Raw genomic sequence first — 72,089 nt, 5'->3', positions numbered from 1 at the left:
TATTGGAGGGGGCGGTTGCTAGAAAAAAAATTGCATGCGCGTGCTGAGGACCCCTAGGACCGGCTCTATGTATATTAGGTTGTCAAATATCTCCCTTCCGCTTGTTTGCTTTTTACAATAATCGATTACCAAACAATTGTGCATCACTAAAGCATATAAAATAATATTTGGAATCATGGGTCGATTGTTTACTGTATAATCAGTAAAGGATGGCATTTAAACAGAGAGCTGAAAGTTAATTTCATTAATGTGAATTTGCCATTACTTACATAATCAAAAGTTAACATATTATTTACTGGTTTTCTGGTGTTTAGTAATTGTTTCAAAAGAGAATTATATTGAAAGATTCCCGAAACTCGTTTCATAATTTGTCGTAAATGAAGTCGGATGATATAGTTAGTCGATGAATGCGGTTAAAGTCATATAAAGTCGATTAGAGTCGGCTGATACATTTAAGCATATTAAAGTCGGGTGGCTCGCATGATTTAATTCATGATTTATATTTTATATTTATGATATTTATTTTTTATATTATTATAATATTGAATTAAATTAAAACATTTTTTTATATTCATATTTATGAAAAATTTGTGTTCATACATATTTTATCACAGTAAATATTTCGCGGCTTGAACGAGTTGATTCGAATCAAGTAAAATCTGATTCGAATCAAGTCATTAAAGGCTTGATTCGAATGATTCAAATCACTTGATTCGACTTGGCACATCACTAATATATATATATATATATATATATATATATATATATATATATATATATATATATATATATATATATATATATCGTAAACGCGCGGACCGATGGGTATGGGGTCGCGCGTTCGATCCCCGCTCGGGCAGCGCGATGTTCATTTTCAATTAAAATTGTAGATCAAAATATGTTAAAACTCTCACACAACCTCTTCCCTAAATCGAGTTGGAGTTTAACTCAGCTCACATACCTGCTTCAGTGCAGTACTCCTACTACTATATATATATATATATATATATATATATATATATATACATACACAGTTGTAGTCACTGAAGAAATGTTTAATTTCATATTTATGCATAGTTAATGCTATGAAGTAACATCATGATTTTCTCAGATCTTCCAGAAATTGGAGCTACCAGCCAGCAACTACCTTCACATCATGAAAGCTCCGGTGTCAATAGCGTGTTAAGACCTACTGTGTCTATAAATGGACCTTCTATGGGAATTCAGCCATCATCTGGATTTTCAATGCCAAATGCACCATATTCTACTGTTCCTGTTTATAATTCAGCTACAATGATAAATAATGTTCCCCCAAGTGCAAATCAAATTAATTATCCTTTTAATTACCAAAGTGGTATGCCTTTAACTACTCCCATTAATTTACCTGGAATGCCTCCTATAACCGTAAGTGCTACATTGCCAATAGCCACCTTGGAATGTTTACAAGTTATAGAAGCAGAAAAAAGGAATCAACATTAAATAAAGCTATGAATGTTTTTTTTTTTTTTAGATAAAAATCACGTAAGATCTGTATAAGAGGAGTGAACTGATTGTTATAAAAACAATTAGCTTATATCTGTTAAATTTTGAACATAAGCTTTGAGTGAATTGTAGTTCATGTTTGTATATGCTGGCATATAATTGTTTTGTATATGATATTAAATTATAATGAGAAATAAATATCTCAGATTTTGCAATCTGTTTTACTTCCATAATATTGAAAATGTTTAATTTAATTAATTCAAAATATTTTTTAAATAAAAAGATATCATATTTCTTAAATATATATTTACAATAAGACATTACATAATGACTTTCATAAGAAACTGCTATTCATCGACTCAGCTGAGTAGAATTTACCTAAAGCATGTAACTTACAGCATTATATAATTATCTCTGTGTCTCCAAGTTCTTCATCAGTTGGTAGCTGTATGAGGCTAGGATCTATTAGATTTTTGTCAATTAAAGGTAATCCTAATTCTTCTCTTCTTCGTAATTCTAAGAATGCTTCACGCTGTGCCCAATCTCTCATCTGAGGGTCCGGTAGGTATGTCCATACAAAACCGCCGACAATGGTACATAAAGTTATAGCAAAAAAGAATGTGTTGTGCATAACATTGAGATCCTCTTTCTCATCTTTCCAATCAAATCCATAACTGACCCAGTTCTTTTTAATAACTTCGTTTGGTTTATCTGTGGCTGTAGTTTCATAATTTGTAGTGACAGTATCACGATTTTTCTTTGAAGTAGATATGAATCTAGCAGTATTGTGAGAGGAAAGAAAACTACGTAATGCACATCTATGAAAACGTATTAAAGCAGCCATAATGAATGAAAATTATTTTAACTAATAAATACAAATTACTGCTTTAAATAGACATTGACAGAATGCAAAATGTTAAAGATGTCAAAAATGACCAACATAAAAATACAGTGATTATCTAATCTTTTACATGCTACAGGTGCACCAACCATATAGGAAAAATGATCGAACCGCTAGATTTAATAGAGCGAATTTTGAAGAAAATTTGGAGAAATTGATTGTAAGGTATTTAAATGTTAAAAAAATCTGAAAATAAATAATTTGTTTTCTGTTATTATGAAAAATTTAGATAAATTAAAAATCAATTTTATTATTATAATTTAAGGATGGCAGTCCTCATTATAATTTATACGTTTAAAAAAAATTTTTTTTTAAATAGTGAATATAGATAATTAACTTGCTTTTGTAATTAGTTTAAGCCAATAAAAGTCAGGCTTTGCTAATAAATTTTGATAAATTGTTTAATAATTTAGAAAAATATTTCGCCGGAAATTAAGTATTCTTTATTTTAATTAAACTTCATGTCATATTTATAGTTGTTCAACGGTGTCATATTGAATAAGTCAAATCTGAAAATTAGTCTAAGGTTCAGAAAAACCTAATTGCGATTGCATTTTAAAGCACAATGTTTTCGTTAATTACTCAGAAGTGCTTAATATCTTGTGAATTAAGAAGAGAGTGGCCTGTACTTAATGAAGAAATTTGGGTTAGTTCATTTAATATTATTAATTAACATTTGACACTTGTCTATTCGTTTAAAAGTTTTTGAGTCAATTTTGAATATTTAAATAGAAAATTTCAAATCTAAATGTTATGGAAATTACATTGCCATTTTGCAAACATAAATTTTAAAATGTAACTAAGTTTAAGTATTATTTTGTGTAAATAATCGAATTGATAAATATCGATAATTTGTGATAATAATCTAATCGCTAAAAATAATCTGCACAATTTGCCACTATATCTTTCAACTTTCAAATTTTCAAAGATGGTTCAGGATTTTTACGAAAACGTAGACGAAAAATGTTGCAATATTCTACTAATTGTAAAGAATTGATTTGCTGATTCTCTCGTAAAACTAATCAAAACAATTTATATCGAGTATCATCAATGACCTAAACAAATTTTAAATTTGTTATCCAGAAATAGTTATCCTAAACGTCGATAAAAAGTAAAATTAAGGCTTATATGTATACCCATATGAGAGTGTATGGGTATACATATAATTTTTTCCAATTAAATGATTCAGAATAACTTAAAACGTCGAAAAAAGATAAAACTAGCAAATCGAATTTTCTTGAAAAAACAAATAAATTTTATTATTTTTTAAAATTCTCAAAAATCGATTTTTTCATAGCTTTTTTTTATAAAAAAAAAATAACTTTTAAAAAAATATTTTTGGTATGGCAATTTACAGAAAAATGCCTCAAGGCACGATGCCATGCACCACTAGTTAAATTAATGGAGAAACAAAAACTAATTCATTTATATGGGCGGAGTAGGTTTTTGACTTAAAATACATATTATTTTTTTTATAAATTTGTACCGTGTTTTTTCTACAAAATAAATTGCAATAATTGCCCTTCGTCTTATGTGGGTGAAAATGGACAAAATCTGATAAAAAGACTTAAACAACATGACAATAATTCTAAATACCCTAACCAAAGCCAAACGATGATTACAGACCACATCAAAAATTTTACACACACATTTAACTTTTATAATGCCCGTATTCTTTCACGCACGAAACACAATTCAGAGACGCTTTGCAGAATCTTGTTACATAACCTTGATTAAAAATAGTGTAAACAAAAGAAATGATACCTTCTTATTCTGCGAAAATTACCAAGTTATACTTAATAACGTTTCTAAATTTATTTCCATTGAGTAAAACTAAACCCGTGTAATATTGTCGCCAAATTTATTTTTTCGTTTTTTTTTATTTATTTTTTTATTTTTATTAATTGTTTAAAACTAAATCCGTTCATGTAAACCTTACCTAACCTTATACAGTCAATTCCGAGCATAAAAACCAAGCCTTACTCACCCACACATTGCTACGTTGATTGTAAAAACCTTTTAGTGTCCTCGAAAAAAAAAAAAATGCCACATGTGTTTACTTTTGCCTCGGGATTTGCAGCGATTACATAGCCTCCGGTCTGTGCAATTTTTTTTTATAATTTTATTTGAACAGCGATCAGAACTAATGGGTTCTATGAATTGTTGTGATTAAGATCTTACTAACTACGTTTGTTTTATTACAGATGGCAACCCAAACAGTTGTCACATCTCTGTATGATAAATTTTTATTACAATCTCTGTAATAGGGCAAGTATAGTGCAACAACGCCGGGTGAGGGCTATTTTCACTTGGAAACATATTGCTATCTATATTTCCAAGTGAAAATCGTTGTCAATGTTGCCTGACAACAGGCTGCTCGAAGTGGGTATCGAACCCGGGACCTCTGAAACAAGTCCCATTGCTCTTAACCGATTACCTACGGGCGAGCCTCTGTGCAAAAATACTTAAAATTTTTTTCCACAGTTTTGCAAAACAAAACTCTCATTATTTTTTTTATTAAAATAAATTATGATTATCGAATGGTTAGTTGTATCAATGTTAGTGCAAAATTCTGTGATGTGTACACATTTTTAGATATAAAATACCATGTTCAATGTAAGCTTCATTTTTAACTTCCCGAAGGAGAAGTTTATGTTTTCATAAAAAAATCCGATTCTCTAATTTTATGTTTTCTCGACGTTTCAAGCCATTCTGAATCGAATGAGACCAAATTTGGAAAAAGTATGTGTGTGTGTGTGTATGTGTGTGTGAACAGATTTTTTGCCGTAAATCGACGTTTTCTCGAAAACGGCTGGGCCGATTTCAAAAATTTAAAAGCCATTCGATGCATCTCGACGAGGACTATCGTTTGTCAGTTTTGTGGGACGATCGGCCGAGACGTTTCTTTATAAATAGCAGAAAAGTGAAAAATTTTTCGTGCACGTTTTAGCCCGCAATTCTGAACCGATTAAGAAAATTCAAAAACCGTTCGAAAGATATTGACTAATCGTGCTGATTAGTTTTTGGTAGAGATCGGCCGGGCCGTTTTCTTGTAATAAAGTTTTTAAAAAAAAAATTTCGACGATTTTCATGATTATTTTTTTGACGGTAGATACCATAGTCTTCTAGATCATACTAAAATATTACGGCCCTACGACAACTGGTTCAGCTTTAAAAATTCGTCAAAGTTTGCAAAAATCAGTATGGTCTTTTTGGCATTTGTCAAAATTAGACTTTTGATCGACGTTTTCTCAAAAACGCCTGAACCGATTTTAGAAATTTAAAAGCCATTTGATGTATTTCTGTGAGGACTATCGTTTGTCAGTTTTGTGCAACGATCTGCCAAGCCGTTTCTTTGTAATTTGAAAAAAACTTTTCGTCCACATTTAAGCTCATCCTACCGAACGATTTTAAAAAATCAAAAACTGTTCGAAAGATATTAGTTGGGAATGATACTGATTCATTTTAGGTGAAAATCTACCGAGCCGTTTTCTTGTAATTAACTGTTGAAAAAAAGTGTTAAATTTTCGTCGACATTTAAGCTCATCCTACCGAACCGATTTTAAAATATCGAAAACTGTTCGGAAGATATTAGTTGGGAATGATACTGATTAATTTTAGGTGAAAATCTACCGAGCCGTTTTCTTGTAATTAACTGTTGAAAAAAAAATTTAAGCCGATTTTCATGGAAATTTTTTTGGCGATATACATCATGGTCTTATAGAACTTACTGTAATATTACGGCCTAACGACAAGTAGTTTAATTTTAAAAATTCGTCAAAGTTTGCTAAAATTATTATCGTTTTTTTTAAAGTAGGATTAATGAAGTATATTATTTACACATTTTTTTTGATTAAGTCGATTATTTACACATTTCGGGAAGTTCATGTAACTTGCCTCAAGGCTAAATACCAAACCAACTAGTTATCTTATTTATTTATATATATATATATATATATATATATATATATATATATATATATTGAAGATTTTTTGTTCGACGTTGAAACATATTGAAATGAATAAAACAGCCAATGCGTCAAAGTTTACATTCGACGCATTGGCTGTTTTGTTCATTTCAATATATATATTAGGGTGGTCCTTAAAATGGTCATTTTCGAATTTCCTTGCTCCCAGGGGCTCAAATGGTTCCAAATTGATAAAAAACAATTTTCTGAAAGTTTTAGCTTTTAATATTAACGTTTAGATAGAGCGCAATTCCATCAAAGTTTGTATGGAAAGAGCATGGAAAAAATTTTGAAAATTAAAAAAAAATGTTTTAGGTATAACCTAGCGACAAATGAATGAGTTTTATTAATTCATTTGTTTGCTAAATTACACCTGAAAAACATTTTTAAAATTTTTGAAAATTTTCCATGCTATTTCCATACAAAACTTTGATTGAATTGCGCTCTATCTAAACGTTAATTTTAAGAGCTAAAACTTTCAGAGAATTGTTTTTTATCAATTTGGAACCATTTGAGCCCCTGGGAGCAAGGAAATTCGAAAATTATCATTTTAAGGACCACCCTAATATATATATATATATATATATATATATATATATTGTGTATATATATGTACGTATGCATGTACATGTTTGTATGTATATATATATATATATATATATATATATGTATATATGTGTATATGTATATGTATATGTATATATATATATGTGTGTATGTATATGTCTATATATATATATATATATATATGTATATATATATATATGCAGGGCCGGTCCTGCCTTGCATGCGATGCAAGCAAAAAATGCGGGCGCAAGTCTTAGGGGGCGCCAAAACGAGTTTCGGAAATTAATTTTATAATATAATATTTATATTTTTTTATATAAAATCTAGAATCATTTATTTAAAATATAGAATACTTAATAAATTATAATAATTAATTTAACTTAACTAGGGATACGGAGACACAAAAAGTATATTTATTTTGCAATGTGATATCAGTAGAAACAATTAACCGATTAACAATTCTGCAAATTAGTAAATAACAGCTCTGTTTATTGCTTAATCTACTTATTCATTTTTTTCTTTGTTTGAAGTTACCGTGGAATCGGAAAAGAAATTATCTAGTGTTCAATCCCATAAGCGCAAACCTGCGAAAGATTAAATTAATTGTTGGGCATTATTGACGAAAAATTGCGAGCTGATTTAGTTGAATCGGAACAGTTTTCATTGTTTACTGATTTTTGAACAATACTACTAAAATGCGTTAAAAATTTAACTTTAAAACAACAAGCTGATACTCTGAATATGACGGCTCTTACGATATCAATAAGGAGAAGTTTACGACGCAATTTTGGATATTGTAAATGATGAAATATAAAAATAAAATAAAATTTAAAAAATCCAACATGAAATACGACTGTTATGTTTAAAAATTAAATAAAAAATAATTGAAAATTGCAAAATACTTGATTATAATCAACCCCCGAATCGCCTCGATTTTCTAAATGAATTTAAAATCAATATATTTTTTACGCTTTTAGATTATATCTAATTTTTTGTGCACTAAATCCAGAATAATTAAAAATTACTTTATTTATTGCACTTAATATTTTTGTTAAATTAAAGTTATAGAATTTAAGAAATGCATTTCAGAAATAGTATTTATTATTTTGATATCAAGATCTTTATATCAAAATAATAAATACTATTTCTGAAATACATTTCTTAAATTGTATAACTTTAATCTAACAAAAATATTAATTCTTTTGCTACGGTAGTCGAACTTACATCCTTAACCAATTTACTACATATTGAATATTACTAAAATGTGAAATTATGACAGGGATTGTATTTATTGATATCGATAAATAAAACTAATAATACGTGTCAAAGTTGCAACAAACATGTTTGCGCAAAATGTACTCATAAAAAGATCTCAAATTATATTTGCATGAATTGTAAAAATAATGAACTTTCAGATGAACTATTTTTTATTTTTAGCACTTATAGATAATTTGTATAAATATAAATAGTACATCAAATAATAAAAATTAATTTTAAACAAATTTAAGCATTATTTATTTTTTTCACGACGCAGTCATTTTGACTGTTTTCAGACAATGTAGGTATATTCAATTCGTCCGTCTTTCTAGTGATAAAATCAATATATTTTATACCCTTCTAGATTATATCTAATTTTTGTGTACTAAATCCATAATAATTAAAAATTGATTTTTAAAAAATATGTGAATATTTATATAATTTTAATGATAAACTGTTAAAACGGTGAAAATTAATAGGGGGGCGCTAGAAAAAAAGTTGCATGGGGGCGCTAAGAACCCCAGGACCGGCCCTGTATATATGTATGTATATATATATATATGTGTATATATGTGTATATGTATATGTGTATATATATCTGTATATGTATATATGCATATGTGTATGTTGTATATATATATATATATATATATATATATATATATATATATATTAATTTGGAAATATGAACAAACAACACTCTTTTTTTATAATAAAAAAAGAGTGTTGTTTGTTCATATTTCCAAATTAATATCTATTATCCACTCAGAATACATTTGTTATATATATATTTTATATATATATATATATATATGTATATATTATATATATAATTATATATATATATATATATATATATATATATGTATATATATATATATATATATATATATTTTTGTATGATTCTGAATTTGATGTTGACATATGTATTAACAAAGTCTAATAATCGGGCATAACATCAATAAAAAACATGAATTTTTTCAAAAATTTATTTTAAATCCATACGTTTCGGCTATAATCCTAGCCTTCATTCAGTGGAAACTAAAAATAAAATTAAAAACTAAAACAATTGAATTGGAGTGAAAAGAAAAAAATAAAATAGTAATCAGTACTTACAATTAGTTGATCTAATTGAACTTAAAATAAAATAGTAATTAGTACTTACAATTAGTTGATCTAATTGAACTAATTGTAAGTACTAATTACTATTTTATTTTTTTCTTTTCACTCCAATTCAATTGTTTTAGTTTTTAATTTTATTTTTAGTTTCCACTGAATGAAGGCTAGGATTATAGCCGAAACGTATGGATTTAAAATAAATTTTTGAAAAAAATCATGTTTTTTATTGATGTTATGCCCGATTATTAGACTTTGTTATATATATATATATATATATATATATATATATATATATATATATATATATATATATATGAGTAAATTCTTCAAGGGCAATACATCAAATAAAAGGCAAAGATTAAGAAATTAATCTTTAATTTTTTTCCAAACGTTTCGACATAGGATTTTATGTCATCATCAGTGGATCTACAGAATAAACATTGAAAAATTAATATAAACTAGGAAAAAATTACAGAAATTGGAAAAAGAACTATAGATACAAATATTATAATGATAACAATAACAATTAAAACTAAACAGATAGACAAACATAAGAAATGAAAAGTAAAAAGAAAAAATATACAAACATACAAAAACGTAATATGTATATATACATAAATATTTTTTTTTTATTTTTTTATTTTTTTTTAAATTTTTATTGGCCTCGCTTACTCGAGCATTTAGCCACCTACATTATTCTATACAATCATATATCCTATACAATCTTCAATTTTATACTATCTTCTCCATATAATCCTATTCTTTTTCTATACTTCTTAACTTATCTTCATTCTTCTTTTACTATCTTCTCATTTCATCTTCTAACCACATATTTCTTCTTCTTCTATACTTCTCATTTCTTCTTCTAAATTCTTCTTACTTCAATTCATTTTTAATTTTAATTCTCTAATTTTTATAAATTTTGATTTTACATACACATATTTTTATTACAATTCATAATTCTATTATTATTCCAACTTAACTAGTTAATATTTTTTCAAATTCCTGCCGGAGATTCGAACTCGGAACCTTCAGCATGTGAATCGGGAACGCTACTCTTGAGCTAATCCCGCCACAGACATAAATATATATATAAACAGACATATATATGTACGATATACATGTACAAACACGTAATATAATAAATAATAATAATATAATAAATATGTATATATACACATATACATACGCAAATATACACACATATATATATATATATATACATAAATATACATATACATATATACATACACACACATACATACATATACACATGTACACATATATACATATACATATATACACACACAACATATATATATACATAAATATACATATACAGACGCATATACATATGTAAACAACAAAGGTAACTTACATAAATAAGGTTTTAAATCAGTAACTAGCGTATGGCACATAATTTTGCACTATCATATATACATTAACTTGTTTTTTTTGTTATTGTTGAACAGAGCATAGCAAAATATTTGTTGAATATAATATATTTTGCACGGAAAAAATAGTTTATGCGTACATTCCCGAGGCAGAAATGTCAACATGTGCTTAAAAATTATTTGGAGATATCGAAGGATAGTTGGCGAGTTTTTTTACAATCAGTGTTTCGAAGTATGGGTGAAGAAGCTAAGATTCAAAGTTCGGGATCGTGCCGCGTAAGGATAGGTTTACAGGTTCGGAATTAAGCTAGTTAAGAGGAAACAAATTTGGAAATATTATTGAGTATCACCTGATAATTTTCACAGAGTAAAGAAGCATCACACCTTTTATTAACGCAAGATTTAGAAATGCTGATTAGACAAGATTCGGCAAATCTTCTCTGAATAATGTTCCGTTCGTGATAAAGTATACTAGCGTTATAAAAGTCAAAAGAATGTTTAAAAATTTTTATATGTTCTGTTATCATGGTTTGACTTTGTCGTGGGTTTTTAGAGTTATTATCATGTTGTTTTAGTCGTTTTATTAAATTTTGTCCAGTTTCACCTATATAAATGGAATCACAATCATTGCATTTTAATTTATAGACAATATTTGATGTGCGTTCTAAACTAGTGGGTGATTTGAGGTTGGAAAAAAGAGAGCTAAGGGTTAAGTCTATGTTACAAATTAATCTTAAGTCGATCTTGTGGAACAGTTTTTTCCAAATGGGAAAGAGTTCTTTAATAAACGGGAGACAAACATTACCAAAAAAGTTATTGTCTTTGGAGATTTTGGTGGAAGAAGAAGAGGTATTATTGTTATTATTGAGAAATTTGAGTCTATTGTTCGTGACAGAGTTTATGAGATTAGAAGGATAAGAGTTATTGATAAGTGTTGTGTGGATTAACGATAAATTATCAGACCAAAATTGTTTGTCTGAGAGAAGTATGGCGTGGTCAACTAAATTAATTATAGTACCTATTTTCATGCTAGAGGTGTGATAAGAAAGGAAATTTGAATACCTGCACGACCAAGTAGGTTTTTGGTACCAATTTGTGATGATACGGTTATCTAAGGTTTTTATAATTTTGACGTCAAGAAAGCTGAAGCTAAACCCCCACGACAAAATGAAACCATGATAACAGAACATATAAAAATTTTTAAACATTCTTTTGACTTTTATAACGCTAGTATACTTTATCACGAACGGAACATTATTCAGAGAAGATTTGCCGAATCTTGTCTAATCAGCATTTCTTAGATCTTGCGTTAATAAAAGGTGTGATGCCTCTTTACTCTGTGAAAATTATCAGGTGATACTCAATAATATTTCCAAATTTGTTTCCTCTTAACTAGCTTAATTCCGAACCTGTAAACCTATCCTTACACGGCACGATCCCGAACTTTGAATCTTAGCCTCTTCACCCATACTTCGAAAACTGATTGTAAAAAAACTCGCCAACTATCCTTCGGTCTCTCCAAATAATTTTTAAGCACATGTTGACATTTCTGCCTCGGGAATGTACGCATAAACTATTTTTTCCATGCAAAATATATTATATTCAACAAATATTTTGCTATGCTCTGTTCAACAAAAACAAAAAAACAATGTGTATATGATAGTGCAAAATTATGTGCCATACGCTAGTTACTGATTTAAAACCTTATATGTGTCTGTATATGTATATATATATATATATATATATATATATATGTTGTGTGTGGGTATATATGTATATGTGTATATGTGTACATGTGTATATGTATGTATGTGTGTGTATGTATATATGTATATGTATATTTATGTATATATATATATATATATGTGTGTGTGTATTTGTGTATGTATATGTGTATATATACATATTTATTATATTATTATTATTTATTATATTACGTGTTTGTACATGTATATCGTACATATATATGTCTGTTTATATGTATATTTATGTATATATACATATTACGTTTTTGTATGTTTGTATATTTTTTCTTTTTACTTTTCATTTTCTATGTTTGTCTATCTGTTTAGTTTTAATAGTTATTATTATAATTATAATATTTGTGTCTATAGTTCTTTTTCCAATTTCTGTAATTTTTTCCTAGTTTATATAAATTTCTCAATGTTCATTCTGTAGATCCACTGATGATGACATAAAATCCTATGTCGAAACGTTTGGAAAAAAATTAAAGATTAATTTCTTAATCTTTGCCTTTTATTTGGTGTATTGCCCTTGAAGAACTTACTCATATTTCTCAACATCAAAACTAACTTCTTTAACACATGAAATCCTGGGCTAGAAACAGGACTTTTACTACTACTCTTGTATGATATAGAACAGGACTTCACTACGCTTGCATTCAAGACACATTCTTTACACATTTTTTTTTTTAAATTTGTTTTATATACATACATACATGTATTATTTTTTTTTTGTATATGTGTATGGTTGTACTTTTATGTGTTACACAATTAAGCTTTTACTTTTATTTCATTTTCAAGTTTTATGTTTATTTGTGTGTGTGTGCTTAAGGTTATATGTGTATATATATACATATAATTGTGTATATATATGGTTTTGTATATGTTTATATGCATTTGTGTATATATATTTAATTACATTTTAATATAACCTCTGTATCTCTGTACCCCCTGACATTTTTACACCATACTTGCCTTTTCTCTATTAACGTCTTTTTGGTTTATGTTTTTCTGTACGCTCTGACATATTTACACTATACTTGTCTTTTTTCCTTTTTTCCTTTAACGTCTATTTGTGTTTTGCTTTTGTTTTTCGTTCCCCTTATCCTCTCCTTTTTTCTCTCACATTATGAAACCCACAGAGTCCAAACCCAATAATCCTAAACACGGGCTTAACACCTCTAATGACCTTTGCCTTAATCCATCATTTTACTCTTTTATTAAAAAATGCTATGGATCTTACATCCTATCTGAATTTAAACAAATCGCGAAATAAAATTTAAAACTATCCACCAACATTAACAAACAAATTTTCCTGATAAGATGCAGAAAAGAGGGTATCATACCAAATTTTTACCGTCTCAATACTGCGAAATTCAACCATTTGAGCACTTCACTCAATAACAAGTTCTCTCGTTTAAGCTTACATCTCCTCTCATTAGAAATTAAAAATTGTATCCGCAACACCAATAACTTGAAACTTGCCATTAATAAAACATATTCTTGGTTGGCTTACACTGTTGAAGCAGAGATTCTTGAAAGTTTCACTGAATTTGAATCTGTTCGTAATAAACATGTATATAACAAATAAAAAAACTCTTACACTAACAAATTCAACAAACTTTTACAATCCAGAATTAATTCGTCCAAAATAACCTTAAGCGAATCACTCATCAACAAATGGTTAAAAAATCTTTCGGATGTTACGATTCCTGAGAGACTTCTTTACATCTTTGCTCTAGATCCAAATTTTGCAATCCCGAATAACTGTCTTAACCTAAATTTTATTAAAGTGCTTAGCAGTTTAGAATCAGGCCTCTACAACATAAAAGACCCTGAAATAAAAACAAACAAATACCTTTTATTTTACCGTTCAATTTTCTGCAAAAACTTTCTCTCCTTCATTAATTCTTTTAATTAAAAAAAAATCGACTGTTTAGATATTCTAAGAGATATCAAAGCCTGTAAAATTTTCTTAAAAGAAAACCCCAATATTCTAATCACTAGAGCCGACAAAGGGAACATAACAGTGATTTTAAATAAATCATCTTATTTAGAAAAAGTTTCCGCGCTAGTTGCTGACACAAAAACTTACTCCCCCGTTATCTCAGATCCTACAGAACGTATAAACCGTTCTTTCCACAAATTCATCAGCGGTTTAGTCTAAAAAAAAACAAATCTCTCCAGAAATTGTGCCTAACCTCAAAAACCTAAATCCGTACAACCCCAAACTTTACAGACTACCCAAAATACATAAACTTAACGTACCTTTCAGACCAATCGTTGCTGACTTGAATTCCCCGCTCTCAAAATTCTCTAAATTCCTCAACAACATACTTTCTTCAGTCACTGTTGAGTCCCCCTTTTTCGTAAAAAACTCTTTTGAGTTGGTTAATAAACTCCGTGATATTGTACTTCCTGATAATTCCTTACTAGTGAGTCTAGACGTGGTATCCCTATTCACTAACGTTCCGTTACAATTAATTTTAGATGCTATCACAGCTAGATGGGACGAAATTTCATACAACTATTTCATTACACTGGTTTCTTGTGTCAATAAAATTTATAATTTCTAACACCTATTTTGAATTCAACGACCATTTCTATTTCCAAATTTTTGGCACACCTATGGGTTCTTCTATATCTCCAGCACTCGCTGAGTTATCTTTGCAATATTTAGAGACCAGAGTGTTTAATTCTTGCAAATTAGATCTTCAATTTTATTACAGATACGTGGATGACATTTTTACTTGTGTGCCGGTTAAAAACTTTGAACTTTTACTCCACAATTTCAACTCTTTCAATAAACATCTCTCCTTCACCTTCGAAAAAGAACAAAACAATTCCATCAGCTTTCTTGACGTCAAAATTATAAAAACCTTAGATAACTCACCTTCGAAAAAGAACAAAACAATTCCATCAGCTTTCTTGACGTCAAAATTATAAAAACCTTAGATAACCGTATCATCACAAATTGGTACCAAAAACCTACTTGTTCGGGCAGGTATTTAAACTTCCATTCTTATCACCCCTCTAGCATAAAAATAGGTACTATAATTAATTTAGTTGACAACGCCATACTTCTCTCAGACAAACAATTTTGGTCTGATAATTTATCGTTAATTCACACAACACTTATCAATAACTCTTATCCTTCTAATCTCATAAACTCTGTCACGAACAATAGACTCAAATTTCTCAATAATAACAATAATACCTCTTCTTCTTCCACCAAAATCTCCAAAGACAATAACTTTATTGGTAATGTTTGTCTTCCGTTTATTAAAGAACTCTTTCCCATTTGGAAAAAAACTGTTTCACAAGGTCGACTTAAGATTAATTTGTAACATAGACTTAACCCTTAGCTCTCTTTTTTCCAACCTCAAATCACTCACTAGTTTAGAACGCACATCAAATATTGTCTATAAATTAAAATGCAATGATTGTGAGTCCATTTATATAGGTAAAACTGGACAAAATTTAATAAAACGACTAAAACAACATGATAATAACTCTAAAAACCCACGACAAAATCAAACCATGATAACAGAACATATTATATTTTTTAAACATTCGTTTGACTTTTATAACGCTAGTATACTTTATCACGAACGGAACATTATTCAGAGAAGATTTGCCGAATCTTGTCTAATCAGCATTTCTAAATCTTGCGTTAATAAAAGGTGTGATGCCTCTTTTCTCTGTGAAAATTATCAGGTGATACTCAATAATATTTCCAAATTAGTTTCCTCTTAACTAGCTTAGTTCCGAACCTGTAAACCTATCCTTACGCGGCACGATCCCGAACTTTGAATCTTAGCCTCTTCACCCATACTTCGAAACACTGATTGTAAAAAAACTCGCCAACTATATAATATTTTGCTATGCTCTGTTCAACAAAAACAAAAAAACAAGTTAATGTATATATGATAGTGCAAAATTATGTGCCATACGCTAGTTACTGATTTAAAACCTTATTTATGTAAGTTACCTTTGTTGTTTATATATGTATATATGTCTGTATATGTATATATATGTATATATATATATATATATATATATATATGGTTGTGTGTGTATATATATGTATATGTGTATAAGTGTACATGTGTATATGTATGTATGTGTGTGTATGTATATATGTATTCTAATTTATCACACTAAAAATGATCGTCTGCCTTTTTAATTTATGGTCATAGCATAAGATCACTTGTTGAAAATTGAATCTTTTAAAAAGTACAACAAATTCAGAAAGGGCGATATATATGCATGATAGCGGCAAACGGTGCAATATCACCTTTTATTTTTCTATCTACCCAAAATAATTGCTTCAATAATGTTGCCTATAATTTTTATAATTTCGTACCATATTTTAACTGGCTTTTAGTAATTTTAATATCTAAATTACATTTTTTTCTCCAATAAATCAATATACATTATTGCTTAAGTTTATATTTGAAGTGAATTAATTTGTCAAATTTTGTCAAAAAAATTTTTTGTATTGTGACTTAGTATAGTAAGGCAAAACGACTACAAATTGAATATTTTTGAGCGCAATCACATATGGCTCGTCTCCTTTGCACGAATTCGGACGACGAATCTGTTCTCAAAGTGCGCAAACAAAATTATTGCAAGCAAAATTACGTACGTTGAGAACATGATTCGCCGTGCGCGTCAGACGCATGCGCAGACTGTCAGACGCATGTTATATTATTTGCATTTATATTAATTTAATTTTTGGAACATCTCAGCTGCTTTTCGGCATTAATAATGTAGACATTACATTTTCCTTATTCATAATCATGAATTTATTATAATTTAATATTACCTATAAGTGAATAGAAATGTTTGGCAAATGACAGTCTTCAATTGTTTTTAATGTCAAACTAAGCTTCAAATATTTTCAAGGGCAAACAATCATAAGCGGTTTTTTGTAATTTTTTCTATTTATTTCTACAATCTAACTATATTTCTATGAATCAAAACATTCCAGAAAATTTCCCGAACAAACTTCAGGAAGATTCATGAAAATCCGAATTATAGTTTAGGAGGATTAATGAAACTTACATTGTTACAGAAGAATTTTATATATAAGATATATATAATTATATATATATATATATATATATATATATATATGTATGTATATATGTACACGTGTACGTTGAGTACATATATGGATATGTAGTTGCCTCTGTGCACATATACATGTGCATTTATATATATGCATGTATGTATATATTAGGTTGTCAAATATCTCCCTTCCGCTTTTTTGCTCTTGGTTTATAATACAAAAACTCAACGGAAGGGAGATATTTGACAACCTATATATATATATATATATATATATATATATATACATGTGTATATGTATGTACATACATATATATGTATGTATATATGTATGTATAAATATATATGTATATATATGTATGTTTGTATGTATATATGTATATTTGTACATGTGTATATATATATATGTATATATATAATTTCTGCCACGACTTCTATACTTTGCTAGTACCGAGGCATGTACCGAGGCTTTTCTTTGTTTGATGTATCGCCCTCAAGAACTCACTCACATATTTCAAAGATACATGCCTCGGTACTAGCAAAGTACAGAAGTCGTGGCAGAAATTACATAATTCTACTTACATTATTGTTCAATAAAACTATCATTTTTCTGTTTACATCATACAAAAAAAAATTATATAAAAAATGCATAGTGCTGACAAGTTAGTTGTATAAATGTTAGTGCCAATCTCTAGTGCTGTGTACACTTCTCTATATGTAACCAACCAACGTAATATCCACTGATGATGACATTAAATTGAATGTCGAAACGTTTGGAAATAAAGATTATTTTATAAATCTTTGGCTTTTCTTTGTTTGATGTATCGCTCTCAAGAACTCACTCACATATTTCAACATCAAAATTAACTACTAAATCATATGTATATATATATATATTACAAATGTATTCTGAGTGGAAAATAGATATTAATTTGGAAATATGAACAAACAACACTCTTTTTGCACTAATTTATTAAATAATAATTTTCACAAACGTTTCGAGACTAGGTTTGTCTCATCATCAGTGTGTTATAATTAAAAAATTTTTAAAATATGGAAATCAAAATTAGCATGCTGTGTTTTTCATTACAAGTCGTTCACTGCACGCTGCTCTTTTAATACCACTGTCTTCGGTATTCGTATTCTCTCCTACTTGAAAACCACTTGAAATTGTAAAGTCACTCAATCAGATAGGAAAAAAAGGATTAGGGTCCAGTTGAAAAATAGATGTCGTTAGGAGAAAAAATATTCTATGATGAGATGGTTTGTTTATAAGATTTGTTATACATTGTTATAATTAAAAGTGTATGTACATCTATATATAAGTTACAAAGTTTGAATGAGATTCAGGTATGTATCATGTAATATATTGGTATCTGTCCGTAAATTTACTGTGTTACTTGTATGGGCTATTAACCATCGATTCTGCAATACTTCTTTTAAATAAATCTTGTTCATAAATATAAAATGTGCGGATTATTGAAATCGAAACTATGGCTGTTAGAGATAGCGTGGTCTACAAGTGTACTTTTTTGTTGAATGTATTATCTTACTCTGTTTGCTTTGTAATTCGTGCTGTCTTAATCTTTTTCTCTAAATTTTGGCATGTTTGCCCATATAAGATGACTCACAGTTCAAACTTTATTTTGTATACCACATCTTTTCTTTTTTTAATAGGTGTATTGTCTTTAATGTTTGTGTACATGTCTTGCAGTTGTAGTAAGGGTGACACGGATATGTTAATATTATGTTTATTAAAAAGCCTTTTAGATAAAAGGTATAAATCTTTGTCTATATATGGAAAATTCACAAAACATTTATTTTCTGATACAGACAAGTGATTTGAGCAATGTGTGGTTATTGATTGTTTGTCTAATAAAAATTTAACTCTATTTTTAATTATTGGACTGATTATTTTGTAAGGGAAACTATTTAAGTAAGTGAGTAATGTGTTAATGTCTAATTTGATATTGTGATTATGAAATTTTGGGTTAGATAAAAGAATTGAATGGTCTACTAAACTGAGAACTGTGGATATCTTTATATTGAGAGGTGTAAAAGAATTAAAATTAATATACCTGCCTGACCAGCTATCTTTCCTGAACCAATTGGTAATGCAAATACCGCCGTCGTTAATGAGCTGAACATCAAGAAAATGTATAGAGTTATCTTTTTCTGATTCTTGTGTAAATTGTAAATAAGAATTATAATTATTAAATTTTTGAAATATGTTCTCTATATCATTTTTGTTAATTAATAGAAGCGTGTCATCGACATATCGAAAATATAGTAGTGGTTTGCAAATTGTAGAATTCAACACACTGTTCTCTAAATCTTGTAGCACTAAGTCTGCTAAAACGGGACTTGAAGGACTTCCCATAGGACATCCTCTAATCATAGTATAAAATTTATTATTGAATTGGAAATATGAGGCCTTCAGTAGTAAATCTATTCCAGAAATGAATGTTTCGAGAGGTAGTGAAGTGTATTCAACAATTTGCAACCATCTTCTCCTAATGGCGGTGATAACTAATTTATGTGGAATGTTGCTGAAAAATTAATAACATCAAAACTAACGAAGGAAAAATTATGAGGGATTTTGAAGTCCTTTACGCGATCTACTAAACTGTATGAATTGTTCAAAAATATGGCGAATTAATCGTAACATTTTTAAAATTTTGGAAAAGAATTTAGATAATTATAATAAGGTGAATCAATGTATGAAACTATAGGTCTGAAAGGGCAGTTAGGTTTATGGATTTTGGGAAGGCAATAGAATTTAGGTACTAGAGGGTGTTGGATTTTTAATTTTAGTGCAATAGAATTGTTGATGTGACCTTTTTTTCCAAAAGATTGATGTATTTAAAAGCTTGTCTATGGTGGTAATTGTTCGGATCACTCGGTAACTCTTCATACATTTTTCAACTGGACCCTAATCCTTTTTTTCCTATCTGATTGAGTGACTTTACAATTTCAAGTGGTTTTCAAGTAGGAGAGAATACGAATACCGAAGACAGTGGTATTAAAAGAGCAGCGTGCAGTGAACGACTTGTAATGAAAAACACAACATGCTAATTTAGATTTCCATATTTTAAAATTTTTTTAATTATAACACACTGATGATGAGACAAACCTAGTCTCGAAACGTTTGTGAAAATTATTATTTAATAAATTAGTGCAAAAAGAGTGTTGTTTGTTCTTATTTCCAAATTAATATATATATATATATATATATATATATATATATATTGTGACGAGAAGGGTTGATGCCCCCTTTCTTAGGGGATATGCAACGACTGCCTAATATTACATCTAGCGTTGCATCCCCAACGAAAGGGTTACACCAACTCCTAAACCCGACTTCTATAACCACCCTGTAATTACCTGTGGAAAAGCCAACTAACTACGCGAATGAAACAGAATGTACTTTCAGCTTATTTAATTATTACTAATTATTGTTACAGATCCGAGGGAATGGCTGTGCCTACGCACAGCCATGGTTCTATACTTAAACCCTAGTGTACTGAGTTATTATTATTAAGTACTATACTAGCGGGGTATAGTATTACAGATATAAAAGAGTATACTAAACGGAATACACTGATAACTAATAACGATGACGGAGGGAATAGCTTTTAAAACAATAATGCATCTGACCTTTACTGGAACGGGTTCTCCTCTCCTGGCACAACACACACACCACTATACACAAAGTGGGTCCAGCGACTAGCGCGTGGACCCGATCGAACTCCTCAGAGGAGGTTACAAATCTTAATGCTCATTTCCACCCCAGACTGGACCTTTTATTGCAGGCACTCTAGTAGACGTAGGTGGGGGAGTTTCATTTCACTGGTGGTTATGCAACCCTTTTGACGACAATACTAATTGTCGTTACACGCCCCCCTGTCACAGTAGAGCCGGCCTCGGCTCTTAAGTTCAAAGTTGAAATTATTGCCCTCTCCTGGTTTTTCCGGGTTGTTCCGGTGTTTTTCCTAGGGTCCTGTTTTGCCCTTTGGTCCTCGTCTTTGGGTTGGCTAGTTTAACTTGGTTGGCTTTGCTCCAGTGTGAGCCTTGGCTGCTAGACGATGATTGTAGTTGTGGTTGTGTGCTGGCCATCCTTTAGGCGTTGTGGTTCCGGTCAGATATTCCTAGAATCCTGGTAAGCTATTCCCCCTTTGTTTACAAACTCAAAACACGTAGCAGCTAGTAAACATAAACTAATTTATACACAGGTCTGATAAAAAAAAATACATCAACATCATTAATACAAAAAAAAAAAAAAAAACAAAAACAAAATCCTTCGGTAACACAAAAATTACCATACAGAAATAAGTCCGTTTGCTTAAAACTATCTTAACCTATTTCGTTCTCAAAGGAACCGTGTTAGGAAAAACGGTACTCAGCAAATACAAAAAAAAGACTAGACTTAGAAAAAAGTAGTTATATAACACAGACTAACAAAAGACAAAAACTTAATAAAAAAAAATATTCGAAGTACAATCGTTTTTCGTACAATTTTTTCGTAACACGTTTCCTTGAAACGCAATCTTATCCTATGTGCGTGTGCTGTCACCTATTTTCTTGGTTGTAGTATTAGTAATTAATGGAATAACCGTAGCCCGAATTATAAATTAGTTCGCCAGAAACCATGAGCCCGATGATATGGACAATCTTTTACTGCGTAACGCGCGGAAAACTTTGAGAGAAAAAAAAACGAAACTAATATGACAAAAGACAAGAAACAAAAATAACCATCAATTTATAAAATTCAATTATTTAAACAACTAGTTTACTTTTACGGACGCGACGTTTACCGTAATTCAGCCTCTACTGGTGTGATTGCCCCCCAAATACAAGACCACAGATGGGGGCTAGGATCTAGTTTTCCTTCATTGCTCCCCCCGCAGAGCCCCATACCAATAATAATATCTCTAGACCGACCGTCTATGCCCACCCAAAAACAAATGGCACTTACACTTAACACCTATGTAAGTGTGACACACCTGGGGTTCCTCAGCCCGGCACAAAAGTACCCCAAATTGCCCCCTTGACGGGAGATGGCGTGCTGCGACCTATGTCGCCATCCCGGTCTTCGCTGAAGGTACCTTCACAACCATATTCCATAATAATCCATAAATACATAATAATTCACATAATAATTCGACGGCTGCGGGGTTGATTAAGGGCGGTTTCCCCGATTGAAACCGTACGCGTCCATCGATTCGGACATCTCAATGGTCCTCGCTCGTGGACTACTGGGCCCAGCTTTCAACTCATATACATAACCATAAAACAAAAGCGTAAATCCGATATGGCGTCCCGATATAAGCCTGCAGACTTATATTTATACTATCTATATGTCGACCAACTTATTCTCCACAAACGAAAATCCCAATATAACTTCTTAAATGTCTTCTTAAACTCTAACACTTAATTTTACGACTTATCTAAGGGGGGGGGGTCTTAAAATTAAACCTATTACACTAATTATATTTAATTATTTACATATGTACATCTATATACAAGTACCTATATATATAAAAAAAACGAAAATAGAAGTGAGGGAAATATTTTTAGTGGCTTGGTTCGCGACCAAAATATTTTTTTATTCTGCTAACGTGGACCGTGTCGTATTTGTAATTATTTCTAACTTTCCGCTCAATCTTATAATTGAGGTCTGAAAACTTATAAACTATTTTATAAGGCCCGTGCCATGGATGTTGTGGTTAGTCTGATTGGCCTTATCTACGAACTTCGGTATTCCCTAACACCCACTGGCTTACTATAAAATTTGGCATTTTTGTGGAGCTCTCACGATATTTTGTAGTACTCGTTCGCGACACGAGTCCAACTATTTTACCGCGAGTGCCCTATCGCATGCCTCGGCCCTCCACGACTTAGCGCTACGTCGTTCGGCAGCCGGGCTATTCTTATAAAAAAGTAAAAATAAAGAAAAAAAATATTAAAAATAAATAATTAAAAAAGATGGTAAAGGCGACGATGCGATCCATAAATTTATAAATCTATTTATATAAGTATAATTAACCTTGATTCCAAATATCAACTTCACCCTATCTGAAAATACCCATTCTACCTTCTTTCGATTATTCCTTCATTATTCATCATTATTTTTATTTGCCATATCGGATCCCTTAATCTGGATTGGGCGGTCAAAAACACGAGCTAATAACTATTGACGAGACAGGATTAAAGTATTTTCATAAAAATAAAATCGTAATATGTCCATATAAAAGGGCGTCACGAAAATTAAACAAAACGCCAATGGTATAAACGCGGTAATACACTACAAACGTCCGTTTGGTTTGATTTACGGTAACATTATCAGTAAACAAAAAAAACATCCGACGAAAATAATACATAAACGATTTGGGCACCTTAACATATTCAACATTTCAACTAACAATTGCCCTCAATACTCTCATTGTTCAACGCCTTGTAACATAGGCCATAAACTCTATCCGTAAACCAAACCAAACCTTTCGCAAACGCACGGCAAAAAAAACACAACGACAAATATATAAATATAAAAAAAAAAACAAAATTCTAGTATATTAAAAATGGCGAACAAAGCGGATAATGCAATAGTGATAAGTAGGATAAAAACAGTAAAGTAACGAAATTACGCGTATGATATAAAACTAATTTATTATGAAATAGTAAAATATTAAAAATAGTAAAATGCAACATAAAACTTAGTATAAAAAAAAGAAATTAGTATGATCAACGAAAGAATATAGTTCTTAAAAAGCGAAAAAAAACTAGAGCGAAAAAAATGCCTTTAGCCGTTCACGTATCATTCCGAACAATACATGAACGTTCATCTAATTGCCGAACTACAAATACGTATATTGCAAATCCGGATTCTACCTTTGCAATTGTCTCTGTGTTCGTAGAAATACGACTTTTCGAAGGGAAATGTCACCTGCCCACCCGCTCTATTTAACCAAGGTTTTCTAGGCCTTTGGTTTCCAAGCCACATAATCGTCGGTCGAACTGATCGCCTTAGCTGCCATTATGAATTATGGTGAAATTTACGGTAACATTATCAGTAAACAAAAAAACATCCGACGAAAATAATACATAAACGATTTGGGCACTTAACATATTCAACATTTCAACTAACAATTGCCCTCAATACTCTCATTGTTCAAACACTCCTTGTAAACATAGGCCATAAACTCTATCCGTAAACCAAACCAAACCTTTCGCAAACGCACGGCAAAAAAAACACAACGACAAATATATAAATATAAAAAAAAAAACAAAATTCTAGTATATTAAAAATGGCGAACAAAGCGGATAATGCAATAGTGATAAGTAGGATAAAAACAGTAAAAGTAACGAAATTACGCGTATGATATAAAACTAATTTATTATGAAATAGTAAAAATTAAAAAATAGTAAAATGCAACATAAAACTTAGTATAAAAAAAAGAAATTAGTATGATCAACGAAAGAATATAGTTCTTAAAAAAGCGAAAAAAAACTAGAGCGAAAAAAATGCCTTTAGCCGTTCACGTATCATTCCGAACAATACATGAACGTTCATCTAATTGCCGAACTACAAATACGTATATGCAAATCCGGATTCTACCTTTGCAATTGTCTCTGTGTTCGTAGAAATACGACTTTCGAAGGGAATGTCACCTGCCCACCCGCTCTATTTAACCAAGGTTTTCTAGGCCTTTGGTTTCCAAGCCACATAATCGTCGGTCGAACTGATCGCCTTAGCTGCCATTATGAATTATGGTGAAAAGTCGTATCCTATTATTAATTAATAAATAAGATCAATGAGATGAAGCCACGAATTGAGCACTAAGCAATGACGTTCCGGCGGGAATGAGAACGCCATTAATACGCGTAAGAAAAAAAACGAAAGAGAAAAAAAATAGAAAAGTACAATATTAAAATCGATAAAACTAAATTCATTATTGCATCACCCTACTGAAAAAACACGAAAATACACGACATTAAAATATTAAAAAAAAACGAATAAAAAACCATACTAATACTACAAACCAATTACATAATACAAATGTATTACACAACCCTCCAGCTGGTCAGATGCAATTAGCATGTCTATGATGTAACGATTAAGAGAAAAAAAGTTACAATAAACTCGAAAATAACATTAACATCTTGGTTCGGCACTTTCTGCCTGCTAATACATTTTTTTTAAACTCTTTGCGTTCTCTACGCAATTTTTTTCCACATACGCGGCCTTTGCGCCCCTTGTTACCGCACGTTTCCTCGAAAATTCACTTCATTTTCAGATCATAGACATGCTAACTACTATTCCCTCCGTGAACAACAATAAAAACAAACATACTCCATTTTTAAAAATATTTGCTAACTCTTTGGTTAATTCTCGACGATACAAAACTCAATTAATTTCATTTTCAATGATAAAAAAAAAACAAAACTTATGCCAATGTTGCATTATAAAACCCATATTTAAATTATATAAAACAAAACTACTCCTAATTATCCTAAACCTATCAAAATCCTAACTAAAATGTTACTAACTTATTAAGAAAGTACAAATAACAAGAGAAAAAAAATCAATCTTTACTAGCCTAATAAATTATGTAATATTTTAAATAATCCTATACCTAATAAAATCTTAACTAAAAATATGAAAATCTTCCTAACTTACAAACTAAAAAACTAATAAAAAATATTAATCTTACTGGCATAATCAATTATGTATTATTCTGACTATTCTATACCTATCATGTTCTAATCTAAGTAGTTCTGTCTCATTCGCAAATCATCTCGAAAAATTATGTAATTACAGGGCTCATCAAACTTCACGAACGAGATTAACAACACACAAACAAAGCAATAAAAAAATTTAGAAAAACATAAAACGAATCAATACTATTTGCGGTTATCTGTATTCTTATTAATTACAATCATAGTGTAACACGATTATTGAAATGGAAAAAAAATGTTTCAAATTATGCGAAATTTAAGACGAATATGGAATTTTACAAGTACCGGAAGGCGCCCGACGGGCTTCGCCGGCGACCGGTGCCCGACGGACTTCGCCGGCGACCGGCGCCCTGTGGCGCGGTGTTCAAGTGTCACCAAAAAAAAAGGACCCATGGCGATATATTTAGGCTCTTTGCATAAATGTGTCATCGACCAAAATATTGGAGAAATTAGTGGAACGAAATACTTAGCTATTAATGTCTGTTTTCGAAGACGGGAAAAAAAACGATTTGTGTGTGGCATTAGGTCAAGTGTTTTACGAAACTTGAGTTTTACGAAGAAAATGCAATATATTTTGCTGGGCAATGTGTTTCAAATCTGTCGAACTAAACTATCAAAACAAAATACTTGAAACGACTTAAAAACTGTTTGACGATTTATAAGTGGCTTTACAGAAATTGAAATTGATATGTTTGACCGAGTTTTTTTTTTTTATATATATATATACCCAGGGGGAACAAAATGGAGCTAACGCAACAATTAAAATAAATCCAAATTTTAAAATAAAATTAACTACATTTTTTGTAATATTATATTCAAAGAAAAAGAAAAAAAATAGAATGCACACACACAACAATTAAATTAAATCTGATTTTAAAATAAAAATAATACTTTTAATATTTTTTGTAATATTATAGACTAAATAGGTTAAATAAATATAAGTTTAATCATTTTTAATTAAGTTACGTAACTTTAAATTCAATAATTTTATATACTTTTTTAGAACTAAACTTAACAAATATTAGGTAACAATTATAATATTGACGCAAACCGCAGCCAAAACAATAGATTTGGTTAAATAAAATTAACCTAGATTATTACATATTCCATACTCAAAACATTAAACAAATAAAAATCACTTATATTTTCAACGTAGTAAAATTCTACTAACAATAAAACTACCACGTCATCGCGAAAAGAACACAATAAAAATACACAGATAAACACAAATAGTAATACACATAAAGAATACAATTATAATTTCCACAATATTTACGCAATAATTAAATTTTAAAAATTTACTAAATTTACCGAACAACGTACTATAACAAAAAAAAACATCTATCATAAAAATTAACGTAACTTATACACGTAACTAGTGGGAGCGACTCGCTTAGCTTTTAATAAAAATAATTAATTATTACAATTATTAAAAATTTGTGAGGGGGGTTTATGGGGGATCGAATGCGTTTTCACCATTGTGACGAATTAAAGGGGGTGATGCCCCCTTTCTTAGGGGATATGCAACGACTGCCTAATATTACATCTAGCGTTGCATCCCCAACGAAAGGGTTACACCAACTCCTAAACCCGACTTCTATAACCACCCTGTAATTACCTGTGGAAAAGCCAACTAACTACGCGAATGAAACAGAATGTACTTTCAGCTTATTTAATTATTACTAATTATTGTTACAGATCCGAGGGAATGGCTGTGCCTACGCACAGCCATGGTTCTATACTTAAACCCTAGTGTACTGAGTTATTATTATTAAGTACTATACTAGCGGGGTATAGTATTACAGATATAAAAGAGTATACTAAACGGAATACACGGATAACTAATAACGATGACGGAGGGAATAGCTTTTAAAACAATAATGCATCTGACCTTTACTGGAACGGGTTCTCCTCTCCTGGCACAACACACACACCACTATACACAAAGTGAGTCCAGCGACTAGCGCGTGGACCCGACCGAACTCCTCAGAGGAGGTTACAAATCTTAATGCTCATTTCCACCCCAGACTGGACCTTTTATTGCAGGCACCCTAGTAGACGTAGGTGGGGGAGTTCCATTTCACTGGTGGTTATGCAACCCTTTTGACGACAATACTAATTGTCGTTACAATATATATATATATATATATGAGTAAGTTCTTCAAGGGCATACATCAAATAAAAGGCAAAGATTTAGAAGTTAATCTTTAATTTTTCCAAACGTTTCGACATAGTATTTTATGTCATCATCAGTGGATATAAATATGGTCTTACATCAGTAGCTAGCGCAAGGAACACAATTTTGCACTATCATATATACATTAACTTGTTTTTTTTATATTAATTTGTTGAACAGAGTATAGCAAAATATTTGTGAAATATATAATATATTTTGCACAGAGAACGTAGTTTATGTGACAGAGCCCGAGGCTGTAGTCTTTATATCCACTGATGATGACATAAAATACTATGTCGAAACGTTTGGAAAAATTAAAGATTAACTTCTAAATCTTTGCCTTTTATTTGATGTATGCCCTTGAAGAACTTACTCATATTTCTCAACATCAAAATTAACTACTTTAACATATATATATATATATTATTTATAAAAGTGTCATTGACAAACGACAGTTTTTATATTATTGTATAATATTATGGATTTATTGTTTTCTAATATTTATAATTATAACGTTATTATATTTATTAGTTAATGAGCATTTTGTATCAGATATCCCTATATTTTAAATTAGGTTATCTCACTAATTAATTTAGAGTTTTTAATGTTTTACTGGGTACTATAAGAAAAGACTAAAATTTTATACGAAGATTTTATATAATGTTTTTGAGAAGACAAAATGTTGAATTTAAACAATTCAGTAAAATAAATTTTGAGAAAGGTAAATGAATCGTCCGGTTTGTATGACCATGTATATATATATACATATATATATATATATATACATATTTATATATATATATATATATATATATATACATATTTACAGTGGCGGCGCGAGACCATTCGTGGGCGTCGGCGAAATTCGTTTGCGAGGCCCCCCTTTTTGGCAGTTGCAAGTTGACTAGTGGTACATGGCATCGTGCCTAAAAGCAAATTGCTGAAACTTTTCGTGCCGTAATTTAAATTTTTGTAAAGCTTGAAAAAAATTTGAAAAGTGAAAGAAATTGACTTCTTTTAATTTGAAATATTTTGTTGAAAATTTCGAACTTTTTTTCAAAACAATCACGTTGCGTTAGCTGCTTAGAGACGAAATATCGAAGCGCGTAAATGCCGCATTGCAGTCTAACTTAACTCACTATTAATTAAAATCTTTATAAAATATCTGATAATTTGATGTGCATATGCCAAATGGCTTTTGTTGTGCTTTTTTACTAGATTTCCAAAACCGCTAGACCTGCCTTCCTAAAAATGTAATCAGTTTGCACTTTTTGGCCCGTATCTTCAAAACGGCATATCCTGCCTTTGCCAAAAACTAATCAGCACGTCTTCTTACCTCCAATACATGTCAAATGTTTTCTGAATTTTTCAAATTGGTTGATCCTTTTCGCGAAATCGTCGACGAAAATTTGCCAAAATGTTCAGAAATCTTTGAAGAATAAATAAAAATTTTTGTTTTCGATTTTTTTTGCGATTACCATAACTGTATATGAGATTTATTTTTAATCAGATAAATACACAAATTAAAATAGACAAAAATTACACAAGTTAAAATAAACAAACTCTTCGGCAAAAATGGTTTGTTTTCCAGCTATTAGAAAAGCACTAAAATTAAATAATTATCGCGAAAAAGTTTCCTTTTGCCCAACCATTTGATTAGCAAATTTTATGTTTTTTCGATCAATATGAATAAAAAATGGTTGGAAATCACCGACTTAATAACTAATTAGACAAAATTTTGCAATTTAATCAATTTTATTATTTTAAATTTGCATTTGCAAGTGATAAATTAGATTTAAAAAATCTATGTGCATACTAATTTGAGTGCACAAATCCGCACATCACATAGTAGGTACACATGGTTCAAAAGCTCGTCCCATTATTCTAAAATTTAATGAGTTTTTATAATTAATCATTTATCGTAGTTCCATAAAATTTATGTTAGATGAGACTAACAAGTTTTTTTTGAAAAAAGATTTTTACAATAAATTACGAAGAAACTGTGCGGTAGATCTTAACGAAAAACAATTCAGCACGATCGCCAACTGAAAACTTTCGATCAGTTTTTGAATTTTTAAAATTGGTTCAGAAATGTCAAAATGTCGTTTTTTTAAGACGCTTTAATTTTTTGTCGACGACATCAGAGCGGATCAACCGATTTACAGGATTTAAAAAACATTCGATTCGTGTTGATAAGTGGCAGTCATAGGCAGGTTCAGCGGTTTCGGAGATACAAAAAAAGTTTAAAAGGTTATTAATTTTATTTGAAAGAACTGATCATCCCAATAGAATGTTTAAAAAAATATATTGCTTGTGTTGACGGTGTGAAACAATGATTAGTTTCAAATTATTAGTTTTTGTTATTATCTCATTGTTATTTCTCATTGATCAATTTTTATTGATCATTGATTACTTTTATTCCTCGAATATTTAATTACTGTTTCGATACGTTAAGATTCCCACTCGTATGTATTTCCAAAGGAACGATGATTTACATTGTGTCCACATAAGAAATACACAAATATAAACAACCAGAGAATTAGTTTGCGCGAAGTTGTTTAGATTTAATAATCTATAGTGTTGACAGACGATATTAGATAATGTCCATAAAAGATAAAAGAGTAAAATGATAGTGCCTGTAAACCACTAATCACCTTCTTTACTCGCACATCCGTATGAAAATTAACTAAATTTTGAATAATTAAAATTTTTCCGGGGCCTCTTGCGAGGCCCCTCCAGGCGCGAGGCCGTCGGCGGCCGCCGACACCGCCGACGCCTAACGCCGCTACTGCATATTTATATATATATATATATATATATATATATATATATATATTTATATATATAAATATATATATATATATATATATATATATATATACAGATAGCATAGCAACAACAATAGGGTGATACGGATATGTTAATATTGTGTTTATTAAAAAGCCTTTTGGATAATAGGTGTAAATCTTTGTCTATATATGGAAAATTCACAAAACATTTATTTTCTGATACAGACAAGTTATTTGAGCAATGTGTGGTTATTATTTGTTTGTCTAACAAAAATTTAATTCTAATTTTAATTATTGGACTGATTATTTTGTAAGGGAAATTATTCATGAGTAATGTGTTAATGACTAATTCGATATTGTAAAATTTTGGGTTAGATAAAAGAATTGCATGGTCTACTAAACTGAGAACTGTGGATATCTTTATATTGAGAGGTGTAAAAAAATTAAAATATACGACAATATACCTACCAAAAAAGAAAAGATGTGGTTTACAAAATAAACTGTTTGAACTGCGATTCATCTTATATTGGGCAAACATGTCAAAATTTAGAAAAAAGATTAAGACAACATGAATTACAAAGTAAACAAAGTAAAAATAATAACATACAACAAAAAAGTACACTCGTAGACCACGCTATCTCTAACAGCCATAGTTTTGATTTCAATAATCCGCACATATTATATTATGAACAAGATTCATTTAAAAGAAGTATTGCAGAATCGATGTTAATAGCCCATACAAATAATACAGTAAATTTACGGACAGATACCAATATATTACATGATACATATCTGAATCTTATTAATACTTTGTAGCTTTTTATGTACTTATGTATGTATATATATGTGTATGTATATATGTATAAGTGTATATGTAATGTGGTTTATATATATATGTAGGTGTGTGTCTGTGTGATGTGTATATGTGTATGTGTATGTATGTATATATGTGTGTCTGTATGTATGTATATGTATATATATGTATATATATATATATATATATGTGTGTGTACATATATTTTTAATTATAACAATTTAAAACAAATCTTATAAACAAACCATTTCATTCATAGAATATTTTTTCTCCTAACGACATCTATTTTTCAACTGGACCCTAATCCTTCCTTTCCTATCTAATTGCGTGACAATTCAATTTCAAGTGGTTTTCAAGTGGGAGAGAACGCGGATACCGACGACCGTCGGCGTGGCAGAGGACAGTGTATCGAGCGACTTGTAACGGATAACACAAAATGCTAATTTAGATATCAATATTTTAAATTGTAAATTATAACACACTGATGATGAGACAAACCTAGTCTCGAAACGTATGTGGAAATTATTATTTAATAAATTAGTGCAAAAAAGAGTGTTGTTTGTTCATATTTCCAAATTAATATATATATACACACACATATATATATATATATATATATATACATATATATATTTATTTATTTATTTATTTTATTTTGCAATAGGTAAATAGCAATCAGAAAAAAAAATATAAGCTATTGTGTTGATTATTAGAAGTCCAATAACAGTACTGGCATTCTATATATATGATATGACGGAGATCACCCCAGTGGGTTACTTCATTTTAATGCATTAGATCGCAGGGATGCTTCTTCTTCAATCTTCTAATATGTGATGCTTGTAATACGGGAAGTTATGTGGGGTTATTATGTTTGATGATCTTATCGTGATGAATTCCACTTCTGTTTTTCACTACCTCCTGGACAGTATCGATTCTTAGATCGTTATGTAGTATTCGGTTGCTAATATACCAAGGTGCATTTGCAATACACCTAAAAATTTTAGATTGTTTCCGTTGAATAGATGAAATTCTTGATTTACTGGCGCAGCCCCACAACTCTACGCCATAAGTCCAAATCGGTTTTATTGTCGCTTTATAAAGTAGAATTTTGTTTTCTAATGATAATTTAGATTTACCATTGAGCCAGAACAGTGACTTCATTTTTCTTTCTATTTGTTTTGTTTTGCTGTTTATATGAGTAATCCAATTTAATTTTCTATCCAAGTGCATTCCCAAATATTTTACAGAAGCAGATTCAGGGATAATTTTATTATTAATAGACACCGAAGGACATTTACCCTTCATTAATGTAACAGTTATATGGTGAGATTTGTCTTCATTGATTTTTTTGCGCCAGTAGTTAGACCAGTTTTCAATTTTATTTAGATGATGTTGCAGTTTGATGCTTGCCAGTAGTGGATCTTTGTCAGTAGAAATAATTACTATATCATCTGCAAAGTTTCCAATGGTTGTATCTTCCAAAACTGGAAGATACGTCTCTTGTATATAATATATATTTATATATATATTGTCACTTGCCAATGCAAGGTATAGTTGATGTTTTATATTAAAAAGTCCAAATTTAGTTTTAAATAAAATGTTAAAAAGAATGTTTAGTAATAAATAACTGTTATTGAAATTACACTGATGATGAGGCACACCTTAGTCTCGAAACGTTTGTAATAATAAAATAAAGTTGTGATAAAAAAATCTGAGTGCTGTTTTGTTCATATTAAACAATTAATATTCGTTCCACTCATATCATAAAATTCTATATATATATATATATATATATATATATATATATATATATATATATATACTTATAATATTTACATTACATATCTAGCTATAATTAATATTATAAATGTCTGTAATGTGCTAGATAACCATAAGGTTGAAGCCAAATAAATAAATAAATACATTACATATCCAAAACTTCTAACTTATGTTTTTATTCACCTTTCAGTAACAGGTAATTTTATATCGTTCTTCGTGGACAATGAAAACCGTTATTTTAATCACTTTATTATATTAAATCCTCTTTTCAATAATGAAATTCATTTACCTAAATATGTACGCGTTACCAATAATTATTTAACATACCTGTATTTAATTCAATAAATTCTGCATAATAAAATTATTATTTTAAAATATAAAATTTTGCCAACACTTAATTTTAAATAGCTAATTTTATATTGAATTAATTTATGAATTATTAATTATTATTATTAATTTCATGAATTAGCTTCATATTTATTCGTCAGATGATTATGACTTTGAAAACAAAATTCCGTGCATAAAGAAATAGTAATTCCTGTAAACTAATGTACCAAAATAAATAAAAATTTCTAATTAAATAATATAACAAAATCATTTGATTATTGTTTTTAACAAGCTCTTGATCGGTTTGTCATACTACAAAAGAGATGTGAAGGTTTAATGCCTGTAAGTATTTTAATTTTGATAATTCAAATAAAATTATTATATTTTATAGAAATTTAAAAAGCTTCTGTAAAGAGTAAGAGTTTAATAACCGAATCTAAATACAACTTATAAATAAAATATCTAAAGACTAAAAATCTGAAAATTAGTAAACAAATCCACAAGGTCTTATGTTGAAAAGTTCTGCTTTGTAAAATGCATTACTCTAATGGTAGATTAATCCGAAAAACTAATATCGCGTTTGGAAAAAAAATCATTTATATGTTTACCAAATCTGGCGCAAGAGTATTATATAATGAATTTATATTATTGTTTTATATTATTATCGAAAGACGAAAAAATAAAGCGCGTAAGCGCCGCGTCGTAGTCTGACGGATAAACATTGGTACGGAACCCATGGACATGTAACAAAATTTGTACTTATTATTAAAATATCTGTAAAATATCTGATAATTTGATGTACATATGTCCAATGTTCATTTTTAACCGCCAAATGGATTTTTTTTTTACTTTTTTCACTCAATCTTCGAAATCGCTAAACCTGCCTTCCTAAAAATAATAAATTCTTCATTTTGTCAACACAAGGAAAATGTTTTTTGAATTAATGAATACGGATGCCCCGTCACACAAAAACTAAATTACCATTTTTGGCTCTTTTTGCCCCGTATTTTTGAAACGGCTGGACTAATAGAAATCGAATACTTTTTACGCACTACACATTCATTTTTTCTAAGGTAAACCAAAATGTTCATAAACCTTCAAAACGTAAATATTTTCAAACTTTTTTAATTTTGATTTTTTTGCCATTACTTACCCTACGGGAAGTTAATAATTACAACTGCAATTTAATATTTATTTGATAAATAAAATGTCCAAATAAATTTAAGTTTTTAAAAAAAAATACAATGGCGTATTAGATATGTTCCAGTGACGAAATTTTTTAAGAATCGAAGACCCCGTGTTCACGGTTCTCGCATTGCTTTGAAACCCCGCTACAGAGGTGAGTTAGACCGATATGCCACCCGCTGAAAGTGTGTTAAAACTAAATTTTTTTTTTAAATTTTCAAAATTTACTCCATGCTATTTCCATACGAAGTTTGATTGAATTGCGCAATATCTAAAAGTTAATATTAAGAGCTAAAACTTTCAGAGCATTGTTTTTTATCAATTTGGAACCATTTGAGCCCTTGGGAGCAAGGAAATTCGAGAATGTCCATATTAAGGACCACCCTAATATATATATATATATATATATATATATATATATTATTGAAATGTTAATGTGCAGCCAGTCGTCGAATTAAAAGAACAATAAATAATGATCTATTTATTTATAGGGTTCGACACGGTATGTGTGCCATCATTCATGCGTTAATTATTATTATGTCTCTCTGTTTTAACTTTATACATGTTTTACTTTATTTATTTTATGTTTTGCTTTAATAATATTAATTAATTTTCGAAAATGTCGAGGACATTTGTTTGAACTATATAAATAAACTTCAAAATTAAAAATCTTGGTACGGAACCCAAAAAATTGACACAAAATGTGTACACAACATTAAAATCTCCATAAAATGTCTGATAATTTGAAGTGCGCTTGTCTAATGAACATTTTTGACCGCCAAATGTCATTTTTTAAATTCTTTTATATTGAAAGTTCACAACCACTAGACCTGCTTTTCCAAAAATTCAAACAGTTCTTTGTTTAGTCAATATGAGTAAGTTCTTTGAGGGCTATGCAAATTAACATTTCAGGAATATGCCTCAACGCCGAATAACAAAATCTAAATCTTATATATTAGAGACCCACCCAAACCCAATAGTTGCAGACATCTTACTACCGCATGACAATAGAATCCAGGACTGGAAGGTCTCCGAGGAATACACTGGAAGTGATCATCAATCCATCATCTACTGGATAGAAGAGACTACCCACCACGTACACCGAGATTACGAAAGATGCAGCTGGAATACCAGGAAGTTGGACATTGATGCTCTACGAGAATCCCTCACGCGGGGGTGGGTGACACTCGAATCACATCCGTTCCCAACTAACAGCAGCGAGACGGAAAACATTGTAACAAAAACGATGAAGATTATAACTGCAGCATGCAATGCTTCTATGCCACGTCGTAAAACACAGGACTTGCGCCGGCCAGCATATTGGTGGACATGCGAAATCGCAGAGCTGAGGAAAAAATGTCACCAACTCCGACGACGAGCAACAAGAGCTGCTAAGCACTCCCCAGCTCAGACCTACTACTCCAATGAGTACAAGGCGGCCAAGAAGGAGCTCAACAGAGCCATCAAGTCCAGTAAAGGCAAGCTGTGGGCAGAAATTTGCAACGACCTCAATAACGATGTCTGGGGCAAAGCCTACCATATAGTCGCAAAAGGATTGGGTAGAACCTTACCAGAGCCGCCAAAAAGCCCGGCTATGATGAACCAGATTGTTACTGAGCTCTTCCCAAACCACCCAGCGCGGAAGAAGAGTCGCTACAAGAACACCACCAATGTGTTGCAGTTCACTGTTTCGGAACTGCAAACCGCAGCAAAAACCCTGAAACTAGGGAAAGCACCCGGCCCTGACGGTATTCCAACACAAGTGATTAAGCTCATTGCACAGGAATTTCCTAACATCCTGTTGAATGTTTACAATGCATGCCTTGTGACCGGAACGTTCCCTTCTGTCTGGAAACGACAAAGACTCGTCCTTCTCGACAAAGGAAAGGGACCTCCGATAACAGCTTCATCATACAGACCACTGTGTATGCTGGATATAACTGGGAAGCTGCTTGAAAAACTTATCAAAGCCAGACTTCGAAAAGATGTTGAATCCTCCGGAGGTTTCTCCTCAAGCCAGTACGGCTTCCGGAAAGGGCGATCAACCATCGATGCAATCAAAGAAGTTGTAGAAACCGCAACAAAGTCGTGGGCTGGCAGCCTAAAGTCTAGGAAAGTTTGTATACTTCTCACGTTGGACGTGAAGAATGCTTTCAACAGCGCATCGTGGAAGGATATACTGGAGGCGCTGGAGAAGAGATTCCGGGTGAAAGATGACATCTTGACAATGGTGGACAGCTACCTGGACGATCGAGTACTCATCGTTGAAACCACTGAGGGAACAGTGAGCCGCAAGATAACAGCTGGTGCACCACAGGGTTCGGTTATGGGACCTGATCTGTGGAACGCTGACTATGACGAGCTGTTCGAAATTCCCTTACCCCCGCAGGTGCATCTCACAGGGTTTGCGGATGATGTCGCAGCTACTATTGTGGCAGACAGCGTTGAAGAGGCCGAGGTACTGGTCGATTTCACCATCGAAGCCGTCGCGGCCTGGTTGGACCAGCACCATCTGAAGCTAGCCAAAGAGAAAACGGAGATGGTAGTCCTAACACGCCAAAAATGGTTCCCAGAACCGTTTAGTACAATCATCGACGGGCTAACACTGACGTCTACAAAGTCAGTCCGCTATTTGGGCGTTCAGTTAGATGCAAAGCTGACATTCCGTGAACACTTGGAACGCACGTGTACAAGGGCTAGCAAGACTGTGTCTAGTCTATCGAGAATCATGGCCAATACTATCGGCCCACGTGCCAAAAAGAGAAGAGCTCTCCTGGAGGTGGTTCACTCAGTTCTGCTTTACGGAGCGGAAATCTGGGCGCATACATTACAACAGAAGACGTATCGTAAGAAACTGGCAGCAGTGCAGCGGCGAGGAGCACTTAGAGTGGCTTGTGCCTATCGCACAGTTTCCGAAGACGCAGTGCTTGTTATAGCTGGAGCTCCGCCTATAGACCTTTTGGCGAATGAAAGGGCCAGGTTGTATAACCTCAAAAAAAGAGGCCTCAATGCCAGCGAAGCGAAGGCAATGGTGAGAAAGGACACCCTGAAGGAATGGAAAGCAAGGTGGCAGGCGTCTGATCGTGGTAGATGGACGGCACGCCTGATCCCTAATATCGAGGCCTGGCTCGACAGGAAGCATGGCGAAACAGACTTCTTTCTAACTCAGATGATGACGGGTCATGGCTCGTTCAATGCATATCTATTCAGGTTCGGTTTGCACACATCACCGACGTGCAAATACTGTCCGGAAAAAGCCGACGATGCTGAGCACACCTTTTTTAAGTGCACGCGCTGGAAGAACTTTAGGGCCGACACCGAATTGTCCCTGGGAAGGACCCTTAATCCCCAGGACATTGTAAATACTATGCTGCAAAGCAAGGAAAACTGGGCCGAGGTAGCAGCTTATGCACGGCGCCTCTTGACAGCAAAAATCGCCGAGAGGGACCAATAAACTTAGGAGCTAACGTCACGTGACGCAACACGGACTGGGTTGAAGAAATGCTAACGCGGTTCCGACCCAGTCTTCCTCGTGATCATATGCGGGGGAATGAGGAGAGGAGGTTTTTTAGTGGGTGGAAATCCCACACTACCGTCCATCATCTTTTAAAAAAAAAAAAAAAAAAAAAAGAAGACTGAGAAGGATATGGGCATTCGATTTTATGTAAACTAAGTAAGACATAGATAAGTTTATGAGAAGTAAGATATATCACTGAATTATCTTATATAATATCATACTTATTTCAATATACAGTTTAGCTTATAGAAATTATTTTTGTATTTATGATTGCTAAAATAAAGTGAAATAAAAAAAAAACTATATTAGTTCTTTATAATTTTTTATACTGGTCAAAAAACTGCAATTTCCAATACGCATAGCTTATGCTAATGATATATATCAATCACAAAGTCATGACCTTAAGTAAAATAATAAAAAGTATAGGATAAAATATCATAAAAACTTTTGAATTGACGACGTGGGTACAGGACGACATCTGTCGGGTCAGCTAGTGTATATATATATATATATATATATATATATATATAAAAATGGAGCTCGACAAAATGTTAGATATTATAAGGCTTTAAAATAGCTGGACGGATTTGGCCAGTCTTAGTCTTGAAAAATTCGTGCTAATCCAAAGATTGTGCGAAAGAAAATTTACATTTTTAATTCAATTTTTTTTGTAGGAGCGCAATTCAAAATGAAACAATCGACTGTGGCTCATACGTCAAATGTCAAATGGTTTTGACAGAGTATGTTCAATTAATTTTTAGGGTATTTTAGATTAATATTATTGAATGCTATGTAATTATAGTATGTAATTTTTAACTTCCCGTAGGGTGAGTTATAGTAATCGCAAAAAAAATGAAAATAAAATTTTTTATATTAAAAGGCTTCTGAACATTTTGGCGTACCTTAGAAAAAATGGATGTATGTGTGTGTGTATATGTTTGTGTGTGTGCGGATACAAATTTTCGTCGACGATTTCGGGAACACGGATTAACCGATTTGAAAAATTTAAAAAACATTCGATTCGTATTGATAAGGAGACGTGCCGATTAGTTTTTGGCAAATGCAGGTCTAGCATTTTTGAAGATACGGGGCAAAAAGATCTAAAAATGGTAATACAGTTTTTGAGGGAACGAAACGTTCAATTTGAATGATTCAAAAAACATATTACTTATATAATCTTGAAATTTTAATTTGCAGCCAGTCGTCGAACTAAAAGAACAATAAATAATGATTTATTTATTTATACGTTTCGATACCGTATGTGTGTCATCATGTGCTGATATCATGTAACGAGACTCTCTTTCTGTTTTACCTTTATAATTTTTTCACTTTATTTAATTTATATTTTGCTTTTTACATAATGTTAGTTTACTTTTTTGCGAGTGTTTTTCCTGGTGTGATACTGTCTGTAATCGGGCATAACATCAATAGAAAAACATGAATTTCTTTCAAATATTTATTTTACAAGCATACGTTTCGGATAATCCTAGCCTTCACTCAGTGGAAAATTAGTTAATCTTAGTGTAGAATTAGAACACTAACTTCAACTAATTTTTCACTATAATTTGATTTTTGGAGTTTGTTAAGGGAAGTTTTTCTAATGTAAATGAATATAATATTGTAGAATAAGAAAAATGTAATGTTTACAATATTATTATCAGTATATAATTTGCTTTAATATTTTTTTCTAAATTTATGCATGTTGTATTTTGCTTTAATTCACAAAATTATTCAATAATACAAAAAACGATGTCTACTCATTAGAAAAATGGTTTAGAATTTTGTTTAATGTGTCAAAAATTCATTTGTTTGGCATTTGATATGGAATATTTAGCAAGTTCATGATCTGAACAGAGATTCAATAGTGCACATATGAACTAGATTTTACAAATTAATTTACCTAAGATTTGAATTGAAGTAATAATAATTATAATTGCCAGAAAACAGCTAATATATGGTACGAGATTATAAAAGTTATAGATTAATGTTACTGAAGCCCAATTAAGGGTGGAAAAATCAAAGGTGATATTGCTCTTTTATCGTAGCTACTATATTAGTTCTTTATAATTTCTTATTCTGATAAAAAAATTGCGATTTACAATACGCATAGCTTATGCTAATGACATATATCAATCACAAAATCAGGGCCTTAAGTAGAATAATAAAAAGTATAGGATAAGATATCAAAAAAACTTTTGAATCGGTCAAATTTTAGTCAGCTAGTATATATATATATATATATATATATGTATATATATATATGTATATATATATATATATATATATATATATATATTAATTGTTTAATATGAACAAAACAGCACTCAGATTTGTTTAACACAACTTTATTTTATGATTACAGACGTTTCGAGACCATGGTGTGTCTCATCTTCAGTGTAATTTCAAAAACAGTTACTTATATACTACACATTCTTTAATAATTTATTTAAATTTCATTTAATTTTTGGTATACAAAAACACCAACTATTCCTTGCAATGCTTGACACAGTACTAAAGAAACATATAACACTTACAGAAATATTCTAAACAAATTTGAAGTACTTATATAGATGGAGACAGAGAGGGTATCATTATAATGTAAACAAAAGGAGTGCTATCGCATACAAAATCGATAAAAATGAAAAAACAAATTAATTTATTGAAAAGAATAAGATAAATGAATAAATGTGAAAAAATAGATAACAAAAAATTTAAAAGTGCACTTGTGGATCATGCTAATATCAACAACCATAAGTTTGATTTTGACAATCCCCAAATTTTATTCCATGAGAAAGACTTATTTAAACGGAGCATGGCAGAATCAATGTTAATAGTTCGGACTAACAATAGCATAAATCTAAGAACCGACACAAATATTTTACATGACACTTATATAAACATCATTAATAATTTATAATTTTTTTCATTTATCTTATTCTTTTCAATAAATTAATTTGTTTTTTCATTTTTATCGATTTTGTATGCGATAGCACTCCTTTTGTTTACATTATAATGATACCCTCTCTGTCTCCATCTATATAAGTACTTCAAATTTGTTTAGAATATTTCTGTAAGTGTTATATGTTTCTTTAGTACTGTGTCAAGCATTGCAAGGAATAGTTGGTGTTTTTTGTATACCAAAAATTAAATGAAATTTAAATAAATTATTAAAGAATGTGTAGTATATAAGTAACTGTTTTTGAAATTACACTGAAGATGAGACACACCATGGTCTCGAAACGTCTGTAATCATAAAATAAAGTTGTGTTAAACAAATCTGAGTGCTGTTTTGTTCATATTAAACAATTAATATTCGTTCCACTCATATCATAAAATTCTATATATATATATATATATATATATATATATATATATATATATATATATATATTAGAGATGGGCTTATCATATCCGAAGCCGGATCGACTCGGATTTGACTCCGCTTCAGGAAGGAGTTATATCCGCTTAACAACTCCACGACTCCGACAATTTTGAAACCGAAATACTCGACACAAATGTGTTCTCTAGTGCGTTGTTTATGTATTTAAGGATTTGTCAAATTACATTAATTATTTGAAATTCTTTTATAAACTATTCACACATATTTGTTAATATTATTATAAAAAGTCACGATTTTAAGCATTTCTACATGCTTGCAAATCCCAAGTGGCATGCTGAAAGTGAGAATAAATATTTTGAATTATCAAGAAAATAAACCAAATAAAACATATAAAATTTATATTGTGTATTTGTATTTTTATTTTCAAATTATCTACAAATTTTGAGATTAAACATTTATATTTATATATCACAAATCTAAATGAGTTACAATATTTTTTTGAGCCTGAAATAAATTAAAGATGATAAATTTATATTAAACTAGCTGTAAGTGGAATTCTGTCTTAAGGCAATTAGGGCATCGTGCCTTAAGGCAAATTGCTGGAACTTCCCGTACCAAAAATTATTATTCTTTAAAAACGATACATTTTTGAAAAAATTTTACTTCCAAAAAATAAGATTTTTGAGAAACTATAAATTGGACAAAAAATTACTTTTTTTTGAAAAAAAAAAATTAAAAAAAAAAAATTAAAAAAAAAATATTTTTTTAAAAAAAAATGTTTTCTATATTTTGACATATTTTGGAAGATCTGAACTTTTTTTCAAAGCAATCGTACTGCTTTAAATGCATAGAGACAAAATATAAAGCGCGTAAGCGCCGCGTCGCTGTCTAACGGGTAAACATTGGTACGGAACCCATAGGAATGTAAACAAAATTTTTACTTATTGTTAAAATCTCTGTAAAATATCTGATAATTTGATGTGCATATGTCTAATGATCATTTTTGACCGCCAAATGGCATTTTTTTTTACTTTTTTCGTTAGATCTCCGAAACCGCTCAACCTGCCCTTATAAAAATTTGATCAAATCTTCATCTTGTTAATACAAGTAAAATATTTGAATATTTAAATTCGGACGCTCCGTTCTATTAAAAACTGAGGTACCGTTTTTGGCACTTTTTGCCCCATATCTTCGGAACGGCTAGACCTACCTCCGCCAAAAACTAATCACCACGTCTCCTTATCAATACGTATTGAATTATTCAAATTGCTTCATTCGTGTTCCCGAAATCGTACGAACGAAAATTTGTATCCGCACACACATACATACTACGCACACACACACACACATACATCCATTTTTTCTAAGGTATGCCAAAATATTCAGAAACCTCTGAAACGTAAAGATATATAAAAATTTTCATTTTCTATTTTTTTGCGATTACTATAACTTACCCTACGGGAAGTTAATAACAGAAGATTCTGTATTACTGCCGATAAATAATAGTTCAGCCAAATGCTTTGGGTTTAGTCTGGTTCTTCGTTCAGTCAATGTAAGCCCTGCTTTTGAAAAAATTCTTTCACAAGGCACAGAAGTTGCTATGATATTTAATCTTTTCAATACCAATTGATACAAATTAGGATAAATTAGTTTGTTTGAGTACCACCACTTTAATGGATCTTTGTTAGGACTTACTATTGGCTCATTAATATATCTATTTAATTCAATAACACCTGCAGCTACATGCGACCTATATTCACTTACGGAATTTCCGGAATTATAGTATTGCCATACAGATTCTGACAATGAATGTTCCGTTTGTTTAGTCATATTTTTTACTTGGAGATCCAAACAATTTTCTTCAAATTTTTTTTTTAAATTTGCAACTGATTTCTCATATTTTGTTATATCACTAAATCCGTTTTTCTTGAATCTGGGATCTAGTATTGTGGCTTCAGCATATAATTTATTTGATTCCACGTTACATTTGTCGTAAAACCTTTTACGCATGGCATCATTTAAATTTTTTACCATTTTTTTAATAATCGGTATTGTTTCTCTATCTTTATGAAAGTCCAAATGTTGACATAAAATGCGACAATATACAATTATTTTAGACAATGTCACGTATTTATCACCAGATATTTCAGTTGTCACTTCATAAAATGCTTTCAGAATAGGTAAAACTATTCTGTTCAACTATTTCCCACTCTTTTGAACTTATTAAAATATCACTTCTAATAAGCGCTATTGTTGCGATTACAGCTTCCTTAATTGCGTGAATACGATTCAACATATCGTACGTTGAATTCCACCTTGTTATCACATGTTGTTTCAGTTTCAACGCTGGCAAATTCAGTTGTTTTTGCATTTCTAACAATTTTATTTGCGCTTGTGAACTTCTTTTAAAATATTCTACCACTTGTTTTATTTTTGTAATAATTACTTGTATTTCAGTAATTCCTGATAAAACGACACGATTTAATGCATGCGCAAAGCAACCTATTTGGGGCCATCCTCCAATATTTATTGCCCCAACTATATTTGGCGCGTTATCGCTTACCACGGCCTCAATTCCATTTATTTAATTCATTTCTTAAGAAATTGCTTACATTTATACTGGTGTGTCTTTCATTATATTGCACGCAGCATAATAAATTAACACATAAATTACCATTTTCACCCATATAATGTGCCGTTATTGCCATATAACTATCATTAGTTATTGATGTCCACGCATCAGTTGTGAGGCATATTGAAGTCGTTTTTGCTATTTTTTCACGCACTATATTTAATTCTTTTTCATACATCTGTGGCAATAAAGTTTTAGCCAATGTTTTTCGATTCGGTACATTATATCTTGGATTTAACAACTTCAATAGCATTCTAAATTCAGTCCCTTCAATGATTTGCATTGAATGATATTCTTTTGCAATCATCTTGATCAATTGTGCATCTATTTCAGCAATTTGGCGCATGGATAAAGGATTAGTATTTTGCAAATAATTACTGATAACATTAGAATTATTTTTCATTGTATTAATTGGATTTGAATCTGATGTACCAGCTTCTGAAGTTTTTAACGCCAACATATTATCCAATAATACAGTCTCGCGACGCATTGCCGGATAAATCGATATAGTGGGGTGTTTTCTTTTCAAATGTCTTATTAAATTTCCAGTATTTGAAGATAAAATGCTTAAAAAATCCGCACAATAATTACACTTTGCTTTATTATCTTTTAAGGAAAAATGATTCCAGATAGTACTGGTTTTACGTCTCATTGCCATTTTACTAATCACTTGCAATCACTGATTTTGTTATACAAAGTGTATATTACACATTAACACAAAAGTTTATTGTTCGATTGCTTGGTAACTTTCAAAATGTTAAAAAAACTATTGCTATCGTCGAGAAGACTAAGATAGAACTGATGTCGAAGACGGAGTCCTACTAAAAATTAGCTTGTAATTTTTTGCTATAAAAAGTCTACTAGGCATCAGTCGACAAGAAAATTTATGAATAAATATCAATAAAATATTTTTTCTAAAAAATTCACAAATAAATGACGGGTTGTAAAATTTTTCGGTCGACCAGATGATCGACTCAATGACTCGTAATTTTAGCAGTGTTGACCAAAGTAAAAACTCAAAACGTGAGAATCAAATTCAATTTAATTATTTCCTTTTGATGAGAAAATTGATTTTTTGGATTAATTTTATATAAAAAATATGTAGTAAACTTTGTAATAAAAGCAAAACATAATACTTCTGCTTTCTAAATTTTTCTTCTACTATTTCCATTCGAGAATTAATATTATACCAGGTAGTTCGATTAGCATATTATTATTTCTACACAATTATATAATTGTGTAAAAGTAATAATATAATACTAAATATTTTATGCTGCTTAAATACTATTGACATCACTGATAAATTTTGCACTCTAAAGTGTTATTTCAGGCTATGGAAAAACCAGATTAAATGTATTTCGTTACGTGTACTTTTCGGTATGTATTCCTTATTTGTATATATTCCTTATTTGCCGTCATTCACGGTCAAAGATTATCGTAGTTAAAAATATGACCCCTTACTATTCAATAAATTATACATTGGAGCTATTCACACTTGAACACAATTTCATTGTTCTGTATCTTTGAAGTAATATTTTTGTATTTTCTGGAAAACACACAATGGTATTATTTTATACCTAAAAAGATCATAAAACTGCCTGTGAGCTGTGAGGCGAGAAAGCGACCGCATCCTTCCCAAGGCAAAAACGCCAACAACAGTAAATGTCTGCACAAGTTAAAAGATTTAATACCAGTTTAAGGAAGTCGGATATGACAAATCCTGTGAAACAACTCCACTCGGATTCACTCCGAGGGAGGAGTTGTATCGGAGTGATAACTCCGGAGTGAGTTACCCATCTCTAATATGTATATATATATATATATATATATATATATATATATATATATTGTAGTGGTATTCACCCTTTACAATAATTATGAATAATATTGTAAATTGATGTAACAATCAATATGAAAGACGCAATACGTTGTTGGCTTACAGCTCATAGATTGTATCAGAGATAAGAATGACGCATGGCCGTTGCAACATTGTATGCATGTCAGTAACGGTTTTGTAGGGTTTTGCGTCTAAAGTAAACAAGTATGAATCATTTTAACGTATTTTTCTGGAAGGATGATTGCGTCATCATCAGAGATTATAAAAGCCTGAAGACGAGGGAATGAGTGCGCACTTGTTGACTAAAAGCCAAACAGTTCACATCACTCTTATTCAAAATATCAATAGTGTATTAAGTGTAACCAAGTAATGAATTAAATAAAAATTAATAAAAGTCTTCAGATGTTTGATTAAATATTCCACAGTGAAGCTTAGCAGCAGAAGAACCTAAATTTTAATTGTTGGCATCGATTGGACGCAACATAACTGTTGGTAACGGCCTCAACATAAATTGTTGTTAACCCAGGGGTGCACAACATAAATTGGTGGCAGTGTGGAATTCTGCGAATTTTTTTTAAAAAAAAATGCTAAATTATTTACCATAACATGTCTTGAACATAGAATTATTGCATATTTGGAAAACGGATATTTGAGAAAAATACGCCGAAATATAGCAATAATTAGATTCAAGAAAAGGTAAAAAGCTTTACCGAAGTGGAAATATTATTGAAATTACAAAGTGAAGACTCCAAAAATCAAGAAGTAAGAAAAGAGAAAAAACGTAACAAGAAGAATCAAGAAACAAAGAAAAGAGAAAGTCGTAATAAGAAGAAACAAGAAAATCAAATTAATAATCAAGAAACAAAGAAGAGAAAGAAGATAATATAAATCAAGAAGAAGAATCAAGAAGTTCAAAGTGTTATATTTAGAAGTGAAAAGTTAAAGGTGAAAAATAAAATAAAAAGTGTTATGAAAAAGTGATATAATCATTGTTCAAGGTTACAAAAGTTTAAGTGATTGTGAATTCGAGTGAACCAAAAGTATATTAAATTAAGAGAGGAATACAACTCATTGTCAGTAAGCTTATTTTTAACATATTTTTGTAAATTTTTGCGCTTCTGTTTTAGTAGTTTTACACATATTTTTCAAAAATGAATGAACCAGTAGATATGTCGCGCGAAGGTAAATTAAATATTCAAACTGCTATCACTTTAATTCCGAATTTCAATGGGGAACCTTCAATGCTTCCTTCATTTATTACTGCATGCGATGCATTATCGGTGTATTTGAGTCCATCAGAAGCGGAAAAATTGCTTACAGTTATAAAATTAAAATTAGACCCACAAATTTTTGCAAAAATCCAATTTATTAATTTTGAAACGTGGGAAGATTTAAAATGTTATTTAGCTAAAGAATATGTTGTAAAACGACCCATTTCTAGTTTATTAAACGAATTGAACAATTTAAAACAAAAATATAACGAAACAGTAAAAAGTTTTGGAGACAGAATAGAAGAAATTTTGCGACAAATTTATTATTCAAATATAAATTCAATAGGACAAGACGCAGCGAACATTACACAAGTGACATACGTAGAAATGAGTGTAAAAGTTTTTGAAAATGGCTTAAGAGAACCGTTAAAAACTTTAGTAAAATGCTGTCGATTTTCTGATATTAAAGATGCTGTTGACTTCGCTTTGCAAGAAGAAGCTAGTCAAAATTCGTCAAATATCAGAAATAATCAAAATAATAATATAATATGTTACATTTGCAAAAAACGTGGTCATATTGCTCCACAATGTTTCTTAAATAAAAAGAATAATGCTAATTCAAATAATAATAACCAAAAGTTTTGTAACTATTGTAAAAAACCAGGTCATTTAATTTCTGAGTGTAGAAATCGAAACAGAAGAGATTTTAATACAAATCGAAATCACTATAACGCATCAAAAACTTCTACTACTCTTAACGAAAACAGACAGACATGTAATTACTGTCATACAAATAATACAGTACTAGAAAGTAGTAACGAACAAGTATCAAATATACAAGAATCACAACCCCAAACTTCAAATCCAAAAAACGGATTGGGGCCCGTTTCAACTCGGGCTTTGTTGAATTAAAACATCAAATTCCAAAAAGTTTTCTTTCCAACCATTACAAAAACCTTGATATTATACAATTATCTACTACGAATACATGTAATCCTTATTCAAAGTTTTTAGTCGATACAGGTAGTGATGTTTCTTTTATAGATTTAAAACAATTAGATTTAGACTCAATTGTTTATACAAAACTAAGTATAGATATTGGTGGAATTACAAATCATATAATTAAAACTTTAGGTGTTATATATTTAGAATTAGATTTTAACGGACATAAAATCGAATTTCCTTTTCAAGTTATTAGAAATTTACCTACGGAAGAAATAGGTATAATAGGAAGAGACTTTCTAACACAGTTTAAAGCTATTATCGATATAGATACCAAGTTAGTTACGCTAAATTTTGAAAATCAAAAAATTTGTACAAAATTATTCAATTCTAATGATTACATCATACCTCCAAGAGTTGAGAAGCTATTACAAATTAGAACAAATTTTAATAAACCAAAAATATGTTTAGCAAAATATCTAGATTCAGGTTTATTTATCGGAAATTGCATTATTGAACCAAATGTAAATTTTGCGCACATAAACGTAATTAATCCAACAGAATCGGAACAAATTTTAAGTGAAAGTGACATAAGCTTTGAAGATTTAGAAAATTATGAAATTTTAGAAAATAATACACAAAATTCTGAAACTAATTCAGATATTGACTTAGCATGTTTTTTTACTCAAGCAATTAAAAATTCGAATAATTTTCAAACAACTAATAAAAGAATCCAAAATGTTTTAAGTTGTATCAGAACAGAACATATGACTAAATTAGAAAGAGAAGAAATTTTACGAATTTGTAGAAATTTTAATGATTTGTTTTTTTTAGAAAATGATAAATTAACACATACAGATACTTTAACACATAGTATACCTTTGGAAAAAGATGTTAAACCAATTTACATAAAACCATATAGACTACCACATGCTCACAAAAATGAAATTAAAGATCAAATTAGTAAAATGTTAGAAAATGATATCATCCAAAAATCTCAAAGTCCGTGGAATTTTCCTCTCATTTTAGTTCCTAAAAAACCAGATAGCCAAGGTAATAATAAATGGAGAATTTGTGTAGATTTCAGGAAATTAAATGCGGTAACTAAATCAGACGCTTTTCCTTTGCCCAATATTGCCGATATAATCGATCAGTTAGGGAATTCAAGATTTTTTACAACTTTAGATTTAGCACAAGGATTTCACCAAGTACTTTTAAATAAAGAAGATAGAGGAAAAACAGCTTTTTCAACAGATTTAGGTCATTTTGAATATACTCGTAAACGATTACCATTCGGACTAAAAGGTGGTCCTGCTACATTACAAAGATTAACAAATTCAGTTTTATCAGGGTTACAAGGTTTAAGAACATTGGTTTATATGGATGATATAATTGTTTATGGAAAAACGTTAAACGAACATAACGATAAATTAATAGAAGTTTTTCAGAAATTAAGAGAGCATAATTTAAAATTACAACCAGATAAATGTCAATTTTTAATGCACGAAATTTCATATTTAGGTCATGTTATAAGTGCTAATGGTGTATTACCAGATCTTCAAAAAATAAAAGCCGTTAATGAATTTAAAACTCCTTCAAATCCAAAAGAAATCAAAATCTTTTTAGGTTTATCAGGGTACTATAGAAAATTTATAAAAGATTATTCAAAAATAGCGAATCCGTTAACAAAATTATTAAAGAAAAATTCAAAATTTATTTGGTCCGACCAATGCGAATCTTCATTTAATACATTAAAAGAAAAGTTAATAAATCCTCCAATATTACAATACCCTAATTTTAATAGAGATTTTTCAGTTACAACAGATGCAAGTGGCGTAGCCATAGGTGCAGTTTTATCACAAAACGTAAACGGTTCAGATCTCCCAATTTCATACGCATCTCGAACATTAAACAAAAGTGAACTAAATTATTCTACAATAGATAAAGAGTTATTAGCAATTGTATGGAGTATTAATCATTTTAGGCCTTACTTATATGGAAAACCTTTTAAACTATATACAGATCACAAACCTTTAATATATTTATATAACTGTAAAAACCCAAATTCAAGACAAATGCGATGGAGATTAACATTAGAAGAATTTGAATTCGAAATTATTTATAAAACCGGAAAAACAAATACAAACGCAGATAGTTTATCTAGATCTTATTTTGAAATTGAAAATGATACAAAAGATGTTGAAGAATATACGAAAAATATTCAAAAAGATTCAACGGATGGTCAGGAAAATACAAAGTTTTCATTTTTGATCACTACTCCAAGCAATGATTTTCAAACATTTATAAATACTCTAAACAAAGAGATCATTTTAAACACAAACATAATAGAAAATAATAATAATTTTATCACTTCAATAACTAAAAATCAAAATATTTTAATATTTGTATCAAAATCTTCAAATATATCGGAGAAAATGCAAAAATTATTTGATCTTTGTAAATATGAAAGAATTTTAGAAAAAATTAATGATACAGACAAACATAATTTTGTAGATATTCAAACTGCAACTAATCATATAATATATTCTATTGTTAATGACGGAACTTCACTGTCTAAACTACAAGATTTTTTTTATTGTTTATGTAATTTAAAGGAACACTTGTTAGAGAAAAATATAAAATATTTAGCAATTCCAAATCCTATGCAATTTACAAATTTTTGCCATTTATCTTTTGAGCATTTTAGAATGATGCTAAGATACATTTTCAAAGATACAAATATAAAAATTGAAATTTATTTAGACAAAATAATTGAAAATTTAACTGAAGAAGAAATACAAAAAATTTTGCACGATTTACATATATCACAAATAAATGGTGGGCATCTAGGAATAAAGAAAACTTATAATAAAATCAAAAAATTTTACAAGTGGCCAAAGATGAAAGAGCAAATTAAAGATTTCATAAATAAATGCATAAATTGTCAAAAAAACCCATGGTAATTACAACTACAGCAAAAGAACCATTCGAAAAAGTATGTATTGATTTATGTGGACCATATCCTATTTCAGATAATCAAAATAAATACCTTTTAACTTTTATTTGCGATCTTACGAAATACGCAGGTGCAATTCCTATTCCAAATCAAGAAAGTGCTACGGTTGCAGAAGCTTTCGTATCTGAAGTTGTTTTTAAGTATGGTATTCCAAAAGAAGTTTTATCAGATTTAGGTACAACCTTTACTAGCAATTTATTCAAAGATATTTATAAACTTTTAAAAATAAAAAGAATTACAACATCTTCATACAGACCAGAATCTAATGGCGCATGTGAACGTATGCACAGAGACCTTATTCAAAACATCAGATCATATATCAATAGTACACAAACAAATTGGGATAAATGTATCAAATATGCAATTTTTATTCATAATAAAACCGTACATAAATCAACAAATTATACACCTTTTGAATTATTATTTGAAAGAAAAATTGAATTACCTTTGTTTATTAGTAAAAATAATGATATACAAAATAATTACGACATATATACAAACGAATTGAAATCTAGATTGCAACAGGCAAATTTAAATGCACGACAAAATCTTATAAAGTGTAAAATGAAATCTAAAGAATATTATGATAAAAATTCAAATCCAAAATTATTTAAAATAGACGATTTAGTTTTGCTCAGAGATGAAACACCATATCCTAGAAAATGCAAAAAGTTAATGCCATTATTTAAAGGTCCTTATAAAATATTAAAAACTGATGATATAAACAGTACTATACTTGTTAATAATAAAGCAGTTCAAGTGCATAATAATAAATTAAAAATCTTCACACCGAATGAATAATTTTTTTTATAATATTGGATTATGAATAAACTACAGATTATGAAAAGAGAACGCGAGCGAATTATATATTGAAACTTGAAAACCTTATTGACCAAGTAGATGGGTGTCGTCACCTAAGATGTTAAACTTAGAGTGTCGACGTTCTAAGTCCATGAAACCAGCATATTTTATTATGCGAACCCCCTTACACATGGATAGAACAACTATATTTCCTTTTATTGTTTAACTATACTTTCTTTTCTTCCACCCCGTGTGAATTACTACAAAAGTATTCACGAAACAACCAATTTTATCTATCTTTCTTCTTATGAATGTATATTATAATTATCTTAAATGTAATACTATGACTTACAGACAATTTAAACTTGACTAATTAAGTTAAATATAAATATATGAATTAAATGTTAGAAGGAGATAAAAGACAAATGAATTATAATAAAATTGTCACAACCAAAGATTCTCAAACTTTTTTCACAAACATTAAAATTTATAATGTAAATGAAATCAAAGTTTTTTTTTTAAAAAAAAGAGCATTGTTATATTATAAGTCATAATAATTATTGTAAAACTGTTCACATTATTATTAATCAATGAAATGTCATATTTTGAAATATTATAAAGATGTTATATAACTCAACTGTAATCATGAAATTTTGAAAAATATTACTATTGAAATAAAATTATGCTTAATTGTAAATTCATGATATTGTTCTACAATGAATACAATTTTTGAATTTTTTTTTTAATTAACATTTTTTTTAAATTTTTCGAAATTTCATGAAGAAGAAAAAGAATGTATTTGAAATATTATATGAACTTTAACATTATATTAATTATATCCAAACAAATAATTATAAGAAATCTGTACAATGTAATAGCATGAGCACAAACATTTTTTTTGAAGCACCCGAAATGCTTTCTTTTGTGAACGCACGAGGGCGCGCGTTTTTTCGGCGCGTGAGGTGTAGTGGTATTCACCCTTTACAATAATTATGAATAATATTGTAAATTGATGTAACAATCAATATGAAAGACGCAATACGTTGTTGGCTTACAGCTCATAGATTGTATCAGAGATAAGAATGACGCATGGCCGTTGCAACATTGTATGCATGTCAGTAACGGTTTTGTAGGGTTTTGCGTCTAAAGTAAACAAGTATGAATCATTTTAACGTATTTTTCTGGAAGGATGATTGCGTCATCATCAGAGATTATAAAAGCCTGAAGACGAGAGAATGAGTGCGCACTTGTTGACTAAAAGCCAAACAGTTCACATCACTCTTATTCAAAATATCAATAGTGTATTAAGTGTAACCAAGTAATGAATTAAATAAAAATTAATAAAAGTCTTCAGATGTTTGATTAAATATTCCACAGTGAAGCTTAGCAGCAGAAGAACCTAAATTTTAATTGTTGGCATCGATTGGACGCAACATAACTGTTGGTGACGGCCTCAACATAAATTGTTGTTAACCCAGGGGTGCACAACAATATATATATTAGAGATGGGCTTATTATATCCGAACCCGATTTGACTCCGCTTCATGGTGGAGTTATATCCGCTAAACAACTCCACGACTTCGACAATTTTGAACCCGAAATACTCGATACAAATGTGTTCGCTGTTTATGTATCTAAGGATTTGGCAAATCCCATTAATTATTTGAAATAAAAATTTATGAATAAATATCAATAAAATAATTTTTCTAAAAAAATCACGAATAAATGACGGATTGTAAAATTTTTCGGTCGACCAGATGATCGACTCAGTGACTCGTATTTTTAGCAGTGTTGACCAAAGTAAAAACGCAAAACTTGAGAATCAAATTCAATTTAATGATTTCCTTTTGATGAGAAAATAATTGATTTTTTGGAATAATTTTATATAAAAATTATGTAGTAAACTTTGTAATAAAAGCAAAACATAATACTTCTTCTTTCAAAATTTTTCTTCTGCTATTTCCATTTGAGAATTAATATTATCGAATTAATATCATTAATTATATCGCGTAGTTCGATTAGCATATTATTACTTTTACACAATTATATAATTGTGTAAAAGTAATAATATAATACTGAATATTTTTTACTGCTTAAATACTAATGATATCACTGATAAATTTTGTACTCTAAAGTGTTGTTATTTCAGGCTATGGAAAAACAAGATTAAATTGTTCTGTATCTTTGTTCATTGTTCTGAATCTTTAAAGTAACATTTTTGTATTTTCTGGAAAATACACAATGGTATTTATTTTGACCTTTATACCTAAAAAAGGTCATAAAACTGCCTGCGAGACAAGAAAGTGACCTCTTCCTTTCCAAATCAAAAACGACAAAAACACTAAATGCCAGTACGAGTTAACAGATTTAATATCAATTTGAGCAAGTCGGATATGACAAATCCTGTGAAACAACTCCACTCGGATTCACTCCGAGGGAGGAGTTGTATCCGAGTGATAACTCCGGAGTGAGTTACCCATCTCTAATATATATATATATATATATATATATATATATATATATATATATATATATATATATATATATATATATGTATATATATATATATATATTAAATGTTTAATATTCGTATATCATATCATATATCATAAATTCTATATATATATATATATATATATATATATATATATATATATATATCTTCTTATATATAAAAATAGAGCTCGACAAAATGTTCGGTATTGTAAGGCTTTAAAATAGCTGAACGGATTTGGCCAGTCTTAGTCTTGAAAAATTTGTGCTAATCCAAAGATTGTGCAAAAGATGAAAAATTATTTCAAAATTGCATAGAAAATTTACATTTTTGTTTCAATTTTTTCTGTAGGAGCGCAATTCAATATAAAAAAATCGACTGCGGTTCATACGTCAAATGTCAAATGGTTTTGACAAAGTATGTTCAATTAAATTTAATATGGTGTTTTAGATTAAAATTATTAAATACTATGTAATTGTAGTATGTAATTTTTAACGTCCCGTAGAGTAAGTTATAGTAATCGCAAAAAATCGAAAATATAATTTTATATATATTTTTACGTTTGAAAACCTTCTGAACATTTTGGCATACCTTAAAAAAATGGATATATGTTTATGTGTGTGCAGGTCTAGCGGTTGTAAAATCTCAATATAAAAAAATTAAAAAAATGACATTTGGCGGTCAAAATTGTTTATTAGACATGTGCACATCAAATTATCAGATATTTTATGGAGATTTTAATGATGTGTACACATTTTGTGTCAATTTTTTAGGTTCCGTACCAAGTTTTTTTTAATTTAGAAGTTAATTTTTATGGTTCAAACAAATGTCCTCGATATTTTCGACAGTATGGAATAACAATCGGAAAGCATTTTTGCAAAAGGCCTTGCACATCTTGCCGTTCTGTAGGTATGGAGCGCAAAGGGTGTAAAAATGGTTATGCAGTTTTTGAAAGAACGGATCATTCCGATTAGATTAATTCAAAAAACCTTTTACTTGTGTAGACTGTGTGCAAAAAATGGTTTTACAAAAAATTTTGTAGTTTTGAAAATTTTCAAAAAAAATTCACAACTTTCAAAAAAAAATTAAGAGTTTCAAAAAACTCAAATTTTCGAAATTTTTCATCAAATTTTCAAAAAAATCTAAATTTCAAAAAATATCAAAAATTAAAAAAAACAATTTCTTACAAAAGTTTGAGAACATTTCGAAATATTCAAAAATAATCGGATTTTTTAAAAAATTTCCAAGTTCTCAAAAAAAAAAAAAAAAAATTAAAAAAATCATTTTTTTGAAAAATTCCAAAAAATTTCGAACTTCTAAAAAATATTCATAATTTTAAAAAACTTTCAAAATTAACAAAATAATCCAATAAAAAATTGTTTACAAATTTCTTGTAAACATATACATAAGTTGTTTGTAGAATACGTTCGTCGCTCAATATAATAAGCGCTTATAAATTTACAAAAATGAAAAGTTTCAAAAAACTCAAATTTTCGAAATTTTTCATCATTTTCAAAAAAGTCTAAATTTCGAAAAATATCAAAATTTAAAATAAAACGATTTTTACAAAAGTTTGAGAACATTTCGAAATTTTCAAAAATAATCGGATTTTTTCAAAAATTTCCAAATTCTCAAAAAGAATTTTAAAAATCACTTTTTTGAAAAATTCCAAAAAATTTCGAACATCTAAAAAATATTCATGATTTTAAAAAACTTTCAAAATTAACAAAAAAATCAAATAAAGTCACAAGTGTTATTAGAAACTCAAAATATCAACTTTATTGAAATGTTTATTTATATGAAAATATTATTTTCGCAGTTTCGCTTTGTGACACTTTTTTGCAAATCATATTTTGTTCAGTCTTTGCAAATCATATTCAGTTAAGTCTGTACTATCAAAGAGGTCCTTTGTAAAATTCATACAAATTTGCATTCATAAAATATTTGTTATATTATATTATTAGTTTTATTTAGCTTATTTAAATTAAGATTCTGAAGGAATCAATTAAAGGGCATTATCGAATAATTTATTTCGAGTTATAACAGTCAACAATTTAAATGAGAAGGTTGGCTAATAATACAAATAATGACTTTTTTTATAATTATACTTTATTTCTTAAATATCTACATTATAATTTACAAAATTTTGTACATAAATGAATTATTCTTATTTTCATTTTTTATTATATAGTCTTTCCGCTCTTAAATTCCTTTCGATTAATGTTAATTCTTCAATTCCATTATATTACTTAAAATACTAGATAATAGCCATATTATGATATTATTTTCTTCTTCTGATCTTTTTATAATGTCGAATTTTATTAATTCATGATCTTCCTCATTTAAATCTATTTTTAATAATTAACTTCCCGTAGGGAAGTTATAGTAATCGCAAAAAAATCGAAAATGAAAATTTTTATATATCTTTACGTTTCAGAGGTTTCTGAATATTTTAGCATACCTTAGAAAAAATGGATGTATGTGTGTGTGTGTGTGTGTGTGTGTGTGTGTGCGTAGTATGTATGTATGTGCGGATACAAATTTTCGTCGACGATTTCGGGAACACGGATGAAGCAATTTGAATAATTTAAAAAACATTCGATCCGTATTGATAAGGAGACGTGGTGATTAGTTTTTGGCGGAGGTAGGTCTATCCGTTCCGAAGATATGGGGCAAAAAGTGCCAAAAACGGTACCTCAGTTTTTAATAGAACGGAGCGTCAGATTTTAATAATTCAAAAAACATTTTACTTGTATTGACAAGATGAAGATTTGATCAAATTTTTATAAGGGCAGGTTTAGCGGTTTCGGAGATATAACAAAAAAAGTAAAAAAAAAATGCCATTTGGCGGTCAAAAATGATCATTAGACATATGCACATCAAATTATCAGATATTTTATAGAGATTTTAACAATAAGTATAAATTTTGTTTACATTCCTATGGGTTCCGTACCAATGTTTACCCGTTAGACAGCGACGCGGCGCTTACGCGCTTTATATTTTGTCTCTATGCATTTAAAGCAGTACGATTGCTTTGAAAAAAAGTTCAGATCTTCCAACATATGTCAAAATAAAAAAAACATTTTTTTTTCAAAAAAAAGATTTAAAAAAAAAAAAATTTAATAATTTTTTTTTTCAATTTTTTTTTTTTTCAAAAAAAAGTAATTTTTTGTCAAATTTATAGTTTCTCAAAAATCTTATTTTTTTGAAGTAATTTTTTTTCAAAAATGTTAATCGTTTTTAAAAAAAATAATAATTTTTGGTACGGAAAGTTCCAGCAATTTGCCTTAAGGCACGATGCCCTAATTGCCTTAAGACAGAATTCCACTTACAGCTAGTTAGTTATTATTTTTTTATCTTCTAATTTGTTTACCAATTCTTCAAGTAAAGAATCTAAACCAAAAACAAATAGAATCATTGACAAAGGACACCCATGTCTGACGGATCTTTCAATTTTAATATAATCAGATAGACTCCCATTTATTTGTAATCGTGAGGTTGCGTTTTTATTAAGATTTATTATTACTCTGGTTATTTTATCAGTAATTGATTTTTTTTAGTACATGCAGCAAATAATCATGTGACATCATGTCAAAGGCTTTCTTAAAATCTATCTTTATCAAGGATGCTTTTTCATTCTGTTTTATATTATAGTATGCCACTAAGTTTCTGATAGTTATTAAATTATTAACAGTATTCCTTTCATCTATACAGCAAGATTGCCCCTGGTTAATAATATTTTGAACCGCCATTTTTGTTCTATTTGAAATAATTTTTGAAAATAATTTCATATCACAGTTTAAAAGCGTAATTAGTCTATAATCGTCTGTATATTTTGGATCCTTTTTTTCGAAATTAATATTATTATCCCTTCATTAAGTTTTTTATTCATCTTTTCCGGTAAAAATTCGTTAAATATTTTAACTAGAAAGGGTGTTAAAATATCTTCATATTTTTGATAAAATTCGTACGGTATGCCATCTATTCCAGGTGTTCTATGTTTACTGCTTGTCTTGATCGCATCCCGTACTTCTTACTCCGAAATTTCCTTTCTTAGTTGTTCATTAGAAACAATGTTTATGTTTTTATTATATTTACTAAGTGTGACATCCATTTCCTTATAATCTATCGGTTTTTCTTTGCAGAAATTTTTGTATGATCTTTTCATTTCTACAATTATTTCTTTAGAATTTTTTAAACAAATATTTTTGTTATTAAAGAACAATTTAATGAAATTGTTTTCTTCATTGATTTTTTCCTTTGTAATTTGATATTAGTAATACGCTCTTCTTCTGTAATTGTTTGGGTCCTTGATCTTATTGTGACTTCTGTTTTTTTAATTATTTCCCAAATTTCACCACATTTCCCACATTATTGTGATTTATAATTGCCTCCAATACTTTTTCAAAAAAAAGCTATTGTATTATTGAATTCTATTGTATTTTGTCTGGAGAAATTTTTTGCAATGTATTTAAATTTGCTTTTTACTTTATTTTGCCACCAATCAATTACATTCGTTCGTAATGAATTTTTAACAATTTTCTCCCATTCTTGTCTAAATAAATTATTAAAATCTTCGGATTTAAGTATTTTTGTATTTATTTGCCAGTAACTTTTTCCAAAATATGGCACTGATGTCACAACTTCCAATTTTAGAACTACCGCATTATGGTCTGAAAAGGCTACTGGGATTCTTTGCATTCATCTATTCTATTTTTTATTAAATTATCAGTATAAAATGTTTCTAATCTTGAAGCTGAATCTCCCCTAATAAATGTAAACCCATTATCTTTCTTATTTAAATACTCTCACGCATTTTTTAATTTTAATTAGTTCAACAGTCTTTTTAGTGCTGCACTATAATTTGTTCTTCCTTTTTGGTCCTTGGCATTTAATACACAATTAAAATCGCCTGCAATCATTATATTAGATTTGTTTGGTCCTATTATACTGGCTATATCTTCTTCAAATAATTTCTCCCTTTGTGAACGCTGACCATTACCGGCATGGGCATATATATATATATATATATATATATATATATATATATATATATATATATATATATGAGTAAGTTCTTCAAGGGCATACATCAAATAAAAGGCAAAGATTTAGAAGTTAATCTTTAATTTTTCCAAACGTTTCGACATAGTATTTTATGTCATCATCAGTGGATATAAATATGGTCTTACATCAGTAGCTAGCGCAAGGAACACAATTTTGCACTAACATATATACATTAACTTGTTTTTTTGTTTTAATATATTAATTTGTTGAACAGAGTATAGCAAAATATTTGTGAAATATATAATATATTTTGCAACAGAGAACGTAGTTTATGTGACAGAGCCCGAGGCTGTAGTTACTACTGTAAGACCATATTTATATCCACTGATGATGACATAAAATACTATGTCGAAACGTTTGGAAAAATTAAAGATTAACTTCTAAATCTTTGCCTTTTATTTGATGTATGCCCTTGAAGAACTTACTCATATTTCTCAACATCAAAATTAACTACTTTAACATATATATATATATATATATATATATATATATATATTCATTAGATTAAAAATCATCCATGTTAGAACCTATTATTCTAGAATTTTTATGAAGGATTACATTTTTTATTTCAAATCCTGGTCTTGTTAATATGGTTGTACCTCTTTGATTTTCATTTATGTTTATTATAACTTCATATGGTTTAAAAAATCTTAAATCATTTTCATTTATTTCCTGTAACAATATCTATATATATAAAAGAGGATCGCTTAAGTAGCAACACTTATAACTCACGAACGGCTGAACCGATTTAGGTGAAAATTGGCAGGGAGGTAGTTTAGAGCCAGGAGAAACACATAGAATACTTTTTATCCCGTTTTTCATTTTAATTCATTATATATATATATATACTAATAAAAATTCTAAATATACTGGCTAGCCCGGCCACGCGTTGCTGTGGCTCAGTAATCTTTTGGTGGCAGGGAGGTAGTTTAGACCCAGGAGAAACATATGAAATACTTTTTATCCCGTTTTTTATTCTAATTCTGAATTATTTACTTATAAACTATCCATGTAGTTTATTCAATCTATGATACTATCAATGATTTCATCCATGACATTTACCTTCGATTGTCAACTGTCATTCGGTGTTTCTGTCATTGAAATTAACCTCTACTACCTCATGTTAAATATAGTGAATGAATATTAGTTCTTGGTTCTATATATATATATATATATATATATATATATATATATATATATAAGGTGAAGTGAAGTTTAATTAATAATGCCGCGACCAAGACGATCGAATCTTTCCCAACAAAGCCATAATGCAAGAAGAATGCGAAATATTGCAAATGCAAGAACTGAAGAAGAGCATTACCTACATTTACATTTACATGTACATTTTGTCGAATAACTTATTCTCAGTTATAATTTCCCAGAATTCATCAAAGAATGGTTAGTAATATATGAAGGTACGGGGTTAAAAGTTCCACGACCAAAGTGTCAAAAACCAGTAGAGCTAAAGCATTGTTTATCAACATTATTTGAAAGTGAAGGGAATAAGGTGTATAACCAGCTATAACCTTAATTCTTATGACTTTGATATTGGGAGATAAACGGTCATCTTTGAAAATCCATAGTAAAAGTAATTTCTTCTGTTGGTACTTTTTTAGCATTAGTTAAAAATGTAATTATTTTGTAAAATACCTTTAAAATTAAAATAAGACATTAAACCTGTTTGCCATCTGGCCGTTTCAAGTTACCCCGCCTATAGGGTAAAAAGGTCTAGATAACAAATATTTAAAAGACAGAAAAAAGCACATTTACAATGATGAAGTAGCTGGTAGTTTTACTGAACGTAGTAAGATAATTATTTGTTTGAAATGTGTCATTTGTTGTGATAAAATTGATTTGATTTTCATAATAAAATTTATATTTGCTCAAACTCAAATTGGACCTTTGTGCCTTGCCCTGCTCTACGTATATACTTTTTATTAAATTTACTTTAATTCAAGGTATGTTACTTGAAACTTTTTAAAAAGCAGGTCAAAGCAGTTATATCTAATTCATTTTCTATCTCTCCTCGCAGAAATTTGAAAAATTTGTATAAGCTCAGTAGTATTATTTACAATTGTACACAAAATCCAGAATCCAGAAGAATCTGAAAAGCTTAAAACGTAATCAATAAGTTGAAATACCAAAAAAGACTTGGATTGGATTATACCATGATTTCTATAGAAAGTGTATAAAGCTTCCAGTTTGATTGTATTGACAAAACATAGACAAATTAATGGGGTTCATTGTTTTGATAATACCTCATTGTATATAGCATTCACACAACACATCCTTATACACTTATAGTATTAATATTTTTGATTCTCTAGAAATTGTTTAGAATATACCTTACTTAGCAAAACAACGTTTGCCGGGTCAGCTAGTTATATTATAAGTCGTTATCTGTTATAATTTTTTTTCAGTAATATTTTAATCGTGAAACTTCCTAATACCATTTATGTTCATTGTGGCGTTCGATTTCGCCCAAACAATATGGGCAATCCGGCGAGCTATCGTGCTTAAAGCGGTGTAGGTAGGCTCGAAAACAGCCGTGCCCCGATAGCATTTGCGTTGTATAATAATTTACTTCGCCATGCTTGCGACTTAGCCAGACTTTGATGTTGGGAATGAGACGATGCGTCCATCTGCCCTTCACTGCGACATCCCACAGTTGCTGTCATCGGTCAATGCTGTTCTGCTGTTCTTCTAATCTCAACTTTTCAGGACTCAGTTGTTGATGTCTTCCATGGTAAATTGTACGTTTTTCCTCTGCTAAGGCTAAGAGAGGCAGAGTTCCCGAAATGACGCACACTGCTTCCTCCGATATTGTGTGAAATGCGCAAGCAATTCTTATAGCACTCAGACGATATATGGGCCCTGCCATTCTCCTCGAGTTTTGAGATTTAAGAGCATCAGCCCATATGGAGATACCATATGTCAGCACCGAAGTAACCACTGACGATAGTAATATCCTTCTGGTTTGTTTAGGCCTCCAACATTAGGCATCAGTCGAGCAAGTCTTGTCCTAACTATTGACGCCTTAGCACTAACGCGTTCCACCTGTTGATTGAAATTCAATCGAGCATCAAGCATTACATTATCAAGGTATCAGATGTGAGGTTTTGACGTGATCTCTAGATTTCCTATCTTTAGCTTGATGGTCTCTATTGTTTTTCTACTCGTGATAAGAACAGCTTCACTTTTTTGTTGTGCTAATTGGAGGTTCATTGTTCCCATCTAGCGATTAATTTTTCTAAATGTTATATCAAATAGACTTACAATCTCATCAATTTATTTGGAGACAACTACTATGGCAACATCGTCTGCATATGCTACTAGTTTCACACATTCTGGAATTTCTAGTCTCAAAAGGCCATCATACATAATATTCCACAGCAAAGGGCCTAGAACAGAGCCCTGCGGCACACCTCTTGTTATATTATATTCTTTTGTACCATCGCGTAAATCGTACATTAGAATTCTGTCTGTAAAGTAGCTTGCGACTATATTGCAGAGGTATGCTGGCACGTTCTTGTCACGTAGTGCATTTATAATGCAATCCCAGTTTGCAGAATTGAAAGCATTTTTTATATCCAATGTAGCTACAAGACAGTACTTCCTCGTACCCCCCTTCCATCTGGTTCTAGCAATTGCTTCCTTGGCGGTATTAACAACCAAGTTTATAGCATCATAGTTGATCGCCCTTTACGAAAGCCATACTGATTGTCTGCTAGGATTGGATCAACTACTGCATCTATTCTTTGGTGAATTTTTCTTCCAAAAATTTTACCCGCTGTATCTAGCATGCATATCGGTCGGTACGATGATGGTTCATCTGGTGGTTTTCTCCTTTGAGAAGAAGCACTAATCTTTGCTGTTTCCATTTTCGTGGAAAACCCCCTTCTTTCAGGCATGTGTTATAGGCATTAAGAAACATTGTCGGTGATGTCATAATTGATGTTTTTAAGGCAATATTAGGAATTCCATCTAATCCCGGCGCTTTACTATTTCCAACCCGATGACAAGCTTCCATCAGTTCTGTGTATGTGTGTGTGTGCGTGTGTGTATGTGTGCGCGGATACAAATTTTCGTCGACGATTTCGGGAACACGGATGAAGCGATTTGAATAATTCAAAAAACATTCGATTCGTATTGATAAGGAGACGTGCTGATTAGTTTTTGGCAAAGGTAGGTCTAGAGATTTTAACAATAAGTATAAATTTTGTTTACGTTCCTATGGGTTCCGTACCAATGCTTATCCGTTAGACGGCGGCGCGGCGCTTACGCGCTTCGATATTTCGTCTCTATGCAGTTAAAGCAGTATGATTGCTTTGAAAAAAGTTCAGAATTTCCAAAATATTTATATAATTTTCGTATTTAACTAATCACGAAGTTTTTAATAATTATTAAATAAATAATGTTTTTTTTAGTTTTTGTGTGGTCTACACCTTTGTACCAGTCGATTTTGCACTTTTCTTATATTTTAGTGTCAATTTAATTTGATTAGTATATAATGTAGTTGTTACCACAATACAATATATAATTATAATGCCGCGAAATTGGTCATTTGGCGGTCAAAAATGATCATTAGACATATGCACATCAAATTATCAGATATTTTATAGAGATTTTAACAATAAGTATAAATTTAGTTTACATTCCTATGGGTTCCGTACCAATGTTTACGCGTTAGACGGCGACGCGACTCTTACGCGCTTTGATGTTTCGTCTTTTGATGGCAGTTAAAGCAGTACGACTGCTTTGAAAAAATGTTTAGATCTTCCAAAATTTGTCAAAATAAAGAAAAAAAATTTTTTTCAAAAAAAAAAAAATAAAAAAAAAATTTTAATTTTTTTTTTCAAAAAAAAGTAATTTTTTGTTCAATATATAGTTTCTCAAACATCTTATTTTTTCGAAGTAAAATTTTTTCAAAAATGTTAATTGTTTTTAAAAAAATAATAATTTTTGGTACGGGAAGTTCCAGCAATTTGCCTCAAGGCACGATGCCTTAATTGCCTTAAGACAGAATTCCACTTACAGCTAGTTAAAAATGTTTTAATTTATCAAGACGCGCGGCGAGCAAATCTGTTGCTAGTCGTTGCGAATGAGAGACGACTTACACGGGTGCTATATGAGCGCGAGCGTGTACTTGCTCAGGTTTTTTCTACTTTTGAATGTGTTCTACCACATGAAATACAACAAAATTTTGCACACTAAAAGAATATTCAGTAGCCTTTCTAATGATGCTAATAAAAATTAGTCCAAACAACCGCACTACCCGAAAGTTCAAAACAAAAAATTATTTTCACTTTTTCTCGCACTAACAAATAATTTTTTCACATTATTTGTTATGAACAACATAGCCAAGATCAGTATAAATAGAATGACGTTAACAGTTTTTTGATATCTCTCATATTTCCGACAAAAAGTGAGTTTGAAAAAAGGGGCCACTTTCACATGTTTTCACTGATATCTCGGCCAAATGATGAGCTACGGATTTGAAATTTGGTATATCGGATTTTCTCGAAAATACCTATAAAATGGCATCAAAATTATTTAAATACCAGGGTGGGGCCAATTCTGTATGGAAACACGCCCATACCCTTCATCGAAGAATGTATAGTAATATATAAAGGTCCGAGGTTAATAAGGTCCACCACCGATATCATAATCAACATCAACAATATTTGAAAGTAGATGGAAAAAGATGTATAATCAGCCATCACCTTAATTCTTACGCATTGCTATCTTTTTTTTATACTATATTTTTTTATTTTACATAAATAAATGTATACATTCTATTTCACAATATTTTATACATAAGTGGATTCATATAACTATTCTTCAAAAAATATTCTTTCCTTTTTTCTCTTAAAATTCTCTCAATGAGTGTTATTTCTTCAAAACCATGATATAAATTATATAAAATTCCAGATAGCAGCCAAATTTTAACATATTTTTCTTACTTTGATTTATTTTGTATATCTATTTTGATAAGTTTATCGTCATCTTCAGTTATATCTATTTTCAAGATTTTTAGTTTAGTTTTCATCCACTCCCATATAATTTTCTTTTTACCACATTCAGTTAAATAGTGTAAAGCATTTTCCTCCTTATTGCATTTTTCTGTGCTGCTCATTTTTATTCTGAAAAGCTTTGTGTTCATTGCAATGCATTCATTAACTATCAAGTAATTTGTTGTTTTCCATTCTGAAGGAATATTTTTGTTTTCTATGTTACTCCATATGTTTTTCCAATTCTGGTGTGTTTTTTTTTCCATTATTTTAGGGGTGAAATTTTTCAGCAAATTGTTATAAATTTCTTTTGTTTTCGGCTTCTCCGTGATCCATATACAATTTTCATTAAGAATTTTGCATTCATTTTTAAATATTTTCGGTAATTTATTATTTTCTTGCTAAAATTGCAAAAATTCACCATTGACTTGCTTTTCATTTATTTGTTTAATCATGTTTTTAATGAGTAAAGCTTCGCATTTCTCCTTGGTTGATATTAGTTTTGGACCTCCTTCTAATTGTGTTAATTTGAGTTGCTTTCTATTAATTCGAAGTCTGTGTCCATTCCATATATAAAACCCTAGCAATGCTTCAATTTTTTGTGAATAGACCTTTCTCATTGGCAAAACCTGTGCAATATACCACACTTTTGATAAGGCAAACTGATTTACATATTTTTTGTATTATATAATATTTAGTCTCCTGGAGAGTTCTATATTCAAAGTTATTCTTATAATATTTAATATTTTATCCCACTTTTTTTTATCATTACATTTAAATTGTTGTTGACTAACATCCCTAAATATTTAACTTCTGATTTTTCTGGTATATTATTTGTACCTCTCTTCCATTTTGAACCAAGTGGCATATATGTTGATTTGTTTTCATTTATTTTAGCACCTGAACATTTACAGTATGATTCTATAATTTTCAGTGCCTTTTTTTCTTCATCATATAATTTTATGATTATTGAGACATCATCTGCATACGCGAGTATTTTTATCTCTTTATTACCAATTTTTTGACCTGTTAATTCATCAGCAAGTAGTTCTAATAACGGATCAAGTCCAATTATAAATAATACCATCGATAGAGGGCATCCTTGCCTAACCGATCGTTCAATTTTAAATCCATGTGATAAATGTCCATTAATCAATAATTTCGATGAAGCATTCTTATATAAATTTTTTATGACGTCAGTTATTTTGTCTGGTATTGATATTCTCCGGAGAACATTAAATAAGTATTCGTGGGATTCTTTGATGTAATGATCAAAGGCCTTTTGAAAGTCGATATTCAATAGGGCTGCTTTAACATTTTTTCTGAGTTGTAAAATGTTATTAAGTTCCTGACAATTGTTAAGTTATTAATTATATTTCTTTCTTTCATGCAGCAGGATTGACCTTTATTAATTATATTCTGGATACTATTTTTAATCCTGTTAGCTATAATTTTACAGAACAGCTTAATATCAGTGTTTAGCAGAGTAATAGGTCTATAATCTTCTGCGTATTTTGCATGTTTTGCTTTAGAAATCAGAATTATAATACCTTCTGTATATTCTTTATTTATCAGCTCTGGTTTCGCCAAGAATTCGTTAAACAATCTAACAAAAATGGGTGTCAAAATGTCAATATATTTTTGATAGAATTCATAAGGAATTTCATCAATTCCCGGAGTACTCTGTTTTCTTGCTGATTTAATTACATTACATTACATTTGCTTACATTATTTCATCTTTAGTTATTTGTTTTCTTAGGTTTTCATTTTCTATAATATTTATATTTTTCTTGTACTTCTGAATTATTAAGTTCATATTTTCCTTGTCAATTTCTTTCTCTTGGTATGTTAATTTAAATATTTTATCGAATTCTTCAATAATTTGCTTAGTATTATTTAAGGTTTCATGTTTTGTATTATTCAATGTTTTTATATGTTTATTTTCTCCATTTCGTTTTTCTTTGGCAATTTGATATGTAGTCAGACGATCCTGTTCAGAAATATGTAGGGTTTTCGATCTTATTTTGATACCTTCGTTTCTAATGTCATATAGTTGCCTGATCGTAGCTTTATTTTCTTTAATAATGTCCCACATTCCATCGATGTTATTATGGTTTGTTACCGCTTTTTTCAATATTGTTTCAAAATAATTAATTGTATTATTAAATTCACTAGCTTGTTCTTTTGCAAAATTTTTTGAAATTCGTCTAATTGTTGGTTTTACGTTATTTTGCCACCATTGTGTTATATTATTGTAGCTTGCATATTCTGTCATTTTTTGCAGTTTCTCTTTAAAAATGACATCAAAATCATTGGCCTGCAAAATCTTTGTGTTCATCTTCCAATAGCCTCGTCCAATTGTTGGTATTGACTGAGCCGATTTAATTTTCAAACAGTCTTGTGCCAGACACCGTAGTGAGCACATCGTTTAATATTAATCCGAGTTATGCAATCGAGGGCCTACGGGCAGGCCTTAGGCCGACCGCCGGACCCTAGTACGAGTACCTGTTCAACCAGTGGACAGGTCAGAGTCCGACCGCCGGACGCTAATCCGAGTACCTGTATGACCCGAGGACAGGTCATAGATCAATCGACGAACAATAATCCGACTACCTGTGGTGTTATCGGTAATACAGTTGCTACCGCGATGAATATATTGTACGGTGATAGTGACAATACAAATGCAAGTGAAATGAATCATACAGTAATGGATAGTGAATGTTTGTCAGAAAAATCTTACGAATCAACAAGTACGCTGGAAAATTTAAACAACATATCAAGCGAGACTAATATGAGTATCAACGACAGTTTTGACAGTTCATACAATGACATTCCGGTCAATCCTAACAAGTGGCAAGTAATAGTTTCACCATCTAACAATAAAAAGCGTAAAGTTAACGCCGATAATACTGGTTACACCGAGGTACAACTATCAAATAGATACAGTATATTATCAAATAATACTCCCGATAGATCACGCAATACCACTAACGACAATACGGGTTTACCTGACAGCTCGGTTGCTAAAACTGTGAGGCCTCCACCAATCTACATTTATAACGTCGTCGACTATCCGGACATGATGAGATCACTCAGTGTTGTATTAAAATCAGACCAATATATTTCAAAAACCTTAGCCAACAATATGATCAAGATTAATGTGTTCAAACCGGATGTATATAAGGATGCAGTAAAGTTTATGCAGGAAAGTAAAGTCGTATTTCACACATACCAACTTAGTACTGAGAGGTCGTACTGAGTAGTGCTTAAATATATTCATTTTACGACAGATGTCAATGACATTAAAGTTGCTATCGAAAAATATGGACATAAAGTCAGAAGCATTAATAACCTGAAGCATCGTATAACAAAAAAAACCCTTAAACATTTTCTTTGTTGATTTAGAACCTGCACCCAGCAACTCCACTATTTATAAGATCAACAAATTGATGAATCAGATAGTAAACTTCGAACCTCCAAGGAGATCAAAAGATATCATCCAGTGTCATAGATGTCAGCTCTATGGCCACTCAAGGACGTATTGCAATCGCCCTTACGCCTGCGTAAAATGTGGTGACCCTCATCCTACATCGAAGTGTAAAAAAACCAAGGACACCCCAGCGTGCTGCTTCTTGTGTGGCGGAGCACATCCTGCAAACTATAAAGGTTGCGAATTTTTCCACAACCTTGACAAAAACAGAAGAAAATCCAACCATCAAACCATACAAAACCAGCCAACTACCGCCACTACGAGAATCCAATATCCAAAACACCATGAGAACATTAATTCGTTGCCGTCATTTCCCAGGGTACGTACATCACCAACAACTTATATTCCACAGAACATGAGCTATTCCCAAGTATTAAAACCTCAAGTAAATAATAACCAGTCTCAAGAGCTTTCAGCACTAACTTCTATAATTAATGAATTCAAAGATGTAATGAAGCAAATGGCCCAACAAAACATTATGATGATGAACATGCTTTCATTAATTGTAAATAAACTTAAATAATGGCCAACACACTCACAATAGCAATATGGAATGCTAATGGCATTCACCAACACAAGTATGAACTCACATATTTTCTGAAAGAGAGAAATATCGACATTTTACTAGTTAGCGAATCACATCTTCCAGATAACGCAAAATTTAAAATACTTAACTATACAACTTATCACACACCACACCCCGATGGTTCCTGCCACGCTGGAAGCGCAATTCTAATTAAGTCTAATATAAAACATTATGAATCGACTAAATTCAATACTGCTTACTTACAGGCTACCACAATTGTAGTAAGTGCATTACCATTTGATATTTGTATCTCCGCCACTTATTGTCCTCCAAGACACAACATAAAGTTTGAACATCTGCAAGAATTTTTCAAAACTCTTGGCCCCAGATTTCTCGTCGGTGGCGATTTCAATTGTAAAAATACGTTATGGGGATCCAGAATCACAACAACGAAAGGTCGAGAGCTTGAAAAGGTAATAAAAGCTAACAAATATGCATTTATTTCACCATGGTCACCAACGTACTGGCCATCAGATCCAAATAAGCGTCCGGACTTGTTGGACTTTGCCATAATTAAAGGTATTAGCATTTCTAATATCTCAATAACAAACTGCCATGATCTATCCTCAGATCATTCTCCATTGTTATTAACTCTTGGATCTACTGCCATCAAATATTCTTCAACGACTCAATTACACAACAGTTATACAAACTGGGAACTGTATAGAGACTATTTATCTCAGAAAATCGACTTGGGTATAAGGCTGAAAACATCTACAGAAATAGAGAAAACTTTAGACAATTTGACAAACATTCTTAAAGATGCAGCTAGATTTTCAACTCCTATCATTGAGCGTAAAAATAATTTTTCCTACAGCTTTGAGATCAGAAATCTCATAGCTGAAAAAAGGAGAATTAGAAGGCTTTGGCAGAAATATCATGATCCTCATACTAAAACTTTATTAAATAATTTAAGTAACAAGCTCAAGTACAAGTTAAGAGAATTTAACCAAGAAAACTTCGACAGGTATGTCTCAAACTTAAACACTAGCGATAATTCTATCTGGCGCCCTATAAGGAGCAACAAAAGGAAGAATATAATAAACAACCCCATAAAAGTATCAACTTCAGACGGATTCACTTGGGCCAGAAGTAACAAGGAGAAAGCTGATTGCTTCGCGGACTACCTAGAAACAGTATTTAAACCAAACATTAACAGTTGCAATAGCCCTGACGTACTCAACCCTCAACCTTCATATTCGACAACTGAATCCCGTGTGCCTAGGTTTACACCGGGTCAACTACACTCTTGCTGTCAAACTTTGCGGAACAGAAAGGCTCCAGGCATAGATTTAGTTACAACAAAGATGCTGAAGGAACTACCAAAAAAGGGATACGTTCTTTTAACTTACATCATTAACGCTATTATTCGTCTGAACTATTGGCCAATGTCGCTCAAACAGTGTGAAATAATACTAATTCCTAAGCCAGAGAAAAATCCTGATTTAGTAGATTCTTACAGACCGATCTCGCTTCTGTCCAATATAGCCAAAGTTTTTGAAAAACTAATACTATCTGATATTTCTAACCGCTACAATCTATTTCCAGACCATCAGTATGGATTTAGGCCGATGCATTCAACAATACAGCAGTGTCATAGGTTAGTAAACAAAATCCACAAATCTTTCGAAGATGGAGAATACTGCACAGCAGCTTTTTTGGACGTGAAACAGGCCTTCGACAAGGTGTGGCATGAAGGATTGCTTATTAAAATCAAGAATATAGTTCCCGATTATCACAAATTCTTTCAATCCTACTTGGAGAAAAGACAGTTCAGAACCAAAGTTGGTACAGATTTATCCAGTTATCGATTCATAAAAGCCGGCGTCCCACAAG

At 30.3% G+C, this 72,089-nt stretch overlaps 4 protein-coding genes across 4 annotated transcripts in view; 1 reads left to right on the top strand and 3 right to left on the bottom strand.

The window, feature by feature from the left end:
• Positions 1–1,554, top strand: part of LOC113376779 (Golgi reassembly-stacking protein 2) — a 10,065-nt gene extending 8,511 nt beyond the window's left edge. Inside the window, exon 6 of the mRNA XM_026616833.1 lies at positions 1,112–1,554. Within this exon, the coding sequence (XP_026472618.1) occupies positions 1,112–1,479 (368 nt within the window). The 3' untranslated portion in view covers positions 1,480–1,554. The remainder of the gene's footprint in view (positions 1–1,111) is intronic.
• A 328-nt stretch (positions 1,555–1,882) lies between these two features.
• LOC113377870 (NADH dehydrogenase [ubiquinone] 1 beta subcomplex subunit 11, mitochondrial) lies at positions 1,883–2,407 on the bottom strand. Its single transcript, XM_026618311.1, has one exon. The coding sequence runs from the start codon at positions 2,324–2,326 to the stop codon at positions 1,883–1,885; it is 444 nt and encodes a 147-aa protein (XP_026474096.1). The 5' UTR covers positions 2,327–2,407.
• A 41,214-nt stretch (positions 2,408–43,621) lies between these two features.
• LOC113375653 (zinc finger BED domain-containing protein 1-like) lies at positions 43,622–44,200 on the bottom strand. The gene has a single exon (XM_026615580.1). It carries the CDS (start codon positions 44,198–44,200, stop codon positions 43,622–43,624), a length of 579 nt encoding a protein of 192 aa, XP_026471365.1.
• Positions 44,201–44,736: 536 nt separating this feature from the next.
• On the bottom strand, positions 44,737–45,456 carry LOC113375652 (zinc finger BED domain-containing protein 1-like). Its single transcript, XM_026615579.1, has one exon. The coding sequence runs from the start codon at positions 45,454–45,456 to the stop codon at positions 44,737–44,739; it is 720 nt and encodes a 239-aa protein (XP_026471364.1).
• Positions 45,457–72,089: the final 26,633 nt, after the last annotated feature.

The sequence above is a fragment of the Ctenocephalides felis genome, unplaced genomic scaffold, assembly GCF_003426905.1.
Source record: "Ctenocephalides felis isolate EL2017-DRISC unplaced genomic scaffold, ASM342690v1 CF-g0.4_SCAFFOLD_01886, whole genome shotgun sequence".
In the NCBI taxonomy this organism is placed as follows: Eukaryota; Metazoa; Arthropoda; class Insecta; order Siphonaptera; family Pulicidae; genus Ctenocephalides; species Ctenocephalides felis.
Note: the sequence above shows the minus strand (reverse complement) of the source record. Positions and strands in the feature narration are given on the sequence as shown.

Coding starts and splice junctions, on each gene's coding strand:
- LOC113375652 (XM_026615579.1), bottom strand. CDS start 45,456: ATGGCAATGAGACGTAAAACCAGTACTATCTGGAATCATTTTTCCTTA.
- LOC113377870 (XM_026618311.1), bottom strand. CDS start 2,326: ATGGCTGCTTTAATACGTTTTCATAGATGTGCATTACGTAGTTTTCTT.
- LOC113375653 (XM_026615580.1), bottom strand. CDS start 44,200: ATGGTAAAAAATTTAAATGATGCCATGCGTAAAAGGTTTTACGACAAA.